We start from the raw sequence: 72,089 nt of genomic DNA, 5'->3' as shown, positions 1-72,089 counted from the left end.
AATGGTTATTTTAATGATTTTGGTATGCAATTTTGAATTTTTTACGGGTGGGGGGGGGGTGTACTTCCTCATAGCTTTCGAAAATTTCAGAGTGTTTTCAAAAATTTTTAATTGAGTCCATTAGCACTCCTGGCCATGTCCCCCCCCCCCTAAAATGAAATCCTATATCCGCCTCTGGTTTTGTAGGAGTTCATTATTAAAACTTAAGCACCGGGCCCGTTATTTAGGGGAGGGGGCTCACACCCCCCTCTCCCCAAAATTTCCTCTCCCCCGGGGGTTTGGGAAATTAATGAATTTACACGTAAGTGGGCATGGCTTTAGCTGTTTTTTTGCATAGTTTGCATTGAGAACATACACTTTGCATCCCACAGGAAAATTTCGAAATGATGGGCAGAGAAACCGGAAGAAGGAGAAGTCACAGCTCCCAAAAGCAGTGATTTCCCTCAAATATCATTAAGACCCCCCAACAACGAGTCCACCACATTGAAAAAATCCCTAAAATATGCCGCCCTAAAAGTTTCAAAGGTACTGTCTCTGACATCACCATTCCTGGTGGTTCGCGAACCCCTGGGGGTTCGCGAAAATAATATTGTAATGGTGGAATTTTATCATGCGAGGTTAAGATGTTTAAGCGTTTTTTACTATCATTAATTCATTTCAAGAAGGTAAAAATTTAGAGGTTTCAATTTTACTCTTAGGAGAAAGATCATTTATTTAATCTGAGACAATTGTAGCAAAAGTATTTTTAAAGATCATTCTGTGATTTACTTCTGTCTTCAGTTTTACAGATAAATAAACTGTTGTGTTAGAAAAAGATATTTTAAATTTTATTACTCTTTTGGACAACGCTTGTATGTGAAAAAGAATTTTCAAGAAATAGAGATAAATGCAGGAGCAAATTAAATCCCGAACCTTGTGAAAGCGTAAAACTTGGATATAGGCCCAGCTCTAGAAGTTTTATCGCCCCAGGCCATGTTTAAAAGTGGCGCCCTCTGGTCTTGATAATATTACTCTTACGTATTGCTGCAATTTGAGCTGCAAAGGATTTTTTTTTTTTTTTTCATTTTGTTTCCTTTTTTTACCACCTTACATTTTGCCTTCATGAAATCTGCCGCCCTAGGCAGTGGCACAGTTCGCCCAGGAGCCGGGCCTGCTTGGATATTTGAGCTAAACTTTGAATTTCTGTATTCCACGCCACAACTGCTCTATTTTGAATCTTTTAAAAGTTGACTGAAGTTTAACAAAGAATATGCAGTGGGGGTTAATTTTTTATTCAATTTGTTTTGCATTCATTTTCTAGCTATCATTTCAATTTTTTGCAATGCTTGTAATTTTATAATTATGTTTTCACTCCAGTTATTAACTACTGAGCAACATCAAATTATGAAAATTCTTCGAAATTTTGTGTGTGTGCGGGCGCTTTTTTTTTTGCTTTATGCTTAATACTTATTGCACAATGCACAAGGGGGGGGGGGGCAATTTCTTTCTGATTTTAGAAGGGGTTCGCAGAAAAAAAAAAGGTTGGGAACTGCTGCCACAGATGAAGAATAAAAGTTGTAAATGAAACGTGAAAGTAAGAATTTCTACCTCTTTCACGGGAAAAATCAGGGTTGCCAGGGGTTGAAAGGTGCCTAAAAACGAGTAATTTACCCTCATCGAGTTTCCGAAAATTGTTATCATAAAATGAAGATTAAAAGATGGAAATAAAGCGCTTAAATAAGATTGCCTACCTCTTTCGGGTCCGTAATCAGAGTTGTCAGGGACTAAAAGGTGCCCAAAAAGGAAGATAGTTTACCCCTCACCGAGTTCTTTAAATTGTTGTAGGTTGCTTACCTTTTTCCGGTCCCTAAGCAGGGTTGCCAGAAGCTAAAAAGTGCCGAAAAATAAGTAATTTACCCTCATCGAGTTTCCAAAAATTCTCGTCATAAATAAAGAGTAAAAGCTGTAAAAAACCAAAACAAAAACAAAACGTCAAGCAAGGGTGCCTACCTTTTTCTTGTTCCTAACCAGGGTTGCCAGGGGCTAAAAGGTGCCCAAAAATTGAGAAATTTACCCTCATCGAGTTTCCACATAAGTTATATAAAACAAATGTAGGTAAAAATATTGCAAAACAATATTATTAGGGTTGCCTAAGCAAAAGTGGTCATAGGGTTGCCGTTGTTGGAAGTTTCAAAATGTAAATTTTGAATAGCGGCGAGGCGAAAGCCTCGGTGGCCTATCAGTCTGATCTCTTATCTCCTAAAAACTCTGGAGAAACTAATAGGTACATCAAGGATAGTGTTTTGAAAGCCAACCCTCTTTCTAAGTGACAGAATGCTTATTAACCTGGAAAGTCCACTGAGACTGAACTCTATGAGTTGACAATAGCTCTGGATAGTGCAGTAAATGGACAGGAAGTGGCACTTGCTGCTTTCCTCAACATTGAAGGAGCTTTTGATAAGGTCCCCGCTGAGACTATAAATAATTCACTCGCACGCATCCCAGGGTATATACCTCGGTTAGTAGTCTGCTAACTACCCGTATGACAAAAACTAGCATGCTGTGTAAAACCACGGTAGATGCCGTGGCTGAAATGCAAGAGGGTGTGTCTTCTCCTCTCCTTTGGAGCCTGGTGGTCGATGAACTTCTGGAAAGAATTCGTCCCAAAGGTCTGCACAGTATTGGTTATGCGGACGGCATAACTCTGGTTATAAGGAGCAAGTTCAATGATACTATTTCAAATCTCATAAGGTCTGCCCTTTAAGAAATTGAACAATGGTGTATGAAGGCAGATCTTATGGTCAATCCGAATAAGACCCATTTGTTTCTCATCACTCGAAAACGTCTCAAACACTTGTAGATAATTGAGTTCTTCGATTCTCTTTTTGCCTATTCTAGTGAATTTAAGTCCCTGAATGTTATCTTTGACAAAACTTTGACTTGGAATCCTCAGCTAAAGCTTATTACCAATAAGGCCAAGAGGATCATTTGTTCTTGCAGGCGTGCCTTTGTAATAATTGGGGTTTTTCACCAAAAATCGCTCACTATGGGTTTATACTAGAGTAATTGTACCTACGGTTACGTATGGGGCAATTGCTTGGTGGGGTAAAACCTGTGCTGTAACTGCTGAGAGTTGCCTCATCAAAGTACAATGGATGGCCACTATTGTGCAATCATTAGTGCCATGGAGAGCAACTCCTTCAGCCTTGAACTCTTTCTAGGCCTACTTCCCCTCTAGGAAATGGAGGTGAGCCTGTGTGCATATCGCCTCAAGCTCATGGGTCTCTGGAAGTCCCCTCATTACCTGTCTCTGTATGATAAAATTTGTACGAAGACTTTTAAGCATCCTTACTTTATGATGCCTTCAGACTGGATGTTAAAACAATTCAGTTTTAATTCCAATTATGACATTATGTTTCCTCCCAGAGAGCAATGGAGGGCTGTGCGGTATGACCAAAATCATTGGTAATTTCCTATTACCAAAATCATTGGTAAAGCACATGAAATCTGGTTTACAGATGGTTCCAAGATAGCATCTGGAACTGGTTCTAGTGCATACTGCAGCAGCAACCACACAAATCTGTGCCTCTCGTTAGGGAAGCTTGCTACTCTCTACCAGGCGGAAACTTTAGCAATGAGGCATAAGCGGTAAGGTTATTAGAATATTCTCTGATAGCCAAGCTGTGTTAATCGAGACTGCTTCTCTACCAAGACTGTTTGGGAGTGCCATAATGCATTGGTAAGACTAGCTTGCAGTAATAAAGTTTCCCTATACTGGGTTTCTGGTCACCGTGACATTGTAGGCAATGAATTGGCAGATCAATTAGCTAAACAAGGTTCCAATATATTGTTTGTGGGACCCGAGCTTGCCCTCTATCTGGCCTACAATGCAGTAGGGATTACTGCAAAGAACCTGTTTATGGGTGAATCGTATGATTGCTGGTTTTAGCCTTACTCTCAAACACAGGACAAAGCTTTCAGTCAGCAGCCTCCCTGGTTTAGATCCAGGGAACTGCTTAATTTGAGTAGGAATGAGATCAAAAAGTCTGTTGGGTTACTAACTGGACACTGCTCTCTTAAGAGGCATCGTAATCTGATGGATCTATCGTGTAGAGGATGACATATAGGGCAGATGAAAGCTCAATTCATGTACTGTTAGAATGTGACTACTACTCTGTGTAGAGATTTGAACCCTTAGGATACCACTACTCGGATCCCTGGGAACTGCCTAAACTATCGGTTAGACAACTGTTGAAATTTGTTTCTGTTATTGGGCTTTACTAGTTGTCAAAGCGGGAACAGTACAATAGACAGTACAATAAACCAGTGGTCTTAGTGCTCGCGCTCGTTTCAAGCCTTTTCACTTCATACTTCATACATATGCACACCGTGCATAAAAAGAAAAAAAAACATGAATTAACTTAGTATTTATGTAAAAAAGCTGGTTATGATAGTTTTTTAGCAGTCATTAATTATTTTTATCTGTAGCTCTTTGTGATGCATTAACGTATCCAAGATCACTTTCGTCACTGCCATGACGGGATCTTCCTTCACTAATAAATTGGAAAGGTCATTTGCCATTGTCAAGGAATGGCTCAAAATTTTCAATGTGGAAACTTTTGGTTGTGTGTCATCGGTGTCGGTATCCTAGTTGGTTTCGTTCCCCGTTGCTACTTCTGAAAGCTCTTCTTCCCGTGAGCTCTGAAGTGTGTGAGTTTAATATCTTTACTTCTGGAAAAAGCTCTGGAATCAATCGCAAAAAATGTCTACAATGGCCCTAACTTGATTATTAGTAAGCCAAAGTGCAGCTTATTGGGTGTTATATGCAATCTTAGGAGTTTGGATTTTGAAAGAGGGGAATTTTATTTGCTTGCAATGGCGGATCCGTGTAAAATCAAAACTCATTCGCGTGAACGAAAATAAAGGTATCAAATCTTAAACCGCGTAAAATAAACCCGTGTAAAATGAGGATCTACTGTACTTCAGGAAACTTAAAAGTAAGGCGTCATTTTAATGATTTTTGCACTGCTATCAGCGGAAAATGAACAAAAAGTCACGTTTTTGCTATTATTCAAAAAAAAAAAAAAAAACACAATTTTTGATTATATATATATATATATATATATATATATATATATATTTTTTTTTTTTTTTCGAACGCGAAAATGCTTCGCACGGGTCAGCTAGTTAAGATTATATATATTAATATATATTTTGGCTCAAAAAGGTAAGTTTAACTCGAAAACAGTTTTTCGTGGAAGCAAGTTGTCGTAAGCCCCAGAAGGCAACGCAATGTCTGCTACATCTTTATGTTCTTCTGCAGTACCAGTCTAGTCTAAACGTATTTAATAGCGTATTACAATACTTTTGGTTCAAGGTAGAATCAAACAGTACCAATCAAACCTTTGTTCCGATTGAATTCTAGCATTCTCAGTAGAATTTTGTATAGTTTTTGGTTGTTAACCGAGTACCCGTTACAGATATTCACGCTCCCCCCAAGGGATACGCGTACAACCGGTGGTGAACCATTGATACAGCCACGGATTAAAGTGAAGGCCGAAAAGTACTCCTCCTCTTCCTCTGGCTAGTTCAAATACGGATCTGGTGGGGGGGGGGGCTGTCATGCCCCCACCTTTCTTAAGCGGACAAATATAGCCTAAAGCTCCATTTTGGGGACTTATAATTTCGGAAACTTCGCCGCAGATCTTCTCTTTGTGCCCGAAAATTGCACTTGTCCAGGGCCGCCCCAAATTTAAATTGTTAGGAGGGCAAAAATTCTCAATTTGTCGAACGGAACTGCAATTTTTGTCGAATGATGATAATCTTGCCGAATGGAACTCAAAATTTCGTTAAATGATGATAGTTTTCTCGAGTAAATCTCCAAATTTTACCGCGTGATGTAATTTTGCCGAATCGTCAGACAAAATTTGCCGAATAAGGAATGTCACAGTGACCTCTTGTGATCTCCCATTGGAGTGTCCCTTAGAGTGATTCAAAAATTAATGTAAAAAAAATATTTCTCTTAGATAACGGACCACCCCTCAATATTTATAGACTTCTGGATTGTAATATACTGGAAGAGTTTTAGCTTCATATTTCAACTGAAAGAGGGTGCTCATGCTCAACTCCCTCCTCCAAACTATGGGGAGAAGGGTTAAAAAATACATTGAACTGAAAAACGTTTATAATATGCACTAATAATATACACATAAGTTTCAATAAAATAATTATTTATAAAAAAAACAGCTACGGAAATTAAATGTTTCTAAACTTGTGGCATACTAGGGCTATTGTTAAACGTTAAGTAAAAAGCTAAAACTTTTACGGCATAATACTATTAGTAAGTCCAAAAAAATAGGGGGTGACCTGGACTGAAGCTCAAAAAAAGTTTTTTTGAACCACCCTAGTACCTCTGCTTTCCCATCCTCTTTCCCATGATCCGCCCCTTAACTATTTGGAGCAGAATTAGCTTTTATAAATCAATTTTCGAGACAGAAAAATTTCTCATTTAATAACGTGATCAAGTTCGAACGAACAAAATTTGTTGAAAATTACTTTAACACTCTGCGAAGAGGGGCAATGGCTTTCTTCGAACTTTGTTCCCTTTCTCAAAAACTTAGGATTGCGAGCTAAGTCATTTCCCCGAGCCTTTTAATGAATTCACGGTAGTGCATTGCACCGAAGGAGTCACTTTTCTAGTCACGAAAAACGAAACTTTTGAAAAGGACTTTTCTATTCAATGCGAAACCGAGAAATTCCGGTAAATCGCTTGAAATATTAAACCGCGCGCAAACGTCAAGTTACTTCCGAAAATGTATTTTCTTGCGAGAAACTAATCATTTTCCGCCCGGAGCTCGGGTATTTCCGTAACCTGGAACAATGACCAGTTGCACGCGATCGGGATTTCGTTTCTCTTCTCGTGCGAAACGTGGAGGGGGGTGGTCTGATTTGGTCATTAGATACATTACTTTCATGATTTATGAAAGAAATTGCATGCATAATAATTACTGCGTATGGCGGATAATATTTTTCGCCTTTTTAAATTTGAACATACTCTTCTGTGGTCAGAATTAATTCTAACTCAGTGTTGCCACCTTTTCAGAGTTGCTGATAAGTAAATTTAAATTTCACAAAAAGTGAAAACTGCATCCCCCATTTAAAAGAGTGAGAGAGAGAGAGAGAAAATAAGCAACGTTATCTGAATATTTGGTTATTAATCGGAAAAAAAGATGAAAAAAAGTTTTTTTTTTCGCATTTTCAGAATAAAATGTGTATGCACTCAGGATTGATTATGTATTCAAAATTAATTATGAGTCAGTTTTGTTACATTTTCGAATTTGTTGATAAGGACATTCAAATTTTTCAAAAAGTGAGAACAAGTATCTCCCATTTAAAAGAGAGAGAGAGAGAAAGAAAGAAAGCAACGTTTCCTGAATATTTGTTTATTAACTAGAAAAAAAAATTTTTTTTTTTTTTTTTTTTTTCATTTTCACAATAAAATACACACTCAGGATTAATTTTGAATCAGTTTTGCTACATTTTAAAATTTGTTGACTAGGACATTTATGTCTCTCAAAAAGTGAAAACTAGCATCTCCCATTCAAAAAGACAAAGAGAGAGAGAGAGAAAGGAAGCAACGTTTCATGAAATTTTATTTATTAACAAGGACAAGGAAAACAACTTTCTTTCTTTTTTTTTTTTTTGCATTTTTCCAATAAAATACACTCAGGATTAATTATGCATTCAGGATTAAATTTGAGTCAGTTTTGCTACATTTTGAAATTTGTTGACTAGGACATTTATGTCTCTCAAAAAGTGAAAACTAGCATCTCCCATTCAAAAAGACACAAAGAGAGAGAGAAAGAGAAAGGAAGTACCGTTTCCGGAACATTAGTTTATTAACAGGAAAACAACATTGTTTGCCTTTAAATACTTAGGTTTAATTATGGATTCGGGATTAATTACGATTTAATGTTGCCACCTTGTCGAGTTTGTTGATTCGGACATTTAAATTTCCCAGCCAATCGAAAATAGCTTCTCCCATGCGTAAGAGAAAGAGAAAAAGAGAGAAGGGATGCAACTTTTCTGAAATTTAGACAGAAAAAAATGTTATTTGAATGAAAAAAAAAAATCTATAATATTCTATAGCGTAGTTTTGTGTTCGGACTTTTGTTCCAGATTTGAATGTGAAATGAAAAAAAAAAAATAGAAAACTTCTTTTTTTTGTTTAACTTGCGGTATTAGTTTGGTTGTGTTAAGTAGCCTAAATAAAATCAAAATTAACCAAAGAAAAGTCAATTTTGGAATTTTCACTGGTAAAATACTTCTTCCCCAGTGTGGCCGCGTAAGAGGCTTTAACCATTTGCCGTCCTGTTGCGATTTTCCAATATGGCGTCCAGGATGTCAATGGCGCAGATAATCTTGACACACAGTTTCCCACCATATGGTAGGCAGATGGCCTCTCACGAAGCAAAATTGCACAAAGAATTTAATTTGACCGAGAGTACCTGAGCCTAATAGGCACTTTTGGTACGTCTAACATGCTTCATGATCATGTGACATGCGCGATGACGATTTTCTGCATCTCGAAAATCCACCGACTGACCACTTCATCCATGGGCTCAGAACCGGTGATCAAAGGCGTAAGAGGCCAAAGCCTAACTCTTTATGCCACCTAGACGACTTTTTATTAAAAGTCACATTTATAAAGCTGAAGAAAAGATTATGACAAAAATCACGCAGCAGAATTTTGTGAGTTTTTGGCTCCTTCAGATTAAAGTTTTTTCTATTAAAATTTCAAAAGATCTGAGTTTATTTATATTTTAAGTTTATGCGGAAGTTAATTAGCTTCACATACACAGAAGACTGTGACACACACAGGAAAGCCATCCATGTTGCCAGTCACTTTTACCGTAAAATCCTATTAAACTGTAAAATATTACGGTAGAATAAACGAGAGTTAAAAACGCAAAATGCAAGCAGGTTCGATCTCGAACCTTCGTATTGACAAGCGACTCTACTGCCCACCATACAAGTTGGGACACACCGAGTGAGTGGAAATACGGTGTTATCTGCTTCGCGCTATATGTCACGAGGTGTATCAATTGGCACTGCAATCGTTTATTTTTTTCAGTACAATTTACTGCATTTTTTTTTCTGTACTGGGGCATTCCAAGGTATTTTTGACATTTATGTAGAGTCCGTAACATGACCTTTTTTGCCATAACTTTTTAATTTACAGTTTGATTTGCAAATTATTTTAATTTGAGCTGGTGTGTTGGTAGGAAAAGATCAAAATAAAATAATATGCTAATCAAACAGTAAATTAAAAAGTTATGGCAAAAAAGATCATGTTACGGACTCTACATAAATGTCAAAAATTCCTTGGAATGCCCCTACTGTAAGCACTTCATTTTACAGTAATATTTACCATAAAAGTTTCCTGAATTTTCATCAGTGTGTGGCTGTAATTTGCTATCTAATTTGCGGTTCTGGCTATATGAATGCTGCTCATCCCCTCTCCTGCTCTAAACTTGACCCAACTGACTAAAAACTAAAATTACTCGGAAAGCTTTGTTGGTCTGCGCGATCTGTCATGGACTCCCTCTGAAATAACTTTCTCTTTGAATCTGCTCCAGTTGTGAAATCCTCTACTTTACATATTTCTTTTTGATTTTAAATTGTTGCTTTTGTTGTATGTTCAATTGCTTATTGTAGTTACTTTTCCTAGTCTTGGCTGCCTTTTATGTGGATTAATATCTTCCTGAATGAAGCCATATGAAAAAAAAATTAGTTTGAATTTTTGGCATCTTGAATTCAAGTTATGTTTTTCGCAATTACCAGCGTGTGTGTGTTTGTGTAGGCGCATGTGTGTGGGTGCGTGTGTGTATGTATGCATGTGTGTGCGTGTTGTGTACGCAGTGCTGTGTGTGTACGATGTGTGTGTGTGTAGGCGTTCGTGTGTGTGTATGTATGCATGTGTGTGCATGTTGTATATGTAGTGCTGTGTGTGTACGCGCCTGTGTGTAGGCGCTCGTGTGTGTGTGTGTGTAGCTGTGTGAGTTTGTATGCGTGTGTGTGTAGGATATGGACGCAACCTGGAGACGGTTTTCGCTATAGGAGCAGCATCGTGACGTGAGGAGCCGGTCGACGGTGGTGCTGGTGGGAAAATAAAATGATAGCACGACAAATCAGTCAAATGAGAACAATAAGCAATCGTGATTGCTCAAAAACCAATCAATGTGACTTTAATGCAGCAAAATAACATTTCTAAGGGTGTAGAAACTGCTCATTTGTACTTTACAACATCACAAGATTTCTATCATCTGTATTATTGCAATGTACGAAGAGTTATTTCAACATCTTTAAAAGCAGCTTCCTTAAGAGTTACTTTAGAATAATTGAACGATGCAATGCACTGTGTACAGTATTAGAGACCAGAATAACCGTGCCAGGTGAGGGCAGCGTAGTACCTTCTATAGTTTTCCTTTGAAGTTAAATTTTTGTTTTAAAAATTGGAAGTGTCTCAAAGTTAATCGGAGAGGCGCAAAGTTACAATGAATGACTGTAACTTCAGAAATATTGAATGATCTAATGAGTTGTGTGCAATATTGACACTTTTTTTTTTGTAAAATGAAGAGCAGATAAAACTTGTATCATAAGCCATTATTTTTAAACCATATTTCATTGTACCTTCTAGTTTACCTTTAAAGTCAAATTTATATTTAAAAATTAGAAGTGGCTGAAAATTAATTAGAGAGGCTGAATGTTACTCTGAATGACTGTAACTTCAGAAATATTGAATGATCCAATGAGTTGTGTACAATATTGACACTATTTTTCTTTTCTTTTCTTTTTTCTTTTCTTTTCTTTTTTTTCCTTAAAATAAAGAGCAGATAAAATTTATTTCATAACCCTGCCAGGTGAGTGCAGCATTGTACATTCTAGTTTTCTTTTGAAGTTAAATTTTTATTTTAAAAATTGAAAGTGTCTCAAAGTTAAAAGTTAATAGGAGAGGCTCAAAGTTACTCCGAATGACTGCAACTTTAGAAATATTGAATGATCTAATGAGTTGTGTGAAATATTGACACTATTTTTTTTCTTTTTTTTAAAGTAAAATGAAGAGCAGATAAAACTTATTTCATAAACCTGCCAAGTGATTGCAGCATTGTATCCTCTAGTTTACCTTTAAAATCAAATTTATATTTAAGAAAATTAGAAGTGGCTGAAAGTTAATCGGATAGGCTGAATGTTACTCTGAATGACTGTAACTTCAGAAATATTGAATGATCTAATGAGTTGTGTACAATATATATTGACACTATTTTTCTTTTCTTTTCTTTTCCTTTTTTTGTAAAATAAAGAGCAGATAAAACTTAATTCATAATCCTGCCAGGTGAGTGCAGCATTATACCTTCTAGTTTTCCTTCAAAGTAAAATTTTATTTAAAAAATTAGAAGTGGCACAAAGTTAATCCGAGACGCTCTAAGTTACTCTGAATGACTGTAACTTCAGAAATATTGATTGATATACTGAGTTGTGTATAATATTGGCTCTTGTTGCGTCTCAACTCTAAGTGAAGTGCCGGTGGCGCCCTCGGATTAGATAAAAGCTAGCACATTTTGTTGTGCGGAGCAGTCTTTATACCTGAAGAGCCGGTGCACGTGTGCTAGCGCACCGAAACTATTTGTACAGAATGATTTAATACCGAATTAAAGTATTTCAATGAATTTTATCTATATACCTTTTTAACCATACAGTCCACTCTTACCTTACCTAAAGAACTGTACCAGAACCATTTTCCTTTCTTTTATTTTTATTTTGCACAATAAAGAGCAGATAAAACTTATTTCATAACCTTGCCGCTAAAGTATAGCACTGGGCCTTTTAGATTTTTGTTTCTGCAAGGCGCTTTGTTCGTAGTCCTCTATATATGTGAACCTGATTAGCTTCTGTATTTAAAAAAAAAAATAGATTTATTTTTTTAGAAAGTCAAATGTACTAAAAAATTAGAAATGGCGCAAAGTTAACCGGCAGGGCGCAAAATCATCCTGGGTGATTATTCTCATTGTTATTCGGGGATTGCGATACGTAAGGAGACTATTCGTCATGTTTTGAAGAGGACAGTATTGTTATCGCCACGCATACTGAAATGTCCCGTTTTCTGAAATGAGAGACCAGAACACAGAATGCTTCAACCAAAAGTCACTGAAAGGAACATTGCAAGCATTTTTATACTGATAAATAAGATCATCTGTAACTATTTAATACATTTCATATTTGCCCGGGCCTTATGCACTTCTAGAAAAAAATATTTTCGCTTATGACGAATTTGTGGGCTAGTGAAAAAGCAGTCTCAAATCGCAGTTCTAAAAGCAATGTTGATTTTAGTAGTAAATTATATGAAATTCTACCGTTTTTTTTTCTTATTTAAAACCAGCACCAAATACCCTCCAGCGAGTTTGTACATTAAAAGTTTACATCAATTCGTCTCCTATTTTTGGCTGTCATAAACTATTGAAAAGAAAAATAGCATCATTTTTTTTAACACGTGCAGATGACTAAAATCGGTAAATGGTCCGTTTTGAGGGGGAGGGGGAGATCATCTTAGGAATACGCTCCAAGAAATAGATGAGAAAACGCGAAAGTTCATCGATTCGTCTTTTTCTATCCTATCGAAACGTCGCTTTTTGACGGCCGTCAAATTTTTCTGCTCCGAGGTCATCCTTAGAGAGAGAAACGCTTTTCAGACAGAAGGTCGTTCCATGATGAATAGCCTGATCATTTGGCACAAGGCCGAACGATCTCATTTAGCTGCGGCACCCACACTTTTATGACTCTATTACGAGTTGGCGCCATGGGGAAAAGTCTTTCAGTTTCATACAGTTTCATTTAGCTTATACGTGCAAAATTTAAGCTAATGTCATTCAAAAAGAATCAAGACGAGCAAATCATTACATTGTTTTCGACTACGTTTAATGTTATTTCTCGTTAATAATAGGGTTAGAGATTTATTGAATTATGGTGCAATGAAGAAGTGGGGTAAGTTGAAGCATGGAGTAAATGTAAACAAACGTGATTGCTGCACTTGTGGTGACTAATAACGAGTTAACATCATGGGGAAACGTCTTTTAGTTTCATTGCGTTCTATTTATCCTTTACGTGCAAAATTTAAACTAATGACATTAATAAGAATAAAAAAAGCAAATCATGACACTGTTTTTGACTACTTTTGGTTTTATGACTCGTTAATAAAAGGGTTAGGGATTTAGTGAATTATGGTGCGATGAGAAGGTGGGGTCAGTTAGTTTAAGTTGAAGCATGGGGTAAATGAAAGAAAACTCTATTACTACACTCTCGGTGATTTTTGAAGTCAAATTATTGGTGAGTGAAAACCAGGGAAAAAAAAACATTCTGGGAGATCCGCAAGTTTTCTAACTGAAACTAACTTCTTTAACTAAATCTAACTTTGACGAAACCTGACGAAGTCGTCAACTAAAACTAACTTTGACGAAACCTGACGAAGTCCTTAACTAAAACTAACTTTGACGAAATCTAACGAAGAACTGCATTTCGCTCCAATACTGTTAATGTAAAGGGGGCCATATTGTTTGAAGGACCGTCCAGGGTTAGGTTATCAGGGTAAACATATTTTTAAAAATATGTGATGTGCTTAGATCCTCAGGTCAGAAAATTACATTTTCGCAGTTAGAAGAGAAAGGACAGCTGGGAATATTTTCAGTTCGTAAATAAATGATAAAATCTGTTTGAGGATGAGGGGGAAATTCAAAATTATTCAGGATATCTTTGAATTGTTCCAGATTGCGCCGACTTTGCGCCAACTCATATTTTTTAGTATATTTGACTTATTTAAAAAAACTCTAGAAGTCAGGGTGATGCATTCTTGCTGACGAGTCATAAAATAAGCTTTCTGCTCTTTATGATTTTAAAATATATTGCAATATAAAAAATATGAGGCGGCTCAAAGTTATCCTGATTGACTCAAAGATACCTTGAACGGCTGTACTTAAAGATTATTTAACTCAAAAATATTTTTCAAGTGTTTATCCGAATAAACGAGGTAGCGCAGTAGAAAATTTGTCTTTAAGCCGGAGAAATTATCATTAATTTTATGGGAGGAGGGGAGGGGGGTTATCGGTTCCACGCATCAATATTTTTTCAAGCGAAGTATTCGCACATTTTTTAACCGATTGAAAGTGAGCAATTGTATTTCCTAAAAGAGAAAATGAGTTAGCAACGTTCTCCCACAAATGCGCCCTTCCTGTAAGTTTTCTTCTTTCAAGCAAGCGTATTCATGAAAAGAAAACACTTTTACGGTAATGGCGCTGCCAAAGCTTGGTTTTCCCCCTAGGATCTTTTGATTTCGATGGAGATCTTGGGAGGGGGGGGGGGTGGATTTCGTGTGAAATTCTCGGATTTTAATGGCAAAAAAGATGCATTTATTGTATTTTACGATAAAACATAGTATTTTTGATAAAATTTAATTTTGTGGTACATCAATCAGAAATGGAATGAACAAAAAAGAAGAAGAAAGAAAATCTTCCCAGAATGTAATTTCTCTCTTAGTAAATACAATATTATTTTCCTTCGTATTTGTCCTGTACTTTCTACACAATTGTAAACACAAGGCTAAGAAAGGTTTTTTTTTTTTTTTGCAGTTTCAGCGGACTTTTTTACACCATTAAAAAGGAAAAAAAATGTCCCAAAGAAATAATTACTGATTAATCAATTTTAGTATTTACTATTGTAATTTTTTACTTAATCATTTTTAAGATTGATGATCCACAAACTCTACCAGTAGCAATTACAATGAAATAAAAAAAAAGAAAAGAAAAAATGTTAAGAAATCGCACACCTAATACAACATCGACACAAGTCAAAAATTGTCGATTGTGAGTTATATAAATTTCCTGGCACATTTTTATTAGTTCTATTAAGGTGCAAGAGAGAAACAAATGAATAAAACAAATTTAACCTTATTTTTGAGATGTGTCAGTGTGTTACTATAAGAATTTAAGCTAAGGCGCATTACATTTAAATTGAATTTTCTCGTAAAGTAGTTTTTGCAGATGTGGCAGTGTTGTACTAGGTGTGCAACACTAGTATGGTGTGCTGTACTAGGTGTGTAATATATGATTCCAGGTTTTGTTGCCCAGAACTTGGAAATTTTATGATCCCAAGCTTGGGTTTAACTAGAAATTCCGGTGGCAGTCTTGCGCTCTATGTGTCCGTATGTTGTCTTAGAATTGCCATACGGCCCTCACCTTATGCCACAAGATAGATGGTCGTCGATCGTACAAATGAAAGCGCCGGGTAAAGCCCATCACCGGGCGTTTGAAATCCTCCCTTTGCAGCTCAGTCTTTTCGATCCAGACCATGAGCGAGAGCAACCCCTGGTACTGTAAAAAGAGCTTCCTGAAGCTGAACTGAAGAATTCCTCAGAAGATTGTAACTTTTTAGATCCGACGAAAAGAACCCGTCTGTATATGAAGTAAAAAAACTCTCCTGTTGTAGCATTGTGATATATTTTTTGAAGATAGTGTATTCAGGAGTTAGTTTTAAGAGTATTAGCTTTCCAGAAAATATTAATATGAGGTTTTGCAAATGAGGCGTTTAGTCTGGAAAGCATCTTGAACTTCCAAACATGTCATAAAAAATCTTGGCGGAGAGGGGATTCGGGGGCGCCCATCCCCCCAAACTCAATGGTGCAAATTCCACCCCTCCCACAATTTTTCTCAACCCTATTTCCCCTTTTTTTAAACTATTTTTTGGCTCTATTTTATGTATTTTTTAATTTTTTTTAAATATTATTAATTTTTTATTTTTTATTGTTATTATTATTATTATCATCATCATTATTTTATTTGAAAAGTTATGTGCTACCGCCAATGACATATACACACACACACACACAAACTAACTAAATAAATGAAATAAAATATAAACAGCATAAAATAAAATAAATAAATAATTTAAATAAAAAATAAACAAATAAATTTAAATAAATAAAATTTAAAAAATCTCCCCCCCCCATTTTGACGGCGCCAACTTGCGCCATAATACCCCCTCCCGTGGACACCCCTGGAGGGGGATGTATAATTCTCTCTTACATTACTGATCCAGCGAGTGGAAGAAGTCTTTAGCAGTTACTCGCATATGAGTTAAATATACAATAATGGATGCAAAGCTTTGTTGTATTTTACCATTTTATTTACACTGCTCGACATTGAAAATGCAACGCCAAGAAGGAGTGTTCAGAAATTTATACAAATTTTAGAGTAGACGTACATTACTGAGTTATGTAAATGAAGTGAAATGCGCAGCTCTCCGATGCTCGTGAAGTAAAATATAAGGGAAGGGACTTTCAGAATGGGCAATATTCGTGTCGTTATTTCTGACTGGAGAATTATCGAAGAAATTTTGTTTTTGTCTTGGAGGATACGTGTAACACGAGAGAATGCCTGGCCGCCGTCAACGAAGGCACTACCAGCAGACAGACGATTTTACGAGGGGTATGGTAATCGGACTGAGAAGGGGAGGTTGGTCCGTACGTCAAATCGCAGCTGATACCCACATGAATGCAAGCACGGTGCATCGACTGTGCCGAAGATGGTTGGAACAACAAAATGTGGCAAGATTGAGGAGTGCAGGGGCAGCAAGAGTGACGTCAGAACGCGTGGATCGACGCATTCACTGACAAGCTGTAGCTGACCCACGAGTCACTTATTCCTCGATTCTGCAGCAGGTGCAAGGTACCCTGAATGTTCCCGTGTTAACTGGAACCATTTCCCGTCGTTTGGTCGCACGTGGTCTGCAATCACAGCGTCCGCTAAGAAGACTGCCATTGACCCCACAACATAGCCAGCAACGTTTAGTATGGTGTCGTACTAGAGCGATGTGGATGATAGAATGGCGAAATGTCAGGCTCTCAGATGAATCCCGCTTCTGTTTATCCAGTGATAATAACCGCATACGTGTGTGGCGTCGACGTGGAGACATCTAATCCGGCAGTAACTGTGGAACGTTCCACTGCACGACAACGTGGCATAATGGTTTGGAACGCAATTGCGTACAATTCCATATCACCTCTAGTTCGTATTCAGGGCACTATGACGGCCCAACGATACTTGGATAATGTGCTGCGCCCGGTGGCAATCCCTTACCTTCAAGGGCTACCTAATGCAATTTTTCAGCAGGATAACGCCCGACCACACAGTGCTCGCATCTGCCAACATGCTCTCCAAGGCACACAGATGCTTCCCTGGCCACCATACTCTCCTGACCTGTCACCAATCGAACATGTGTGGGATGTGATTGGACGCCGTTTGCAGACTCTGTCCCTGCCTCGTTCAGAAGACGAACTGTGGCAAATGGTTGAAAGAGAATGGAGAGCCATCCCTCTGGACACCATCCGCACCCTTATTGACTCTATGCCTAGACGTGTTTCTTCGTGCATCGCTGTCCGCGGTGGTACTACATCCTACTGAGCCGACGCCGTTCCCACACTGTATTCTGCCTATCACTTTGAAATTAAGATCATTTATTATTCCTTGCTGTCTCTGTCTTTTTTCCAAATTTCATCACTTTCTGACCACTCCTTCTTTGGTGATGCATTTTCAATGTCGAGCTGTGTATTTATTTATTCATAAGCTAAAAAACTTCACATACACAGATTGCTTTCAATGCCCACACAGGAAAGGTTTACAATGCAAGATAAGAAAATAACGCTCAGGGTACCGGCGAGAATCGAACCCATGACCTTCGACTTAGAAGACGAAGCTTCTACCACAGAGAGCTACTGTGCCCCCTACTTTAACATCATCAAATGGGCCTGTATGACGAGGGGGGAAAGCGCTAGCATTGTTCAGCTGCCTGCGCGCAGTAAAGGAGGTCGTGGGTTCGATTTCCTATCCTTACCCTGGGAGTTATTTTCTTCTCTTCGTGATGTTAACTCCATTCTGACTTGTGGTAGTTGTGTCATGTAGACACCGTGAAGCACGGTAAAATGCCTATATTAAAAAAAATTTAAGAAATAGAAATAAAAATAAAAATCCCTAAATTAACACCCCTAAAAGTCATAGGCCGTAGCTAGAAAAAAAAATTTCGGAAGGGTTCTTTAGCTTATTATCTCTGAATTTCTACACACTAGCTTTACTATAAAACTTCTTAAAATACTACACTTTCTCATTTTCACGACAGGTAATTTATGGGAAATATCCTATTTGAATTAAATCTAAATGTTGCTTATGGGAGGCAAGCAGAACAGGGGGGGGGGGCATTAACATTAATTAAATTTTTAGCGCAAATGAAATTTTCATGTTGAACTGGGGTGGGGGGGGGATTGGAACCCTTAAATTTTCCTTCTGAATACGGCCTTTAATGTATTCTGCTATGATCGAGGCATCATTCTAATAAAGGGAAAGTTATAATGGTGTTGTGTGTATGATGAGAATGACGGCAAGGGGCTTGGGGAGCTAGGCAAATCTAGTTAATGCAGATGAGAGAATACACGCTAGACAGCCATTAAGAGGCCAGCCGTTGACCTAGTTGAGAAAACCAAGAGAGAGAGGGGACTTCGAGGAACTCTGTGGTCATTATGATTCAGGAGAGATGCGAAGGAAGTGGAAATCGATCGGCAAATACGGGGCTCTTAAAGTAGGTCTCGAAGCGAGGCGAGGATTTCGCGCTCGCTGGACATTTGATTCGGCCTTAAAAAGCGCCCTTTTTTTTAGCTTCAGTATTTGAAGCTTATAATTAAATATCAATCTCTCGGAGATTTCACCTGCCGAGGAGGGAGGCATCACGCGAGAACAATTTCTCAGGACAGACGACTTTTTCTGGAGATATTGCGGTGGAAATCCGAAAGACAAAAAAATGATTGTTTTTCGTGCGAAAGTATGAAGGAGAAGGGGAGGGCTCATTAGAAAGATTACTTTCTACCTGTCGTGGCTACTGTGCTTCGCATTACGAGAATGTATTTTAAAATATGAATGGCAATACGTGAGTACAGCAATTGAGAGCAAATGAGCAGATTTTTTATTCATATTTTGTGTGGTTCCGAAGTGTCCCTGGGGTATGAATTTCGAAATTCTTCTAAATTAAACTCGTAGGAAGAAAAATGACTAATTAGATGGTTAATGAAAACCAGAGCCAAATTAAAACATGGGGCATGTGCCTTATGTGCCCATGTTTGGGGGCCCAAGTTTGGGGGACACCAAATATGTTGCTAAAGTTATTTCATATCACACTATAGCAAAATGAAAATACTAAATCTAGGGTTAAAAATATAGCAGTCGTCGGACTAACCGACAGAAGATATGCTTTTATTGAATAACATAAACTTATGATGTTGAAGTTGAGATTATTGAATTGACAAAGTTGACTGCACTAACTGAAATTTCATCCGATTTGTCGTCTCAATATGCCTTCAACCTTTTTAAGCTTATGTTGCTACATAAAAGCATGGCTTCTGTCTGCCTTTTTTTTTCTGTATAGCTTTGATTACAGTACATATACAAATTTTCAAGTTGATAGGACAGTTAGAAGTATTTAAAAATTCAAGAAATGCAAAAACTAAAAAATATGTGATGCTCCCGGATGGGCCTGAATCACCCAATCTTTCGGCTAACGACCGACTGCGCCACGGAGGCTTCGCTACAGAGGAATTTTGAAACGATTTTATAAAAACAAAGTTCTACGCATCCTCCTTAAAATTGTTATCTTTTTTGCGAATCCAAAAGTCACTCCAGGCTTAACAATGTATACTATGATTACATTTAAAAGTTACGCAAAGGATGCTTTTGATATTTACGCCTCATTGCGACCAGGCAAAATTTGATAACTTAAGCTTATAAACATATACAATACATATCACTCCTCATATAAGTGCTACTTACATTATAATGTATATTTGTATACTATACATATTTTATACTACATCACCAAAAGTATTGGGTTATTTTTGCGGATTTCTCTAGAAATAAGAGACCAACTGTTCTGTAAGATAAATAAATACCTTTGCACTGAAAAGTAAAGTAAGAAATAACTACGTCAAAAAGCACAAATTGCAGATTACTGCAGACACGTGTTTCGGCGTTACAAGGAACGCCTTTTTTAATGCAAATGAAATGAGCTTATGAATGATTTTGTCGGATGTCTTTTCATCCATAAACTCATTTCTTTTGCATTCAAAAAGGCATTCCTTTTTAACGCCGAAACACGTGTCTGCAGTAATCTGCAATTTGTGCTTTTTGAGGTTGTTATTTTTTACTTTACAGTTGTTCTATATTTTTTTTTCACGGAAAAGGTATACTCCAACTCATTTTCCAATAAGCATCAAATCATCCATGCATTTAAGGGACAAGCTACAAATTGAGAAAACAAAAAAAGATTTTTAATCATCCTTCATTGTAAATAGCTGGAAATTGGCTATAAACTTTAGAAATAAGTTTATAAACTATGTAAAATTTATTTTCATGTTTTTGTGAAAGTATCACTTATATTCAAGAAGATATGAGCATTTCTTTTAAAAATACCAATTTCACTCGTAGGTTTTTGGCTCATAACACGCAGCGTTCTCCATCAAGCCTTAACAAACGTTGAGAAAAGTTGACAGCATACAAGAAAAGTATAATACCAAAATTTTAAAATTATAATATTGAAACTTTGATGAAACATGAACGTTTAAAGCAATTAATTTTTATTGCACAATCACGAAAGATAGCAGTTTATAACCTTATAATTCAAAGCCGTAGTATCCAACTCCTAGTAAAATTCCGTTTATTACAAACTTAGAAATATATTAGCGATCTAATGAGCCGAATTTCAGTAATTCTTGGATAGGCGACGAATCGGGGGATCGTTCTCAAATAGTCTGTTTTCCACACTGAACGAAGGCGCTGTACTTCAGTACTTCGGAAGAAGAGTTGTACTGTACACCAACCCACCGGAGGCGGATTGTACGAGCTGCCGTAAGTCACGAGACCGAGACCGGCGCCGCAGGCGGCTAGGATTCTTTAAAAAGTGTCAATAGGAGTACACTGGGTGATCAAATAATGAGTATACGTACATTTGAAAAAATAATAATTCACGGATTAATGTAGTTAAAACTGGACACATATGCTTGAAGTGACATGAGTTTTTATAATAATCATTAAAACAAAATTTTTTTGAGACATTACAGTTGGATGTTATCTTTTAGCATCCCTATTGATGTCGGTCGATCGCGGTAGAGTGTTGACTTCAGGTATCCCCAGAGTCAATAATCACAGAGGGTGAGATCTGGAGACCTGCTGGGAGGCCAAGCATAACGAAAGTGACGGCTCAGCACGCGATCATTACCAAAACACCAATAGACGCGCGTAAATATCTTTCACACGTCTAGCACTATGGAGTGGAGCGCCATCCTGCATAAAAATCCTACGCATATTTTTTTTTTCTTTTTTCACGAATACAATGAAACATCGTGTCATTTTAAGAATATGTATCATGTGTCAAGTTTTACCTATCTACATCATTATTAAGTGAATTATTAATTTTTTCAAATGTATACTCATTTTCTGATCATCCGGTATATGTAAATAAACATTTAACCGGATCCTTACTGACTTTAAAGGGTCTAAAGACTCTTAACTTTCAAAATTTTCAATTTTCTGGAAAAAATATATGTTATGCATAATTTAATTCTGAACATTTTGATTCCTTATTTATTACCATACGCAAAAGACTTTTCAAGTTATCGAAAAAATGCTTATACTTTCCCCATAGAGATTTATGTTTACAGCAGCTGCTTAAGCCTCTTTTTCTCAGGTGCCGGTTTCTCGTTTTGCGTGCATGATATTTTAGAAAGTTTTTCATGTATTTCCGTAAAACTTTTCATGCATGTTTGTCTGATTCATTCTTATGATCTGAACCTAAATTTTAACTAAAAATAAAAGTTAATATTAAAAAAAAATTTTTTTTTTGATATTAACTTAAAAAAATTCAATAAATAAATAAATAAATAAATAATTTCAAAAAAAAAATAAATTTAGGTTCAGATTATAAAAATAACCAGACAAACATGCACAAAAAGTTTTACGGAAATATATAAAAAACTTTCTGAAACATCATGCACGCGAAACGAGAAACCTGAGAAAACGCAACCTGAGAAAAAGAGGCTTCAACAGCTGCTTTTAACATAAATCTCTATGGGGAAAGTATAAGCATTTTTTCGATAACTTGAAAAGTTTTTTGGGTATGGTAATAAGTAAGGTATCAAATTGTTCAGAATTAAATTAGGCATAACATATATTTTTTCCAGAAAATCGAACATTTTGAAGTTTAAGGGTCTTTAGACCCCTAGGATCGGGGTGCACACTTTGTTTGGTGCCCCCCCGTCCCTAATTTATCTCGGCGGGTTCACTGTTTTTTTTTTTTTTTTTTTCAGCTTGTATTATCCAGAGCCGGCCTTAGCACATGCAATTATCCGTCTCCCATCAAGTCTCTACATCACGTTTGATTTTTATTCATTTATTTATTTATTTTTTGAGAAATGAATGAATGAATGCAAAAATAAGTGTGAATTTTAAGAACATAAAATAATTAGCTCTGAGATTCTTTATGCACTATCATCGGTGGCTGGAGCACGAAAAAAATATTGGGTCAAAAGAAGTGTGGGGGTTAAGGGGCGCTGTCCCTGATGTTGATTTTTTTTCCATCTTTTTCTTTTTGGTAAAATTGGACTCTATTATGGGATTTTAACATGATTAAATAATCTCCAAAAAAATGTAGAATATGGCCTCTAAAATAGAGTCGTATGGCCAACGTAGACTTCCCTCTTCAAATTCAAAATTTTACTATCGTGAAATAACATATGGGGAAAAGTCATTTAGTTGGAATTCATTTTCGTGAAATAAATCAATCTACCCAGTAAAAAAACATTGTCTTATCGATCATTAATGATTAACTCTGAAAAGTGAGGGGGCAAGCATCTTCACTCTTGGAAGTGGGGGGGGGAGGCGGTTGCTCCTCCCCTTACCACCCCATACGAGCCGCCTCTGTGCACAATTTATTGCTTTGACAGAAAAGTAAAATGCACCAAAACTTTCCTGTTCTAAAAAAGAAATTTTAGACTTTTTGATGATGTCAGAAATAGAATGTGAAATTAACAGAAGGTGGGGGGGGGGGGGGGTCCTACATACCGAAATATTTTTCAAATTTAAAATAAGTTTAGGACACTTTTAATAATGATAAGAATTGAGGGCTCCTCTCAGAAATGTTTTCCGAAATTTTAGTCCCAATTGGGTGATGTTTTATGAAGATTAAGAAAAGGAATTTGATGATCTCCTGCGGGAAACTTTCAAAATCGAAGGCTTTAAGGCGCAATTTTAGACTATCATTGGTGACATTAGCGGATTTGGTGACTCTTCGAAAAATTTGGTGACTCTTAAAAAACGCAAGGCCCAGTTTGGGAAAGGAAAGAGATCCCCCCGAATTATTTTCGAAACTGAAACCAATTTTAGGCTTATTAATGGGAAGGATGGATTCGAGGGTTGTCTCGAGGTAGTATTTTCTAAAAACGAAAATTTAAGCTATTGTGCTGACGTTAAGGAAAGGGGTCATTTTAGGAAAAGGGGTTCAAAGAGCATCCGCTGAAAATATTTCAAAGTTTAAATCGTAAAAACACTATTTTAGATTACTTTTGGAGATGTTAGGGGAGAAGGAGAGGGGATTATGAAATTTATGAATCTTCCTCTCTTGGAAATGTTTTGAGACTGAACAATGTAATTTTAGTAATTCTTTGGTAGTAAAGTTGAGGTGAGGGTAGGCCTTCGAGTAGCCTTCACCTGAATGTTTTTGAAATTAATATCTTAAAAATGCATTTTAAGTTTTCTTCGGTCACGTTAGGAGAAATGTCAGGGTTTGGTGGCTGTTCCTAGACATTTTTTGACATTGAAGATTTAAAAACCAAATTTAAGGCTATATGTACATATAAACGATGGGACAGGAATGGAAACTATACGCAATTTGTTCTTTTTAGAATTGTTATGTAGATGTTTTACGCGTATCAAGCACGCAGTGTTCTTGATGTTTATTATTTACTCATTTTTCTTTTTCTTTTTCTTTTTTTTTTTTCAGAAATGCACCTACGTTACTGTTAATTGTACATTAGAGAAATTGTCATTGCTGCTGAGTTTTAGCATTAATTATCAACAAAAATAAAGAAATAAAAAAAATAATAATAAATGTTAACGTATAAATTAAAAAGAAAACTATGGGAATTTCTAAAATTTCTGGACTTCGGGTAAATTCCTCTATTGCCCATGTGACCGTTCAGTCCTGGAGTACGACCCCTAGACCCTTATATTATTGCTCGCCATATTTATTGCCGATAATCATTAAACATTTGTACATTGGTTCCACTACCTAGTTCCTTTCCCTTGACCAGAAGTTGGATATAAACAGGAAACTTCCCCTACTCCCTTAATCGGACTGAAAGTAGCGCTATACTTTTAGATTAAATATTAGTTAAGCATATTATTTTTTGTATTGGTTCCGTTGAGCTTTTTATTTGTTTTTTTTCTTCTTACTTATTTTTGGGAGAGGAAAAAAAAAGATTTTTTTTTTTGAGCGGGGCCTCTGCTTTCTCAGGGCCCAATTGGGCCCTTTTGCTCTAATCGACTTAAGGGAGGCTCTGGTATTATCGCAACCAGACCGAACTTCGCGACGTCTTCCGTTATAATCAGGGTTGAATTTTTAACAAAACAAGTGTAAGAGCGCAGCAACACTTGATAATTGACTTGCTTTAAACACATTTTTGCTAATAGAATTTGTACATCAGTGCCGTAGACAAATTTTCTCTTAATTTAGTTCAGCATTGAGTAATTTTTCCCACGATAAATAGCAGTGATTTTATTGTATATCTCATAATGTTTAACTTTTATGCATTTGCTGTAATTCTTCAAAAAAAAAAAAATCGTCAATGCATATTTAAGTGAAGTTTAATTTAAGAGATACTCTAAATATAGCAGTAAAGCTAAATTATTCTTAGCTCCAACAGGAAATTGCAGAAATTTACATGAAATAAAACGAGAGCACCACTTGTGTTATCACGAAAGGAAACGTCGAAAATAGTAATTTTGAACCACTCATGAAATAATAACGAAATAGAGAAATAATTCATCGTAATTTTTGCCTTCGTGTGAGATAAAAGAGTATAAAATACGAATGAAAAATACATCATGCCTTTAGAAATGAAAAATGCATAAATGAGAAGCTGCAAATTTAGGCAACATCTTTTTGTTGTTTTTGACTTAAACTTACTTTTATTTGAAATTTCAAGATTTTTGACCTTCTTTGAGAACTATAACATGTTTACTAAATGACCCTATAGGAAAAAAAGATTTATATGAATTATTTCAACTGAACTCGACTAATGAAGTCAAAGAAAAGATTTCGTAAATGCACCTGAAAAAAATGGGGTGCAAAATAAAATCTCAATAAATTCCAAGAGCTGGAAAGTAGCAAGTGAAATACAAAAACAAAATTTCGATTTTATTAACGGTCCAAATTATACCTACTTTTTACGATTTGATGATTAAGTTCATCTCATCACGTTAATATTATTGACTTCACTCATATACATTTCGTGAAAAATTCGCTCCAAATAGTTCAACGTTTTTACAACTGAATTTCTTGCTAGAAACAATTTGGGCAATTAATTTGTTCAGTAACTAGAATATTTATTAAAACATGCTCACGTTGCGATCGTACCTCCTCTTTGGGAGAGTATAAATATGATTCATTGCGTAATCAGGTAGACAGGGTTCAAAGTCATATGGAATTTATAAATTAAACGCAACTCTTCTTTGTAATTCAATTGAAAGTAAAGGCTTATAAAATGCATTTCTTATTCTAAATAATTCGTTTCTTAACTAGTTTTTTTTTATTAATTGCTCAATCCATAAGTACAAGCACGTGTCATTTTTACGCTTATTGAAATTTGTTCACGGAATTTTAAACTTTTGCTTTTAATTGTGATATATTCGAATGTAAGGAACCGTAATGTATCATAATAAGAAGCCTCATCTTTCTAAAACAACGGACCTAAAGAGATGTTGATTTGCACGTGTTGCGGGTGTGACTGTATGGTCACGCTCGCAGCACGTACAAATCATTATTTTCTAAATACAGAATACAGGTAAAATTTTTAGAAATTGGATTCTTCATAATGTGAAGCATATATGCAAATACACTCAACTCTCCTTTTGTGTGGTGGATAAGGACCGCATAAAAAAGAAATCGCATAAAAACCGATCGTTTGATAAAGAATTTCGTCAATTGAATCCTAATCAAATTGAAATTGTCACATAACGCACAAAAAAAAAAAAAAAAGACTGCACAAAAACAGGTTTGAGTGTAAATAGTACTTAAAAACCAAAGATTAAAATTCTGTTAATAAATTTCAAACAAATGCTTAAAAATGTCAGATTTGTGCAAATGGGTTGAGCATAATATTATTTTTCCTGTGTCATCCAGTTTCCAAAATTATTACCTAATTGCTGTAATTAGGTAATGGCTACAGCAATTTGATAATGTTTTGGAAATAATTAGGAATTAATTAGGTTGCAATGTTGGAATGACTCATTTTTAGTTTTTTTTATTCAGGTGAGAAATAATAGTTTTTACAAAATTATTCCTATGAGTTTGTATACTTGTTTCAATATTTTGTACTTTAATACTCCCTTTGCTTTTTTTTCAGCAAGAATTAATGTAGAAAATATACATATATTTTCCTTACTTTTTATTTAAGCATTAAACATGAATAGGAGCAATATTTTTGCTACAATTAAATTAAAAAAAGAAAATTAGAAATTTAACGTATAAGAATGATGGTCAAAAACATTTACTTTAAAATTATTATACACCTATGCGGGGAAAGAGAAAAGATAACAAAATAACTGATGAAAAGCATAGGAAAGAGGAAAGTTTTAAAGTACCACAGCTCAAAGGGGTAAGGAATAGTAAAGTGAATAAACTACCAAATACGAAATAGGTTATTGATTGTAGAGGTAACTTTAGACAAACAAAATCCGTTAATAATGGGTCTTGATTGAGATTAGCCTAATTAAAGAAGAAAAGCATCAGATGTTCGCACAAAGTGCATAGTTAATGTGATTCTTAGCATGTTATTAGTTTCTTGATATTTTTTTCTCTAAAGAGGACATTTATTCATTTATGTATTATTTTTTTTTCAGATATAATGTGTTCTTCTTTCTTATTAATTTTCATGGGCTAAAATACTATATTGAGTCAAAAGGAAAAAAAAAACTTACAAAAAGTGGATACTGGAAAGAGAAATAATTTTTATTATCCTTTTTGAGTTTAGTTGTGGCCTCAAAAAAAAAACAAAAAAAAACTTAGCACTAAGACAAGAAATATCAAATATAAAACAGGCATACTATTGATTGGGAGATTTACACCAACGACCAACCTTCAATCAATACCAGAAAATAATCTGAGAATTGCTGAGTCGATCATCATTAACTTAATCTGGAAGGAAAGGCATCTATCTGATGTTGGTATGTAGTGAGTAATTTATCCACTTCATCACATACTAGAGGCTTTAAATTAAACTGTGGTTTTGAAAAATAAATAAATAAATAAAATATACATTAAGTATTTTTTTCTTTCTTTTTTGGTATTAATTTTCATAACTCAAAAATTGCAAAAAAAAAAAAAAAACCTTTGTAGAATGAAAGTTGATACTGAAAAACAAGCTAATAATTAATAAATATTATTTCGCCTTTTCTGATTAGTTGATCTTAAAACACAAAAAAAAAAAAAAAAAAAAAAAAGAAAAGAAAAAACTATTATACACTAAAGAGACAAGTCATGGGATAGCTGCATGCAAATGTATATGCACTGCCATGGTCAGGTAAAAGGTAGTAATAATAAAATGTTTCATTTTCTTTGTATTTTTGTCATCTACTCTATGTTCGCTTTTCTTTACAAGCTGGCTTATTTGGTTTTGCTGGGGAAAAAGAAAAAAAAATAGCGAGAAAAAACGTCTTCCAATTCCAACAATTCCCTATTATTAGTATTGAATCCAAAACACGTTTCTTCAAATACCTTGAAAATGCATTTCTTCAAATGCTGCCATTTACCTGCCCACGGCATACAGATGGCAGTAATCTTGCGTATAAAATGCAAAAATGCGCAGTGCATAAGCAGAGCTTTCATTTCTACTCTAATAAGTCTAGTGATTCATGAGAAAAAACGTTATAGATAAAGACGTGATACGGTCACAAGACAGTAATTAACAGACTTTGGACGCGGAAGCGGAATAGTAGTTGGAGTTAGACGCGCGAGGTTTTCCATTACGGAAAACGTTAGGGAATTCAACATCCTGCAATCCACAATGTCAAGAGTGTGTCGGGAATATGTAATTTCTGGTACAACCTCCCACCCACGGATATCGCAGTGGCTGAGCTGACCGTCTGCAATTAATGATTGAGACAAGCCACGAGTCGAATCATTGTTAGTGTTAGCATTTAGCATACAATTCAGCACTGTGTCGTTAAATAACCGCAGGATTCAAAGTGGGGGTATGAGAGACATGACTGTTAGGCAGGGGCGGATCCAGACTATGGATTTGGGAGGGGAACTTTTCTAGCAAGTATGTTTATGGGGGGGGGGAGGGTGAATGAAATTACTCATTAAAAATAACCATAACTGTTGAGTTTTACAACGTATCTACTGCTTCTTAATGCTTCTCATTAAAAAAATTTATTCATTACAAGTTCTAAAAGTACAATTCTTAAATAATTATTTTAAAAAGTTTGTTCATTTTTCTATTTTTATGCGCTTAAAGGAAATAATATTTGCAGCAGTGGCTTTTTAATGAAATTACTCATTAAAAAATAACCATAACTATTGAGTTTTACAACGTATCACGTATCTACTGCTTCTTAATGCTTCTCATTAAAAAAATTTATTCATAACAAATTCTAAAAGTTCAATTCATAAATAATTATTTTAAAAAGTTTGCTCATTCTTCTATTTTTATGTGCTTAAAAGAAATAATATTTGCAGCAGTGGCTCAACCACAAAAAGTTTTAGAGGAGGCACTTTTAAAAGTTTCACCATCTGATAGGGGGGTCCGTTGGCCCTCCCCCGAAAAAAATGTTGTAGTCTTAAGAACGTAGTTTTAGACGGTCTCCGGTGATGTTACGAGAAAGAAAGGTTCGGAGGCCGTCTGCGGAAATTAAAGTTTTAAAAACGCGATTATAGGCGATATTTCTTGACGGTAGGGTAAAAGATGGGATTTTTGGGGGACTGCATCCGATCGATTTTTTGTAAAATAGATTTAAATCGAAAATCCCCCCGCTAAATTTTTTGAAATTGAATTTCCAAAAACGCAGTTACAGACTAACTTTGACAATGCTTCGAGCAGTACGGTTCTGGGGTTTTTCCTGAAAAATATTTCAAAATTGTAGTCCTAGAAATTGAAGTTGTTAAGTGATATTCAGTGATAAAGGATTTCAACGCTCTCCCCATTAAATTTTTTAAAACTGTAATTTTGTAATGTTCAGATTTTCTACAGGAGCATTCGGACCCTTGTCCGGAAATTTTTCGTTATTTACATCTTAAAAAAAAGACTGTAGGTAAAAAAATGACTGCATTTGGCAACGTCAGGGGTTTGGCAATTTTTCAAAATTGAAGCTCCAAAAAAGCAATCTTAAACGATTTTCGATGTTATTAGAATGCAAAGTGTGAGGTAGTTCTCCCCTCTAAAATTTTCAAAATTGAAGTCCTGAAAACAAGATTTAAGACGCGCTTTAAAGGTATTGGCGGAGGAAGCGGGCTTCCGAAGCATAGCATTATGAATACGTTCTTATTTTTAGACCGACTAAAAAAAGGGGACTGTTCCCAAGGTACGTTCTATTTTTCTCTTTAATTATAAGAAATGTTTTACAAAAACATTCTACTCGGCCTTCTGGGAGATCACGGGTCCTGTCGCCCTGTGCACCCCCCCCCCTTCGCCTCCACCTCTGATAGCGCCACTGAATTGCAGAAGCTTTAAATATAATTATCAACCCTTGAACAAATAAATGCAAAAGACAGTTTAAACAGGTTTGTGTACAAAGAGGCTTATTTTGAAAGATTACTGGAAAACAGATACAAAAAGCAAGTACAGAAATTTGGGAGACTCAAAATGGCCCTAAAGTGGATAAAGTGAACTACGACTGGAAAGCTGTATTGTACCATATCGATGAGTCTTAAAAAATAAGTACGATGAAAAATATTTACTCAGTCATCGAACTCGAATTTTTATGTAGTTAACTTCCCGTAGTCTTATAACTTAGCATAACTTATAAACTGTGACGAAAGCATTTAATACTTTTGTATTTTTCTAGAATATAACTATCTGTACATTCCTGCAGTGCCGGGTTTTCGATTTTTTAGAACTGGTGCAAATGGCATTATAATAAGGGACTAGGTGGTGCAGTTATAACTTATTAAAAGTTTCCCCTATTATGAGTTCCCTCCAAGCTATGTTAACTAACATCAAAAATTAATCCTTTAAGTGTCGATTACAGGTAGTTTTTTCGTACTCTGTGTTCTGCACAGTTTTAGGTTTACTTAGGATTTTTTTGTTTTCGAGAAAGACATTCCCCAGTTCCCCTCTTTGAGTCCGCTTTTGCAATTCTCGCCTCGCTTTTCCTTGCACCTTTCTTCAAGTTCAATTTTAAAAAACAGAAGAATTTTTTTGCACTCTGCTCTAAATTTTTTTAGGTACACTTGTGATTTTGGGAGGGGGGGGGGGACATTTTCCCAGTTCCCCACCGTGGATCCACTTCCGCTATTGTCACATCGCTTTTCCTGGTGCCTTTTGCCAAGTTCTAAAAAACGGAAGAATGTTCCTGCACTCTGTTTTCTGAACAGTTTTAGGATCACTTGGGATTTTGTGTTTTGGAGAAGGACGTTCCCAAGTTCCTCTCTTTGAACATGCTTTTGCAATTCTGCCCTCGCTTTTCCCTGCTCCTTTCTTCAAGTTCAATTTTTATAAAACAGAAGAATTTTCCTGCACTCTGTTCTAAAAAATTTAAGGAACATGTGAGATTTTTGGTGAGAGGAGAACATTGCCCCAGTTCCCCTCCTTGGATCCGCTTTTGCTCTTGTCTAATAGCTTTTCCTGGAGCCTTTTGTCAAGTTCTAAAAAACGGAACATTTTTCCTGTACTCTGTTTTCTGAACACTTTTAGGATCACTTGTTTTTTATTTTTTATTTATTTATTTATTTATTTTTGGAGAACATTCCCCCAGTTCCCCTCCATGGATCCGCTCCGCTTCTGTTGTTGCCTAATTGCTTTTCCTAGTGTCTTATTTCACGTTCTAAAAAACTTAATCATTTTCCTAAACTCTATTTTTTGAACAGCTTTAGGCGCACTTGTTTTTTTCGAGGTGTGTGTGTTGTGGGGGGGGGGGACATTCCAGCAGATCCTCTTCTTAGATCCGCTTTTGAAATTCTCTCCTCACCTTTCTTAAAGTTCATGTTTTGAAAAACGGAATTATTTTCCCGTATACTCTGTTTTGAAAAGTTTTATGTACATTTGGGCTTTTGGAGGGGGAACGTTCCCCCAGTTCCCCTCCCGTGGATCCGCGCCTGCTGTTAGGACAATAAAACTCCTCCCAAATTGCTTTATAGAGATGCAAAAATCTCTCAGTTTTAATACATCCCGGGAATTTTGGGAATAAACCCAGAACTTTAGGGAATAGACCCGGATTTGGGGAACATTGGGAATTTTGGAAATAAGCAAACTCTATGTTTTTCCACGTTGATTCTGGGCTTAATACTTAAGAATGTTTCGGACATTCATTTCTAAAAAATCTTTTATGTTCTCAGAATAAAATAAGCAATTTAAAACTGGAGTCGAATTAAAACTAAAAATATGCTTGTTGAACTTTTTTTTTTTTTGAAAGAAATTCATATTGTTGGTTGATGTCCAAAAATAACAACATAAGCAACCCTTGCTTAGGTGGAATGTGGAATGATATGTCTTATCTCAGTGAAAATATTTAAGAGTGCTAATTATACAAATAAATCATTTTATGGTTAAGTACAAATTGGTAGTGTTGAAAAAAAATTCAGCATTCAAATCCATCTGTTAACATATTTCATTGCGAACCAATTTAAAAAAAGTCAATTCAAGGTAGCTAAACAGTTTATTTGGTATAATTTTCTAGAAAAAATGGTCGGTAACTTGCATTTACAACAGTAAAAATAATTAAAACTTTGAAACTTGAAAACTTGAAAAGAATTAAAACTGTCCTTCCTAAAAATCCCGGTTTATTCCCGTGAATAGATCTGGTTTTTTCCTCTCCTTGCAACTAGCTTTAGCCAATGGCGAAAATAGTACGGTTTCGGTTTGTCTACATCGGAACCCCCCCCCCCCCCAAAAAAAACTGTTTGGCATAGGGCCTCCCAATATCTTAATCGGGCCCTGTCCATGCGCTCTGATTGCCATTAATAAATAAAAGAGTATAGAGAGTAGGACCGGATCTGCGAACCTGCAGACTCCGCAGTAAGGAGGGGGGGGGGGGACACACGTCCTCCAAGGGCCCAAGAAATTGAAGAAAAAAATTAGCACTAAAGGCATAACGTTGCAAATATACACTGCTGGCCTCTGGGGCTCTACAGATTTTATTGCAGGGGGGCCCAAAATTTATAGATCCGGGCCGAGGGAAAAAAACTATCTAAACCCTAACTTAGTAGTCAAACTTACTGTCATAAAAAGCAGAAATAGAAAGAGCAGGAAAACAATGATTTTCTTTTTTTTTTTTTTGTTTAAATAGATTTAAGTTTATTCATCGTCTAACTAACTTTGATTTAATTATTTATGTTTTGAAGATGGATTTAAAGATAATATAAGTTAAAAAAAAAATTCAAATGCAGCAATAAGTTTTAAGTTTCCCAATGGATTATTTTGAGGGTAAAAACAAGTCATCATAGTCCATATACACTCTTGCGGATTTGTCTCAAACGTCCCAATTTTGCGAGGGACCCAACCATGGCATAGGCGGGGCAGGAGATCCAAAAGGGAAAGTGAAAAATATTTCACGTACGGATCTCCTTGAAGCTTATAACTCGAATGTTCCTTTATCTCGAAGTTTACATTGGGCCCCAAACTATTGAGACTGTTGTGCAAACTTCCCATAACTCGAATGTTTTAGCCGGTCCCTTGGGACTTCGAGTTATCGAGAGTCTGCTGTAATAGATCTGTTCATTTCTATGGAGCACCCCCCCCCCTACAAGTGCATTGCGACGGGCCCCCAAACCTATTGGACACCGCGACTCCATATTTTAAAACAATTGTTTTAACATTAAAACTATATTCTCTCGCCTACTGTCTTTCTGAACAGTATTTTCTTCTTTTAATACTTTAGGATTAAATTACATATCATTACGCAGCTTTAACATATTCGAGAGAAGTGTAATTACAGCGGTAAAGTAAAAGAAAGTGTAGCATGACAAGAAACACGAAAGAATCCGTTTCCTGATGTTTTGCGAAAGTGGGTTGTGCCTGTGCACGATAGAAGGCGCGCTGAAGTCACTCGTCAAAAAAGCTGGAAGTAACTGAACTCCATTTATATTGCCGCTTCAAACAATGCGGCACACATCAGCGTTCAGGCTAGCTAATCAGCATCTGCAACTGTTTTGCAAAAAGACGGTTGATCTGTGGTTGCTGAGAGTCTTCAAAATTTGAAGACTATTATTTGTGTATTTCAGATAAATAAGTGATCGGATTTTTATCATTTGATTGACTGCGAGTGGCAACTAGAAGTGGCTCTGTTTCTATGGCAACTGAAACAACGAGTGGATTACAAACATCGAAACAAGGAATCTGACCTGTTTCTTAGGATTGAATCTCGCTTTGAAGATTTGCACGTCTCCAATCGTGAGTGTTGAACACTTCTTTAACTTCTTAATTTGTTCTGTTTATTATCTGAAGTAAGTTTCAATCTAGGATTCGGACGTGTAACCGAATAGTAACTGTGCTTCGATATACGGTATGTTTTCTTCCACTACTATGGCTTTCTTCAAACGCATGTTTTTAAAAAATAAAATGTATTTTACATCGCTTAGTTTGTCGGAAATGTATTGTATTTCAAGCTATAAGGTATATAAGCTCAAATTTTTATGCTTTAAATTTAATTGTTATACGCTTATTAGTATTTTGTTTTTGAAGTAGAACATCGTTTCATTCAACGAAATTTTTTTCTTTTCTTCAAATACGAAATCGTCTTTACTGCTGAAGTTTAGAAGATTTGTAGTTTTATTATGTTATCATCATTGATGTTTTGATTTTTAGGACAATTTTGTATTTTATCTGAGGATGATATTTATTTTAATTGTTTGGGTTGAAACACAATGTTATTGCAAGTCATTTTGACTGCATTTTTGCCTTTATTGTTTTAATGCCTATTTTAAACAAATAAATTTATTATGCTAATGAAAGGTCTATGTGATAAATATTTTAAAATTATGCTTAGTAATACTATTTGTTTGAAATTATTTACTACATTTTTTTGTGAATGAGAAATAAGTTAGCAATTTAAAACCATTTTGAAGTGCTATTTTAATTAGTTTACTGCAAAGTTTTTTTGCTGCCACGCTGCCAGGGTAGTTTAAGTCAGGGGTGTAAGGTGGCATTCATGAACTGTGTAACATTTAAAGGTTTAGAAGGCTTGTTCTAAGGGATGTTCTTTTTTTAAGGGGTCTTGTCCTTGAGGGGGGGGGATGATCTGTGGCATTTGAGGGCACTTACCAGGGCCTGACTATGGTTTTGAGGATACTGAGCAGGAACTTCATTAGTGCCCCCCCCCCCCCCCCCCCCTGCTTGTACAATGCTGGGCAGGTAAACTGCGGTATCTTTAAAAAAGAGTTTTTGTGATATTAGAAGAAACATGTTTGACTCTCTAAAAACACTACTAAAATTTTGAAATTTTACATTTTTTATGTGCTTTATTTTCAGGGGAAACCAAATCAGAGAACTTGTACAAAAAGCAAAAAAAGGAGAACCAAAAATTTGCAGATACTGCTGTTTACCTTCTCAGTGCAGAATACATTAAAGTATGGATTTGGATTTAATATTCCATCTTGCTGTAGTGTGATACAACATTGCTTAATTTTAAAAAACCTTGCGTTCAGATTTTATGCTCTCCAAACTTTGGTGGCCCTGGACTTGTGCCCCATGTGCCCATGCTTTAATATTGCCCTTGGGGTTCACCATTAGTAAGGGGACAGCATGGATTACTAAACTACCTGCTAAGTTTGTTGACAGATTTTAATATTTTTAAAAATTTCAAGTCAGGATTTATCTGAAAAAACTTTGTAAACAGGCTTTTTGCTTTGACAGCTAATACTTGTATTTCCAGTCCCTCATTTAGACATGTGATATTCTCTGCTTTTGATAAACCTTGATTTATTTATTTTTATTTTATAAATTTAGCATGAAAGATTCATAAAAAAAAAAAAAAAAAAAAAAAAAAAAAAACTTGAAAACAAGCTTTTCATTGTGCTATGATCTTTTAGTAGAGAGAATGTAGTCAGTTAAGATTATGTTGTACAATTGCATAATGATGGTTAATGAACTACTGATCAATGTTTTCGGTCAACCCAGGTAGTCATGTGCTGACTCCACATGTGTGTAAAGGGGACCCATTACTTTGAGCACAGATATTCAGAACTGCTAAAATCATTTTATGTTTGCCTGTTATTCTGTTCTTTTTGCAAGTATGATGTTTTTAATGAGCAGCTACTTATTTTCATTATCTTCAGCTCAGGACTGAGTTAAAACTTTTTTGAAAAATTTTTTTTTTGGGTCGAAAAAGTGTTTCAGTTGTCTTGTCACTAAAATTAATGCTAATGAGCAAGCCCATCATTTGAGTGATCAGGGGAGGGGGAATGTCCAATCCCTTCCTAGGGTGGTTCCAAAATACATGTAAAAAAAAAGTTTACTCTAGATACTAGGACACCCCTCAATATTTTTAGACTTGTGGATGGATAGCAATATGCTGGAAGAGTTTTAGCTTCCTATTTCAACTGAAAGAAGGTGCTCAACCCCTTCCCCAAACTTCAATAGTATGGGGAGGAGGGTTAAAAAAATACATCAAACTGAAAAAACAATGCTACATATTATAATATACACTAGAAATATGCATATAGGTTGTAATAAAACAATTATTTACAAAAAAAAAAAAAAAAAACCTTGCTGGGGAAATGAAATATTTCTTAATTTGTGGCATTTACTATGATACAGATAATGTTAAATTGAGAGGTCATTGAGCACCGTCTTGAAATTTGAGTAAGAAGCTAAAACTTTTACAGCATAATACTATTAGTAAGTGTAAAAAGAAAAAGGGTGTGTCCAGGACTCTAGCTGAAAAAAAGTTTTTTGAGCCCCCCTACCCCCTATGCATTTTAAAAACATAACATAATTATGCATTTTGTATGTATTTTTATATTTTCTTTCAATAAAATGCATTGAATATTTACCCTTGGCCCCCCCCCCTCCCGAAAAATGTATAAAGAATGGGCCTGCTGATGAGCAGTTTCGAATTCATTGGAGTTTTGTTTAGTGCCTTTGTAACTAAGTTGATCAGAAGTCTGGTTCTCTCTAAGAAGTGAGCTTGAAAGTTATGATGATCATTTCTTGTCTGAAGATTCAATGTCTCATCAGTAGTAAAGAGGTGTACATGGGGACACTTACACTTGATGTGTGTGTGCATGCACCCATACCTGCATATGCCTATATAGTGCCCTAATATTATTGTTTCATGGATGAGGGGAGGGGGCTATGATCTCTATGCTCTCCTTCACTCTGTCGCTGTATCACATTATGCAATTTTATCATGGTTTATCATTATCATGATATGGTTTTGCATTATAAATTAACCACTTAAATTGATATCTTCACCTGTGTTTGACACAATTGAAAGTTACCCAAAAATATGCACGCGCCCGTGTTTTACACGAGCCATTTTGTGTCAGTCACTATTTTATTTCTATTGCTCATCTACAATCTGTTCTAGTAAAAATCGATACGCTTGGTTATAGCTAAAATTATTTACCATTGATAGTACCCAGTGTTGTAGTTGGAAAGGGGGGGGGAGGGGTGCCATCCCCTGAAATATTTCATTTTGTAATGCAAATAAAATGTAACTTGATTTCAAACCACCTTTTCTTTTTCTGAGCCAACGGATACACCCAGATAAGGTCCTCCAAATATATTTTTCGACTACGGTAATTCCACTAAGCTGTATTTTATTTGTGTGAACCACATAGTGGGTTTTGATGATTAGCTAAAGGTTTGAAAGGAATTCGTTGTAAGCAGTTTTTTTTCTTGTGGGAAAGGTAATATATCAGTTTTTTATTAGGTTAAACATCATGAACATAAATAGTTAATCATAAATTAGTTCATACTAAGTGCTTTTGCTACTTATTTAGAAAAAATTATCTGATAATGAGCGACTCTCATGATTTTGAATGTGCTAAGTTATAGGAAAGTTTCATTGAGGAAAGTGATGATGTATTGAGTCATTGAAGTGATTTAATCAAATCGTTTACTTTGTTTTGGGTATGTTTGTAAATGAGGAACAGTCGCACCGGGAGCACCACAATCGTTCAAAAACAATTGCAGTGGCACAGTGTTCAAAAAAGCTGTGTTCGCACGCTGGTCGTCAACCCATTTGCAACAGCTTACACCGCCATCTCAACATGGTTCACGAGATCACATGGTATTTTTTGGTCAATCCTGTAGTGTTTCAAGTTTTACATTATCTTTGGTCATAACTACCTCGCTGTAACCCCTAGTGTTTGGAAACATAGCTGCTCTACCTGGCTCACCAGAAAAATGTCAGTGATGTCATAACTGTACCTGACTTTTCACTTTGCAGTCCAAGGTCCCCCGTACCTACCACTATTTGTGGTTTTACCAGTTGGATGGGACCCTAAAAACAGCTCTGATTTTTTTTATCCAGACCAGAAACCGAGCAATCTCTGGCCCAGCACCGCCAAAGGTATCATTTTACTTGGAGGACTTTGTGGCCACAAACATATTTAACGCCCCCTGTCACCATTAATGAAGACGGTGTATCTTCAACCAGCTAGGATCAAATCCGGGACCCTCCAGTCACAATTAGCTCTCACATTCAATTTCTGGGCAAAGATAAATGTTTAATATTTAGAATTAGCTTTGATATTCTGAAAGTATACATATTATTTCTTACAACTAATATATTTGTTTTCAATTTTCTTCCCTCCACTTCTCCATCTTTTTTCTTTTGTCATTGAGAAGTATATAGTCAAACCTCATTATTGTGACACCCAGGTGTCATGTAACTTTTCCAAAGTCCAGAACATGTTACATAATCTTAAGATTAAGTGGCTTTGCATGTCACAACTATGCCTTACTGTGACAGGACTTTTAGCAGTAAGGCATAGTTGTGACAGGACACTTTTAGCTGTTTGAGAGTTTAGCTAAGTATGTATGTGTGTTTTTCTAACATCTGGAAAGCAGTAGTAATTTGAGGTTTAAACCAGGTATTGAAAGGTTTGTAGTTTTTTGGGTTACCTCATAAACTGTGTCTCACCTTTGAGCTACTTGATTTAGCAGAGACATTAATTAGGACATAAATTTTCTCCTACACTTGATCCATTCGAAGCAACGTCGGAGCTGGCAGCCTGCCAATAATGCCTGTTTCAAGGCTAGTTTTTTGATGCAGAGATTTTCTCACCGTTTCCTTTATAATAATTTAAGTCCAAAAAACATCAATTCAAATTCTGCCAAACTTACACTGCCTGAGGTGGTGAGTAGGGGCAAAGCCCCAAAGTATACCACTGAAACGGAAAAGTAAGTTAAACTACTGATTCCCAACTTTGAGGGAATGAAGTCATACACCAACCGCTTATTGGGTTGGACATAACTGAAGCTGGTGCTGCAGGAGGCTTATTTAGTGACAGGATATCTCTGCTAGCCGCCAAGGTTGCTAACAGAAATAATATTTCCTGATGTGTGCTCTTACTGGTATAAGAAGACTAAAATGGTATTATAATAAAATGCAAAAAGGGATCTTGGTTCTAACTCTTATGTACAATGAACTAGCTTTTATGTACATTCATATACTGAGATTGATGCATCTGAAGAGGAGAGCTTAAATATTCTCACAAAAAACAGAAAAAATTAATACAGAATAAAAATAAAAGTAATTACAAATATATTGTGGCCCTTTCTCTTTAGGCCAATATAAATTATTCATTATTTTTTAGCAAGTGATATAAAAGCTACTAAGTGATAGATATTGTTTGGTTAAATATTTTGAATAATAATTTTCACATTAGAAATGAATGGAAAAGAAAGCAAGAATTTTCAATTTTCAAAATATTTCTGGTTGTGCTACTGGTGATTGTCAATAATTTTTTGATTGCTTGAATTTTATTTGTGTTGATTATTAATTCTCCTCACATGATTATGCAATTTATAATTTTGAAAAAGAAATCATTTATAACATTTTAGTATCCTAAAAATTATTTTTTGGAAAATTTTCAGTGTTGATAAAATGAATGCTACTGGAGCTCGACCAAAAAATAGGCATGCCAGGAATGATGAGAATCAGAGTGATGGAAATGAAGGATCGGATGGCAAAGAAGATGAAAGAAATAGGTGAAAAACTTTGTATTCTGGTTTTTTCTCTTACTTTAGAATGATTATCATTTCAGTTCAATTTTAATAATGTGTCGTAGAAAATTTCATTGTGATCTTTCATAGAGTGTCTATTTGCCAGAACCACTGATTTCCTAAAGGGCAACATTGTTAGTATGAAACCATGAGACACGCCCATCATTTAGGGGGATTACTGGGGTGTTAGGTCAATTCCCTCTGAGTTTTATAAACATTACATGAGCGTACATTTGTGAATGTATTTTATTGTTTTTTCCCTCTGATATGTATTGAGTATGTATACTTCGTTCCTGGAAAATTTGAAATGACAGGCCAGCTTTATGGGGTAGTTGAAAATGAAACAGGTTTATTAAGGTTAGAAGCACTTAGTCTTGATAAATTACATGAACTAAGAACATTAATAAGCTACGTTAAACTTAATGTTATTATCAACAACAGTAATACAATAAAGACATCTCCTGTAGGGATGTTCACTTTCCTAAGAGCAATGGTTCAGCCCCCTAAATATTGAGGATACTCCCAAAAGCAAGAGCCCCCCCCCCAAAGAAAGGAAAAAATATCTCTCAAAACACGCCCTTCCCTAAAAAGTTCAATGGCTCAGTCTGTGTCACTACCATACGCCCCCAGGTGGGCATCCCTGTCTCCTGCATCTTTAGCAATAGTATAATTTCTAGCTTATGAATTTGGCTTTAAAAAACTTGCAATAAAAGCATAACTTCATATCAATTGTTTTGAACAACATCATAAAAATCAAAGATAATATTTTTTATTGATTTAAAGTTTTAAATTTATGTGTCATCAGAATTAGACGGATAATCATCTTGCCTCTGAGTTTTATAATTGTTGATAGTTTTAAGTTGTGAACATCAAAATTTTTTTCGATTGGTTTATAGCTATATTTTTTTATGTGTTTCTGTTGATTGCTGAACGTTGGAGTTGCAAGCTTGTATTTATCCAATAAATATGTTTAATAAAAATTTACAATGTTTAAATTTTGAAGTTTAATGCTTCAGTAATTTCATTATTTTTAGCAAAAGAATCAGTGCGTAAATTGTTCTAGGTAAAATATGATTTGATGACTTGTACTGTTGAATGAAATTGTGGACACAATTATATTTCTGTGTAACAACAAAATGTGTTTAGTGTAAATTTGTATACTATGTAATTTTTTTGAAATTAATTATTCAATTTGTTGAAGAAGCAATGAGGAGAATGACAATTCTGAGCAAAGTCAAGATAATGATGGGGTAAATATCAATATTTTTTAAATTCATTCCATCGTATGTTTTCAATTACGATGCTTTTGTAAAATTTTGGTACAATTTTCTAAATGGAATGAATATATGTGTTTCCTAATGAAACTAATTTTACATTAGGATCCAAATGATGGCCCGTCTCTTAATGAGCAAGCTGATGCTCAAAATAAAAAAAGTGCCAGCAGTGATGGATCAAAACGGTGATTTTTTTTAAATGTTTTTTTTTTTATTTACTACTAAGATATGAATCAAAGTTTCATCATTATAAAAAATGTAACTACGGTAGACCCTCGATTATCTGAGCTAATTATGACCACTAGTGCCTCGGATGTCGGAAATCTCGGTTGATAGAAACTTTGTATAAAAATTTGTCATGGTTGCCAAACATATTAATTAAAATTCAATAGAATATTTTCAAAAGATAGACAGGTAAAAAGTTATGTTTTACAGTTAAAAATCTAAAATGGAAAATAACTTGTAGTAAATTTTAAAAAGTCAACTGAATTATTTTTAGCAATACTATGTTAGATATTGAAAGATGCATTTAAAAAATAACAAATTTCCAGAAAATATTTTTATTTTCAAATTGAAAATTCATCATTTTATTAACTTGACATTATTTAAAAAGCAAGAAAAGGACTTCATTATCAGCTTGGTTAGCAGAAACCTCAGTTGATCCAAGCTCAGTCAATCAAGGTTCTACTGTATCTGTTTATTGTCATAAATTGTGTCATTTATGTTCTGATATCATTCATATCATCAGACCATAAATGACATATGTGGCAGTGAGAAGCAAAGGGGTGAATTGAGATATTCAGTACAAGCAGTAAGAGAACATGTCCTCTGCATTGGTACAAGGGATGATAGTAACATCCATAGTAGGTGCTGTTATACAGCATGATTTAGAAAAAATTTCACCTAGGATCTAAATTTTAAATGCGTTCTTTTCAAAACTTTAAAAAAAACCACTAACATCTCTTCACTTCTCACTGCCTCATATGTAAAAATTGATGAATGTAGAATCACTTGACATAAATGTATAAGTACTTGATAAATTATTCATTAATAATATATATTAGTTGCACTGCCTGACTTTGAATGGTCTACCTCAAAAATGAAAGGTGTGTGTCAAGTGAAACATATTCAACAATCAGGTTTAAATAAAAGAAAAATAGTGCCAAATTTTAAATTTAGAGCTATTTGAATTTGTTTTTAAATTCAAAAACTCCTCTATGGGAGTTTTTGAGCATTAAAGGACCTCTGTGTCAAATTTGGCAAAGGTCCGACACAAATTTTTAAAAAAAATTTCACAATATAATCCTTCAAAATTGGTCAATAGATGGCAGCATGTGCAGTATGACTCAAAACTTGAGTTAAGACCTTCTGAGTTTTTTAAAATTCCATACCCCCCCCCCCCCCCTGTGTAAATTTCTGAGCATAGAAGAATGACTGCCAAATTCAGCAAAAATTCAATAGAAACTAGCTTTTTATTAATAATACATGCAAACTCACATACAGCCTTTTTTATATATACTAACTGCCTGTGGCAGACCTAGATAAAATTTAAAACTGTCTGTGAACTCATGTGAGTGCTTATCAATTTTCTGCCAAAAATGCAGTACTCTTCTTACATCATAGCCAACAGAAAAAATGTAACGTTGATGAGCAGAGTACTACTATGCAAGTAGAATATTTTTTCAACTATATTTACTCCCCTTTTATAATGTTATTAATTTGGGTACCTCAAAGTTGGAGATCAACATTTGTTGCTAATCAATAAGAAAAACAAAGTAATATTACATAAGTTTGTTTAAAAAATATAAAAATTTTCTGCAAAGTCGGAAATTTTCTGTGAACATCATTCGTGTATTTATCTAGATTATCTTGGTCTGACCTGCAACACCGGCCTCGTCCTCACCACCTTCGGCGACTCTCACAACCTGCCTCTTTTTTAAATGCTTCGAAGTATCTCATATATATTTGAAAACAAAATTCGAAATTTGGTCATGACATTTTAAAGAAATAAATATGCCGTAGCTTTTCTTTTTTTCAAATTTGAAATAAAAAGTTTAGACTTGTGCTTACCATTAAGAGGCTGGAAGTTTTATTTTCAAAACAGTAGAAATCCCTCCCCCCAACAATTCATTTTTTGGGGGAACATAATGCATATTAACACTAAGTATTTTTGAACTTAATAGTAATTTAAACATAAAAACATGATTTATAATAATATTAAGTTGAATGTCCCATGCTTGCTTGCTTCCTCTCTTGGATCAATTTTTAAAATTATTGTTTCTGCAAAAAAGTGAAATTGCCTTGACTAAGTTTTGTGTCAAGGCATTTAGATTTCCATATTTTGCGAAAAATGCAACAAATGCTAACATGCTTACAAATTTATGCTTATTTTTTTCTTTTTTTTTTTTTTATTAGAGTCAGTCCTGTGCAGTTTGAAGAACGAGAACCAAAGAAGGTACATATTTTATCATAATGAGAAATATTAACTTAATGTTGTTTTTCTTGTGCATTATGTTAACATTAGATCAATACTATATAGTTTTTTATTAATGAGAAGATAAGAACAGTAACTTTTTATAAATGTTATTACACTCATGTTTATGCCACTTCAATGCTGCTTCTAAATTATGCTGATGCATTTTCGTAATGTTTTGTTAGCATACCTTCTATACATTAGGGAAACCAGAAAGCTATGTCATTTTTTCAAGCAAATAAATTTTTTACATGGTGGATGAAGTAACCCTCTCTAAATTCATACATTTTTTCCATGGTTTGTTTTAAGCTGTGGATTTGCATAATCGTACTTTTTGTGTTGACAATCACTGAAATAAACTCCTTCATCCTATCAACATTTGACTTCTCTTTATTCCAGTTGTTTTGTGATAAAAAATTTGGAAATTTAACTAGTATCCCAAATTTCATCTTCCGTAATTTTGATGATAAAAAACCGATTGATTTTCATGGCATCAAGAATATAATTTGCCCACTAGATGGTAAAAAGCTGTTGATAATGAGGGTAATTATAGCATTGACTAAAAATAAAAACTTGTCAAAAATTGAAGGTTTGAAAAAGTGTTTTCTTAAATTTTATGTTACAGTTAGAACTTTAGAGTTGCAGTTGTAAAGCTTCTTGTTCTACAAAATATTAGCTATGGTCTGTTATGTTGCATTCGTCTTTAACTGATTCAAATAGGAAAGTGCTTGTATTTGATTCTAATTTTTTGACTCCTTTCCACTGAAAGCTCAATAGGGCTGTGGATGATCCACTAACATGTGTATCTACCAGCCACATTGGGTCACTTTTTATAAGGGCAGCACCGGGAAATCTAAAACATACAGTGAAAAGAAGGGATATGAGATAGGGAAAAATGTTTGTAAGTGACCATGCCCTCTTAATGCGTTTTGAGCACATAACTCTATTCAGAAAACATTTTTTCATTTGATAGATTTAGGCTAGAAGACCTCAGTCCACACAGTTCATTTTATTGATTGAACTATTAAAAGACTTTTAACATTAACGCCTCTGAAAGAAATTCAAATCTTTTTAACTAAAAAAACTAATGTCATTTAAATTATTTTTCAGTAATAAAAAATCAAGAAAATTGCAAAAGATTTTGTATGTATGTTTGATGTTTTGTTTCAAGAAGTAGAAAAAAAAGTTTTTATTAAAACAAAATTCATTTTTACACAGACTTGATATTAAAAAATTTAGGCATTGATTGATTGAATAAACTTATAGTGAATTCAGGATTAGTTAAATCTGCAATTGCTTATGAAAATAAAAATAAAATGCTTTTATAGGGTGTACCTGCACAAAAGTAAGTTATACTTTCAACTGGTCTGTTTTTCTACATACATATCCTTTCCTCACACATACTCTGTTTCATTCATATAGATTATTTGGTTTAAATTTCTTTCATACATATTGTATAAAAAATGTCCTTATTTATATGAAGATGTTTTCTTTGCTGAGATTCAAAATATTACACTGGTATATTTTTATGTTGCAAATCATTTCTATAACTTGCTTTACATGTATTTGTGCGTTGATAGATTGCAAACAAAAGTGCTTGGCTTGAAAAAGAAAAAGAAAAAGGAAGAAGAAATGTTTGTATTTGCAGAACACATTGCCTTGCAGGAAAATATAATGATGCAATATCCTTGCAACAAGCTGCAAACATGGTTTTTTCAGGATTACAAGAAACCCTTTTTTTTTTCATAACCAAAAAGTGAGCTAATAGATGAAAAGACATTTCAATGAAAGTGAACTTATATTGTGTTGAAAAAAAAAAAAGGTTCCTTGAAATTCTGAAAAATGGGTCTGTAGTTTGGAACAAATTTGTGCATTTTAACGTTAGATTATTATCTTTTGCTTTACAGCACTAATATATTCCTTTCTTTCTTATGTTGCCTTACAGTGAAGGAAGGAATGTGATAAGATTTTTATATCAACTTTACATATATTGACAAAAGAAATATTTTGTTTTCAAGCAATGTTAAGCTGTTAGAAAGATATATTTGATATAATTTTGAGTTTAAGATAATCGAGTGCGCGAAATATGGCTGTTAGAAATTGATGCTGACCTGTGGAAAAGCAGGCCATTTAAGTTTGTAAAAACTTTTTGTTTCTGATTTATTTTGGGGCTGCGATTATGTCCCAGTTGATGTATTGCAAGCCATTTTACTGGGGTCACATACATCTATAAGAGGTTGAACAGTGGACAAGGAAAGATAGAACAGTGATAAAGAGAATCTTGCCTTTCTCTAAATTACTTTTGTATTTCATGAAATATTTTTCACCTTAAAAAAATCTTGCCATTTTATGCTGTATTTGTTACAATTGCTTTTATTTATTACTATAAAATTATTGGTGCTGTTTCAGTCCACTGGGCCTTCAGGTTATAAACCAGCTAGAAGATACCCAAACCGAGATTCTTTGCTAAATAGACATAGAGATCTTAGTCAAGAAAATAAAAGATTGCTTGGTGTACCTTCAACTGTTGCTCGAAATTCATCTTTAGCTCCTCTTCTCAGGGATGGTGGAGGATTAGGAAGCATTCTTGGGGACATTCCGGATTACTATACTGACGGTGGGGAATCAATTTTTACAGGCAAGAGTTTATAGCTAGTGTTTGTTAGAGAGGTCATCACAACACAAACTTCAGCTGTTAGTGCACACAAAATGATTGGTATTATGCATGTCCAACTTCACATTTCTGATGTTTTCAAACACATTTTTTGCATGCATATTTTGTTGTTTAGCACTTAGTATTTATTCATCATCCTTTGCTCACAACATAATAAGCATATCACTGCATGTTTGCATGATGCCCGAAGTAGTTTTAATATTGTAACACAATTAGCTTCATGACTGATGATTTATACTTGGGCAGCTGGAACAAAAAAGTTCTTAAGATTCGGAGATATAGAGAAAATAATAAATTAGAACTAAAGTCGATTGTTCTTTATTTGAAGGGGTGAGGCATGAAGCATTTTATTGTATGAATTTTCTAATGTGCTGTTCTGTGAAATCTATTCTCTAAAACTGAGTGATATGATTTTATTTCTAGCATCTTGTTTTCTAGCATTTAATGCGGAAAAAGTAATTCTTAGTTTTCACCCATCATCTCTGTTGCAAACAGGGACGGCTCATCGCTATGGACTGAGTGGGTCTGGTCCCCCCCCCCCCCAGAAACATTGTGCACAATTAAATAGCACATATATTGAAAATAACGTTTTGTATTTTAGTTTAAAAAAAAAAAACCAACGAAATAGGGATGTGAAACATATTTTAAATTTCTGGCACTCTGCATATCGCTAATAAAATATTAAAAGTTTTCCATCTGTTAGCGTTCGCGCTTGCAAACTTTGAGAATGATTCTTTGGGGCATTCTGACTGTGGCCCCTGCCACACCTTCTCTCCTAACCAATCACCACGAGTCACCCAGACAAACCAAAACGGCAAGTTGCGTCACCACGATTCTTCCTATAAGGGTACCAGTCCCTAGTTCTTGGAAAAATATCTTCACCCAATAGCAGTTGAAGGGCAAAAGTAGGTGGGAGGATTTTACGCGCATCACCTATACGAAACAACAGCTCTGAGAGCTCAAAACTGGGAGCTCAAGTGAATGAAAAAAGGTTTCTTTTCCTCCATGCCTCTTTTGTCTTTAATCATTTGTGGCTGTTAATACCTGGAGTAGGGGTTTACAATTTTATGGTTTTATTACATCTCATGCATATTTTTATTTATTTATTTTTCTGCTTGGAGCTAATTTGACTGGAATTCTCGGAATTTGTGAATGGAGAGTTTATTTTTTAGAAGCATACAGCACAGATCGTGGTGCTAGTAAAAATTCTGAATTTGTCCGAAAGTTTTACAAAACAGTTTCAATTGTGTGGGATATATTCAATTTTTTTCTTTGTTCTGATAGTTGGCTAAAGTAATAAGTATTCATCGTATAATAGGCTTTATTTATGCCTTTTCTATGCTAAAGTATTCTATCGCAGAACAAACTTGAATTATTTCAGTTTGACCCAGAACATTAAGTCCTTAAAGGTATAGCGGCTACAGTATCTCAAAAATGACCAAACTATTGATTTTTGTTTATTTACAATCTTCAGATTGTTTAAAACATTATAAAAAGAGTTTCAGCGCTCTAGCTTAATTATTTAAAAAATAACTTTAGCTTTAGGTCACTCACGCTAGGTGAGCATTTTCTCGATGAACTTTTTTTTGAGCAATCACGAATTTGCTTATTGTTTTCACTTGACTGTTGAAAGGCATTCGTCCTTTGATTTTACTTTTCTATGCTTATAATACAGGTGTCCATGTGCCTCGAAATCAAATTAGTTATAAACAACCCTTCTCAACTTTACCCAATCCTTTTTACATGAAAACAGTATCCAGCGTGCAACATCTAGCACATAACATCCAACATCCAGTCCCTGACATTCATTTGAATTTTAAAGTCTTGAATTTAAATTATGGTTGCGATAAAAGCCACTAGTAGAAGCAAGAAACCCAACAAGTAGGGCCCTGTCACAATTCCCGATTGCAAAAAGCATAATTTGAGATTTCAAGTTCGCAAAATTCAAACTTTTTTTTCTTTGTTGTGTGTGTGTGCTTCCATGTTAATGCAATAGCTAAGGATTTTTTTTATATTGAAGATGAAGCTTCAAATCAATACGTTTTGCAGTCAGTACAATATATTTAACAAAATTGTGCATTGGATAAGCACTTTATAAATTACTAAAACGCTGAGAGTTCGTTATATCCTTACAAACAAAATTTACTATGGAAGTTTTATGATTTTTAACATAATTAATGACAGAATATTTTTAATTAAGAGGTTAAGCAAACAAATGCACAGCTTTTTAGAAATGATTATTATGATCATTTAGCAAAAAAAGATTTCAGAAATATGTGCAAAAACAACCTTATAATTTTTTTGTTGAATTGAAATATCTTTAAGCGTTTTGATTTTTTTTAATAGCATTAAAAAATATTGGTTAATCAGTAAGCACGTACAAAGATTTCAAAGAATTACATATTTTATTTAAATGAATAAAAAAAAGGAATTAAATAATGAATGTGATGTGACTCCTAGGTATTGTGATGTGTTTTCACACAATAAAAATTAAAGGTAATTCTAATTTTGAAAAAGAAGAATATATTGAGAATTAAGGAAACTATTTGTTTCTAGAAAGAAATATTGTTACCAGTTTCATAATTTGATACAAGGAAGCATGACTAAATTAAAATTAATGCTGCTGCGTGATCAACTGATCGTGTTTATATCAAGAGTGTACTAGTAGTTTGATTAATGTTGTGTGTTGTTTATTACTAGTTGTATGGGTTGGGTGTCTTTAAATTTAGATTGTTTACTTTGAAATTAAAAAAAATAATAATCAAGTAGATTATTTTCTAAAATCACCAACATTAACTTTGATGCTAGAAGAGAAGTTTGAAATAAAAAAACTGCAAAAGGACTATATTTTGTTGTTTAGCATTACTAACTTTAGTTCTCTTCATTTTATCTGTATAAATATTATTTTGAGAACTTTACACAGCGGACCCACCCCCTAAATTAAGGCATGAGCCGCCACTGATTGCAAATGATAGACTCTGAAAATGATGCACTTTAAATTTTTACTGACATGAAGATGATTGTTGTCTGCCTTGCTATTAAAGATAATTTTAGTGTTTTTAGTCTTAAACTGTATTTATTTGGGTTTCTAAATGTTAAGCATTTTTTAAAGCATTTGATACACCTAATTTAGCTTGACTTTATCTATTGTATTTTTAGTTTCTCCCCTAAATGCATTATGTGCCTAAAATTTCCTGACTTTTATATTTATAGAAGTTACTGTACAGTTCCTTAATGCTCAAGTCAGAAGTCTAAAAGAGGAATTAGAAACCTTAATACGGGAATGTGTGGATAAGGTATTAATTTTTTAGTAACATATTAAACTCTATAAACTTCATTCTCTCTGTGGAAATCTTTTTCTCAAAAATGCATTTTATATTCATTACAAGTTGTAAATTATTTTGGTTTTGTTGGCTTTGGTGCTTTGTGTCAAGACAAGATTTCAAAGAAAATTTATTAAGCCCAGTCATCTACAAAGTACTTATGATTAATTTTTAAACGTTATGCTAAATTTTTCTCTATTTACAGATGTTGCAGCACTCCTATATTTCTTGAATTTGTATGTACATGAAAAACTTCCTATTTCCCTATACTTTCTATTTTTTGCCCCTCATTTCCTATGATATTTCAACTTTGAATGTCTATTTCTTTATCTATTCTCAATTAATGACACCAAAAGTAAAATCATATAAATTATGCTCCATTTTGATTCAAGGGTTGCTTGAATCATTTTTCCCAAGAAGTGCTGTTTTTTTTTTAGTTTGACTCTTTCTGTTGTTTTTTTTCCTGCAATTTCTGATAAGCCTGAATTTTGATGAGCAGGATTCTTTTCTCCAAAGCTTGGAGACATCTGGGATGTCCAATTAGTCAGGAGCATTTTTAGATGAGTGCAAAGATGCAATAATTGTGTCAAAAAGCATTTCTTGTGCTTTGACTGCACCAGTTTTTGAATTTGTCGATTTTATCCACTGTTTTCTGGATTGTGACTATACAATTAGAGAATAATCTTTCTTAAGAGCAGAAAACCAAATACAGAAAGTGATTTCGAAAGGAGGTTTTACCAAATATTTGTAGAATTGTAAAACTCTAAGAATTTTTTGAAATTGATTGTTTGTTTTACATGTAATAATGTCAAGTATTTTGTTAGCTTTGAAACTTACTATGCTGCACTGCTATTTAAATGTAAACTTAATATACCAAGTTCAACCAAAATTGCTGTCATTCTACATAACTTTTCTTATTTTTATTTATTTATTTTATTTATTTTATTTTTTTTCCAAATCAGTGAGAAGCATTTAATTTTTCATTGGGGAAGCAATCTTGAAATTAAGATTTAATGTATTAGTTCTTGGAATGAATACAATAAATATAATTTACTTGAATGTTTTTTTTTTAAAGAATATATATTTTCCTTACAAAGTAATGCAAAATGTAATCCATGTGCTATTATAGACAGTTAATGACATTTATTTATTTTAGGATGAAATGATTATACTACTAGAACAACGTCTGAAAGATACTGAAATAGATCGTACTAAACTTCAGAGGGATAATTCAAACAAAGAACAGCAAATCGAAAAATTGCAGAAAGCTCTTGATGAAACTAAAGATAAATGTGATAGAATGAAAAAAGAACTAAGTTTTGTCAATAAGGTGAGATGCTTATAAATGCAAATACATTGTGGAAAAACCACTGAATTTGGAAAGAATAAATGAAAGGATCTTTAAAGAAATCCATTGAGACATACATCTGTATCTGGGAGATAAAAGAACCATGTCAAAAAACAAAAACTTCCAGCAGACATGTTCAAAGTCTTTTTACCTCAAAACCATTTGGTGAAATGTGTCAGCAAGTGCTGTTTTTCATTGTCTATCTTGTTTACTATAAGGAATTATTCTTAGTGCTTTATACCTCTAAGTGGAGTATAAAACATTGAGTAATCCAGTGCTTAGATCTTCATTTCAAAAAATTAGACACAGTCCCTTTAACTCTCACGTACAGATATGATGTTTGAATCATTTCATAATATTATTTCTAAAATAGTTAAACACTGCCTATTTGATTTAAATCTAAAACATTGTATAAAATAGTACTTTTATGATAATGGAAACAAATGATCTGAAATGGCTTTGTAGTTATGTTATCTTTTAATCTAAATTTACTGTATATCAGGGGTCTCCAAACTTTTTTGCTCAAGAGCCACATTGTAAATTTTTGGAGGCTAGGTGAGCCAACAATCCAACAATATTTCAATTCAGATGATTTAGTTAACACTATCTCCCCTCCCCTCATCTCCATCACCCACCGTTTTTTGTTTCTTTTTTAAATACACTCAGTGGCATGAGTGTAGCCAGAATTCACATTGGAGACGGGCTAGCCAAGGTACAACAAGATGGTGGTTTTTAGCTGCCCTTTGTCCAGTGTCAGTTTTTGAGCTCGTTGAATAACTTGATGCTGCCGCCCTTACCCATCTTGCTTCAATTTCCAAAACGAAAATTTATTTTGAGAAAAAAAAAAAAAAAAAAAAGAAATGAGTGAATTTATAAAAGGTATTTGCTTTGAAGAAATGATAGATATGAAAAGTTTTCAGGCCTAAAACATTTTAGGCTGTCTTTGAATCAGAGGAAGGACAGAAATGAAGGAATTGAGCCATATACCCTGGAAAATGTTCCAAATTAAAGTCTTAAAAAGGCAGTTTTAGTCGATTTTTGGTGGTTTTAGAGATGGTCTGAGGAAAAGTTTCAGTGTCCACCTCAGGAGAAATTTTCAAAACTTGCATTTTTTGGCAATTGTAGTCAAATTCAAGGAAAGAAAGGTTGCAATTATCACCCCTAAATTATTTTCCAAAAATGAAGTCAATATTAGGTTATCTTTGGTAAAGTCAAAGATTTTTCTTTGTTACAAATTAGTTTTGAAAACGCAATTTTAGATTATCTTGAAGATTTGTGATGTTAAGGAAATGAGGAAGGTTGAGATGCTCTCTTCCAAAACGTTTTGGGAGTCCTAGAAACACATGATATTAAAAGATGATGTTAAAAGAATGGTCATAATTCAGGATCTGTACCAGAAAATTTTTGATATTGAAGTTTAAAAAATGCAATTTTAAGCTATATATGTTGAGAGGTTTGAAAAAGTCCCCTCAAAATCTCTCCCCAGAAATCGTTTGAAATTAAACACATCCAAAACACTATTTAAGGATACTTTTGATCAAATGAAGAACTATTCTCCAAAAATTTTTTGAAATGGAAGTCTCAAAAATCCAATTTTAAATTATCTTTGTTGACTTTAGGGAGAAAAGTGAAAGTTGAGACTCTCTTCTAGGGAGAGACAGTTGATCTTTCTTTCCCTCCTCTGGCTAGGATCATGCTTTGCGGTGATTTTTGAGATTTGCTTGGCTTAGTTTTCTTTTAAAATGCATAAAAAAAAAGATATTATCAAATTAAAAAAAAAAAAAAATTCAGTTTGTAAGCTTCGGGCCAGCCGACAAAAATAAGTTCGCAGGTCAGATTTGGCCTGAAGACTGTAGATTGGAGAGCCCTGGTCTATTTAATTAACTTTACGTCTATTGCAGTACATTTTTAGTACATTGATACTAAAGTATGAATCATGCAGACAAAATGTAATTAAATTCGTTCAGTAAGAGCAAACTCATCACTCATTTAAAGTGATTGGTGCCACATATTTTTCTTCAGTTTTCATTATTATTAGTCAACCTATTTAGTTAGGGCATTTGGTTGGAAAACTAGTAAATTTGTTGTTTATTTTTTCAGTGTTAGTTTACAATTAATTGTATTATTTTTCTTTTCATTTTTGATAATAATATTTTACAATGAACGTAAACTTATTGGATTCTGACCAAAGAAAAACATTTAAAAAAAATATATATATAGTTCTCATTTCATAAGGTTTTTATCAAAATATTTGAATTTTGAACGTCTTTGTTGGGTTTATCTTTTAATAATTCCTTTATAAATGCTTGAAAATGTCACTTTCAACTTTTATTTGCTTTACATTTATTTCAGTGGTGGCTAGTGCCTTGAAAAAGTGAGGGGGCCAGATCATGGGTGCACTTGCAGCCCCCCAACCCCTATTTTTTGAAAAAAAAAGAAGAAATATTTAAACTTTCTTAAAATAATTATTTGTGTTAAATAGATAAAATTAAATTCATTTTAAACACAGGACAAGCTACAAAATACTTAATCTAATAAGTAAATCACGAAAGATATGAATAGCATTCAAGATATGTAAAATAAACAACATACAGGCAGTATAATGGATTCTTTGGTAACGGTCTCGGCGAATCCTACTGTAAACATTGAGGTTCAATGTGTTGGTGTTGAGGGAAAACACACACACACACACACACACACACAGATAATCTGCGGCAGCGTATAAACTGCACCTCATTGATTTTACTTTTTAAACAGATAATCCTCGCATTATACGCAGAAAAATACGGTTCAATCCAATGTTTTAAATTTAAAACACGTACACACACACACAAAAAAAAAAAAAAAAAAAAGATGAATAAAATAGTTATAAATTATTGTCTAAAAAAAGTGAGGGGGCCTGGGTCCCCTCTGGCCCCTCCCATGAGCCGCCACTGATTTATTTTGTACGCATAAATATAATACATAGCTAACAAATAAGCATTGGGCCGAACTGATTGATATACTTCTGTTATATCAATATTTAAAAAGGAAAGATATTTTGACTAATGATTAAAGAATTGCATTTGTGATTTGGGTTTAGAAAAATGAAAAAGGTTTTTTAACAAGTCTGCTTGCTCTTTTGCAAATCTTGTATGATCAAAGCACAGATGTATGCACACATATACTCAAGTCTCATTTCAAAATTTTTCTAATGTATGGCCATTCAAAGCTTAATCTTTGTCGAGCAAAACATTTCCTAATGTTGTACATTCAACATTCAATTTTATGCAATGAGTAAGTATTATGTTAACAATTACTCTGAAATTTTAAAGCACATATGACTACTTTCTTGAAAAGGAAACATGAAAAAACCTTTACTATAACCTTAAAACTGCAAAAGATAATATTTATTATACTTTATTTAAAGCTTGCTTTAATGACAAATGTATTATTTTTTATAGGAAACAGATATTTTGAAGCAAGGCCAAAGACAAGCTGCATCAATCAAATCCAATCTAGAAACTAAACTTGCTAGATCATTGGAAGAAAATGAAAGAATTAAAGGAGATTTACGACAAGCAAAACAGAATAGTAAAGTAAACGCAGTTTCAAAATTTTTTAGTTGCATTTTGTATATTTCTATGTCTGTAGTGATTTTTTGAATATTTTTTTAGTACTATAATATGTGAATATATACTCACACAAATGTTTAGACCCTAGGGAAAATCAGATGAAAGCAAATTTTAGCATTGAAATAAGCTGATAATATTCTGGCCACATAATCTTAGAACCAATAAAAAAAATATATATTTTGAATCATTACCAAAAGTTCTGAAAAGAAATCCTTACACTATAATACCAGACCAAATAACGACCCGAGAGGTCTCCAGTGACCACTGTTCAAAATACTGAACACATATGATGGCTGGTTTCAAATGTAAATTGTTCTATGAATCATATAATAAAAGAATGCTTTTCAAGATAAACTAGTGTAGAAGGATTGTAGAATGCGACACTTGAGACGTATAAAAACTTGGCTGCAAACATTTTTGTAATTTCATCATAAACAAGAAAAACTGCACTGGATAAGGCAGGACATGTTATGAAATAACAAATGGCTTGGTTCCCAAGCATTTTTGTGTCAAAGGGCTTTTTTTGAACTAAGACTTCCACTCGGAACTCCTCCTTAAGCAAAAGTATGACTAACCGTAACTAGCAGATAGAAATAAATAGAAATTGTATACCTACATTTTATAGCTCTTATTTATGCCACAGGGAGGACAGGGAATCTTAAAAAGTTTCATAATTGATGTCTCTCTAATGATTGGTGATGTTATTGCAACATTCTGCCGTGCCCTTATGAAGATTTCCCAACTCCTCCTAGAGCCACAGAACACATGGGAATCTCTGGCTCCAAGTGTTAAGACAGCAAAAAATGAAACTTAGTTTGTTCTGATCAGTGGTGGATCTAGTCAATCATTTTAAGAGGTGCCTTTCAAAGTTTTTTAACAAACTTTCTTTGGATGTTTGTCCTAATGATGACGTCTCTAACAGTACCTGATAATTTTTTTTTTCAAAAAACTACCGCATCTACCCGTCTTCAGGTTTTTATACCGAGTTTGAATGTAAAAATAGCAACAATAATAGGGTGAATATGTAAAATTTAAGATAAGATTAATACCAAAAAATTCTTAACTTGTAATTTATTGCTGTGGGGAAATAGCTATCAGTTTTTAATTATGCTTCACAGCATTTGTAGAGGAGCATGCAGCATGGGAATAAGGGCCTCTCCTGCAGAAAAGTTTTAAAATTAAAGTCATAAATTGCAAATTTAGGCTCTCTTTGGTCTAGTGAGCAATAGGTGTACTCAGAGGACAGCAGCATTTATGGATCGCCGAAGTGTCTAAAGTTGGCATTAAGAAATGATGTGAACTATGGAGCAAAATTTTAGAAATAAAATTGTTTTGTTTCTAGGAGAGGAATGTGATCTTTCTCCTGAAAAACCTAAATTTCTTTTAACATATAAGTTATGCATTTAATTTTGGTTTTTTCTCATAATATATTTTCTTTCTTCTTTTTCTTAAAAAAATCCCTACACGAGGAGGTTCAGTGGCTTGTGGAGGCTTAAGCTTTCACAGGACAGAGTTTGATGTTTTTGATGAGAAAAACTATTCAAAGCACATGTGGCACATCTTGTAAATTTTTTTTTATTACTTTTTGCGATTTTTTAGGTAGATCAAATTGGGTTTTCCAGCAAGTTCTCAGTTTGCCTACTCTGAGTTGTAACCGTTTTACCGCCAAAATTTATGCAGCATGCTAAGGTAGATTATGTGCTCCAAAGAGAAGCAATTATAATTCACAGCTTAAAGGACTGTGGTTTAGATTTGAATCAGAAGCTTTTCAAAATATTGTGCTTTTTGAGAATACCTATTAGTACATACTAAATCTAATATGAAGCAATGGTGGGTACATTGCTGTTTGAAATTGTTCTTTTCTATCTTTAGTTAGAATATAAAATTAAATTAAAATATATTTTTATTCTTACATTTTTTGTATCACATATTTTAAAAGTTTTAAGATATATACTGTTCTAAGTTCACTATTGATGGATTTTCTGTTCTCAAGTTTTTATTTTGCATGATACATGAGTTCATATATCTTAATATAAAAGTTCCTATTTCATTTTAATTCGTTATATGTTGCATTAAAATTTGTGTAACGTCTTAACTTTTTGTGCAGTCTTGTATATATAGATTTTCTGCATATCTTTTGGTCTAGCTGGTGTTATTTGTAAAGCCCAACTAATATTGTGTCATAAAATTTGTAGCTTAACAAATAGTTTGTTCCTTTAAATCATGTGAATTGAAAAAAATAAAAAATAAATAAACCTCTAATTTTCCTAAAGAAAAACCTTTTCCAAGCTATATAAAATTCCCTCAATTGCCTCAATTTCTTTTCCAAAGAGCTAGTAAAGTCTCCTAGTAGATGCTCTGTTTGGATGAACACAGCATAACTTTTATATTCAGGGTTTTCTTGAAGTTGTCCCCTCCAAATTATCTTGTTTTTGTGGTGTTTTTTCTATATGCTGATGGATTCCATTTGCTGACACATCTTCTACGTAGTGTTGCTATGACAATGTTGGGTGCTCAGTTTGGATGAACATTACAAAACTTTCATATTCAGTGTTGTCTTTTATTTGCTTCTTCCAAATATAACTTCTAGTTTTTGTAATGCTTTTTCTGTAGAGTGATTGATTCACTTTTCTAACATGTTTTATAGGTAGTGTAGCTATGGCAATGTTGGGTGCTCAGTTTCGTTGAACGTAATTTTTATATTTATGGTTGTCTTGTATTTGTTTCTTGCAAATGTAACATTGTCTTTTTATGGTGCTTTTTCTGTATTGTGATTGATTCATTTTGCTGACATGTACAGTTATAGAGGGTTAAGAATGAAAAATTGCCTTTTTTTATTTGTTTATAAAATTTTCTTGATGTTTGGCTATTTATTAAATCATATTACTATTGTTTTCTCAAAAGAAGTTGGTTTATCCATACAAAAACAAAAGAAATCTATGTGTGTGGACCAGCAACTTAATTACTCAATCAAGCATTCAAAGTGATATATTGTTAAAATGCTTGAATGTTGAAGAAGTATGTTTTTGAGCTATAAGTGTTATCATCAAAATGTAAAATTTCACAATAGAATTTTTTGAAGATAGCATAAAGAACTTTTTAAGTGATTAGGAATTGCTTATTGTTTTCACTTGACCATTGAGTGACCTCCCCATCCTTTAGTTCCCCCCCCCCCAGTCCTTTGAGAGCACCACTGCGGACCAGACCCTGCATGTGCTGCTCCTTCACCAAGCACCGTCTCCATCAGCAGCACTGTTCATCAGAATTTGCTCCTCCTGGGTGGTTGCCTCCATATCCTATATATACACTAACCTACACCACATACCTATAGAAACACATGCCCTTACACATATGCCTACGTGCACACACACCTACACACACACCCATTCGTGATTGCGAAAAGCATAATTTGAATTCAAGGTGTCAAAAGTTCAAAATTTCTTTTTTTTTAAAGAATTTATTTATATTTAGCTATGAGAGATAAATTATCACATAACCCTTTTTAAATTTTGAATAGGAATGCATGAAGGACAAATTATAATTCTTTCAAAATTGAAAAACAAACTCCTTTCCTTTTATTTAGTAAGTTTAACAGCTCTGAGAAAACTAATAAATTGATTAATTTTTATACCAATGAAATAGTTTTACCCACATCAAATAGAATTGGCATCTAGTGTGCTTTATTCAGAGAAAATCAATGGTTTGGGATGTACTTTAACGCTACACCCTTTGGCTACTTGAGTTTAGAAACCATCTTACAAAACTAAAAAAAAAAAAAAGAATCAAACAGAGGATGCATCCGATAAATTGATAGTGCATAATGAGTACTGCATCATTTTGTAAATTTTTTATCTGAAATAATCACAAATTTCTTCTAAAACTGAAGCATTTTATTTTATAATGAAGAATTCATAGATCTAGTTTGTTTCTTATAATCAGAGCTGCCAACTGCTCTGAAAAAATCGTAGTTTCTATAAATTACAGCTTTAAACTACGATGCTACGAAAGTGACTGCAAAAATTACGATTTTCTGTTGTTTTTTTTCCAATTTATAATCCCAAGAACATTAAGGAAAAAAAAAAACACAAACTGCATGAAAACTAAGCAGGTAAGTTCAGCAAATCAAACTTCTACACATGTGCTGACGGTCCTGCGCAACAAGAATCCCTCTTCAAAAGTTGCATGGTGTAAAGATGGATCGGTTTTTAGATCACAATGCTGATCCAGTCATTGAATGTTTGGCAAGAAGCGGAAAAACTGCCAAAAATTCCGTGAAGGATATAAATTTTTTATTCCTTATTAATATTTTCTGTATGATGTTTGAAATTTGTTAAGTATCATTGTTTTTGTTCTTTATACTGTTGACAATTCAACACTGTGTTTAAATCTGTGGCAGCGGCCATGCTCCCCCTCCCCCACTGTGAAATACTGCTATGATTTTGGATTTTCAAAAGTTGACAGCTCTGCTTATAATACTAAAAGGAGAAATCATCACATATTTATGCTAAACTTACTTTGACTAGAGGATAATAAACACTTACGTTTAATGGATTGTTTTTACTAAATTTTTAATTACAATTTTAAGTGAGTTTAATTTATAAATAAGTAGTGCAGAATAGATTGAACTAATGAAGCTTTTCTTTGAAATTGTTATCATAAAGAAGAATTATTAAAAGGAAATGTGCAATTAAATTATAAAATAAAATTGAAAATTCTTGAAACTTTTACCTGTTTTTCATTACCCTCAAAAGTTTATCATTTCCATTTTGTACATTTCCAAGCTTCATATTCATTTGTGGAATTTTCTGGTTACATTGTTTTTCTTAGTTAAACGCTTAAATATATATTGACTGCTTTAAGTTTAAACTTTTACTAATTATCTGCTTTTAACTGTTTAGTTTTAAATTAAATAATGTTTGAATTAAATAAGCTGTTCATTTTTGTGTTTGAATTTTTTTATTAACAAAAATTAAGAGTTTTTCTTGAATTTGTACATCAGTTTGATTTTGCTTCATAGTCTATGAAGTTTTATTTAAGATTACTGCTTAGTTATTTAATCATGTATTATTGTGATTTTAAGGAGGCTCAAGAAAACTACCAAAGAAAAATGGAAGAACTAACTACTGAAAATCGTAGAATTGACAAACAAAACTCTGAGCTTCACAATGCTATCAAAAAGCAAATGCAGCTGATCAATAATTTAAAAAGACAAAAGGTAAAGTAATTTGAAAAAGTTAAGATAAATATGTTCTAAAGAAACTATACTGCATTTTAATTCAAACTAGATATTAATAGAACTGTTTAGCAAAGTTTTTTTTAAATAAAAAATGAAATTTAATTTCTGTTATCATCTAGAGGGATTTATTGTTTTCTGATGCATCTTTTTTTCTGATCACATCTAAAACTTGGTATTTATCAAAATTGTTTCAAAAGATGTTTTTTAATTTTGGTGATTGAAGAGATTCAGTCGAGCAATTTCTTGTACTTAATGTAACATTTAAAACTTATTGCATGATGTCTAGGATAAGAACTATATAAAAAAATTGCAAGCAAAGTAACAAATCACATTAAAATTTAAAAAAAAATCAGATGAATAAAGCATCAAAAGTTACATGTGAGTGTTAAAAATTATCTTTTAAGACTTCGTTTATGGATAAAATAAAGATAATTTAATGTATGGGACATCCTTTAAATTACACCTCTGCTAAAGGGACATTTTTCTGGTCCCAGTGCTTTTGGCTAGGTTCTGGGGGGGGGGGGGCGTTAGCTTGATCTAAGAGACAGTCACACAAGAAAGCTACAAAAATCTATAAATGGATAAGAGATATTGAATTTAATGACAAGCACAATTCTCTTTTTGTCTATAAGTTAGCTGGTGAACGTTTGTCATTAACTTGTACAAAGATAGAAATATGTATACTAAAACTCTTTCTGAAATTTAACAGCAAGCTTTTCCTCTCAGAAATTTATTCATGTAGGTTCTGCAGTAACATATGGGATGCCTCACTTGCCAAATCTATTAACTCCATAAAACAAAAATTTGAGAAAAGTTATGAAGAAGATGGTGTTATAGGGGAAAGTGGGGTAAAACCGGGACCCTAAGGTTTGCAGGTTTCTAGAAATCAGCTTTTAGCTTAAGCAACAAGATTTTGCAAAAGTATGCACTACTTATCTATTGATGCAACCAAAGTTTCAAAACTGTAAATGTTTTTGTTTCTTAATTTTTATTAATTTTTTTGTAAAAAAAAAGTCATTTTACCCGGTTTCCCTCTGCTAGTGGGGGGTAAAACTGGGTAGAAATGTTATTGCTATGGAAAAATAAAAAAATTTAAAAGTTTCCACAAAATTCTAGTTTTTTTTAGTGACATAGGTTAACTATTGTCATAACATATTAGAATTAGTATAAAAGGACACATATTGATGAGTTGGCAGTAAATTTAATTGTCTTTACCTTTAATTTTTTGCTGTAATATAAGGCCTATTTACACCAGTTGCAAGTAAAATAGTTATCTTCCTCTTCCGCCCCAGAGCAGCTTTCATAGGCCCAACGACGACATTGGAAGCATTGGATCCATCCCTCACTACCATTGGAGTTCGAATAAAACTCATTGCAGGAAATGCAGGCAGTATTGTCATCCTCTTCACTGGACTCATCCCTCATTTGCTCCTTTGGTTTTTCTTTTCTTTTTTTTTGGATGCTTTTATTTTCTATCTGTTCCTTTTTGGCATCTTTATAACGTTGCCTTTTCTTTGATTCGTTTATCTTTTTTTCAGGTTTTTTCTTCTTCCATCCATCTTTGGGCTTCTTTCCATCATTTTACTTTTTCTTTTCTTCTAATGCTGCCTTAAGATGAAGCTTGTATGGGGAGCATATCAAAATGACAGTTTTTCCTTTTTTCTTGTCCTCCTTTGGCTATGTCTTTCTCTCAGTGTATGGGGGTAGTACCCGGTTTTGCCTCTTGGTTAGTACATGGTTTTGTCTTGCTCGTACAGCTTTCTTAAAAAATGCAGTCATATAACTATACAGAACGATACAGACAATTACTTAGAATGATAACGAAGGTAATTAAATGTTGTACAAAGAGAGCTACATACCTTTACTGTTGCGGAAACGAACGTAGTATAATTGGTCTAGTTTTGTTCCAAAATTTTAAGCAAAACCACTCAAACAGTATTTTCTTGATAGGAACAAAAGAAACGTGTCTGTTGCATTCTAATTTAATGACCGCTGCTTTTTCATCAAGGTGGAAGGTAGTTCCTCTCTTGTCCACGCGATAGCAGCACATCTGCATGATGAATACGAGTGACAGCAATGAGAGGGAGAGAGGCTAAAAATGTTTTATTATTTGTAATAATTCTGACCAGTATGCTCTAGTCATTCATTGATTCATTCGACAGTCGTTAAGAACTAGTTTTGAAGTTTGCAAATAACATATTTTTTATCTCTCCAATCGACAATTAATATATTTTCTTCATTAACTAGCTTAAGCTTATGAAGAATTTTTCACACATTTCACTTTTACTCCCATCTTCTCTACCATTTTTAAACTGATTGTTTCAATTTATCATTAGATGATTTTTATTAAAACTTTCAGTGATGTTGGTTTTCGCTGATGGAAGAACAGACTAGTCTGTTCTTAAGGTGTTTAAATTATTTTTCGTAAATTTTATTTACTTTCTTCTATCTCTGATATGTATAGAAGGATATTTGATTCGTTAAAATTCTCGAGTTCTGATTTTCGATGTGTGCTCAATAGCTGAATCCATTTTTGAGGATTTCCGAAAAATATCTGTCATGGTGTGTGTGATTTTTTTGGCTATGGGACTTCAATTTTGGAAAACTTCCAGGAGAGCACCCCCACTGTAACGCCAGAATAACGCCCTCTTTATCATCAAGAGTCATCCAAAACTGCGTTTCTAGTACTGCAATTTTGAAAAATTTATAGGCGAGAACCCCTGATTCCCCCCTCTTTCCTTAACACAATCAAAGACAAGCCTAGAATTGCGTTTTTGGAGTATCAATTTCAAAAAATTGCCGGGAGAATGGCACCGAAATTCACCTTCCACTAACATTATCAAGATCTATCAAAACTGGGTTTTTAAAGCTACAAGTTCGAAAGTTTAGGGGAAGCGCCCCTCTCCCTCCTCCCCCCTCCCCCACTCTTGTCAACATTATTGAAAAATCGTCTTAAAATTGGTTTTCAGTCCTTCAATTTCGAGAAAATTTCGGGAGAGCTTCCGAAAACTCTTTTTCTTAATGTCGCAAAGGTCGGCTACAATTGCGATTTTAGAGCTTCAATTTCAGAAAACTGCTTTTCCCCCAACCATAGATCGCGTTTTTAAGACTTTAATTTTGAAAATTTCCCTGGGGCAAGCCCTAGGATATCTTATTTCCCTAACATTACCACAGATAGTCTAAAACTGCGTTTTTAGAACTACAATTGTGAAAACAAAGGAGAGCCATCCTTAACACAACGTTAGACTATCTACATATTCGCTTTTAAAGTTTCAATATTGAAAAATTACCAGGAAGGGGGTCACCAAACTATTTATCCCCATAACATCACCAGATATCGTTTAAAACTGTAGTTTTAAAACTACAATTTTGAACATTTTCCGGGCGGGAAACCCTGAACTTCCTATCTAAGTGACAATAAATTTCCGTTTCAAGATTTGTATTGTATACATCTAGTAATGACTCCATCCCAAGCCAGAAAGTTGAATCCACTCTCCCTGTAACTATTCATACGTTCGAAAAAAGTAAAGGTGTAGCAAAATTCAGGGATACCCAAAACTTGTTTACTCAAGGTCCACGTTGTAAAATTTTGGAAGGCGAGGTGGGTCAACACTCCAACAATACTTCAGTTCAAAAGGTTTTTGTTAGCTCCTCCCGCCTCCTCCGTGAATTTGACTGAAAGTTAGACACTCAAAAAACTGTTATGTTTACCCGATTGGAAAACGAGAATTTTTTTTTTTGGGGGGGGGGGGGATATTGCCCTATTGAGCTTGGGGGGGGGGGGAGATGGGCACCCCTGTTCCCCTACATAGGAGTAAATAGGACCTTGTGTTACATTTTCTGCCATCACATGGTCAGAAATGTACTGAACCAAAACTTTAATATAAATTCACATGCTAAGCATTGATTAAGCACTATTAAAGCAGAAATGATGATTTTTTTAAAAAGTGGAGTTAATCGATTTGGCAACTGAGGCATCCATATAGTGCTTGACCCATGACATAATTTCATTAGAAGACTTGAAACGTAGATATTAGTTGGGGGGGGGGAAGGGGGATTTGAATTACGATTTCTGGTTTATTGGTGCATTGTATGTAAAAGCCTATTCCTCTTCAATCTACGTGAATGCAATTCTTAAAAAAGAAAAATCTTTTTCAATTTTTTAAAGGGGTTAAAAGCGTACGTCTCATCCCTTTGTGCCAGAAAAAAGATTTTCCTCTCTCCTGTAAAATCACCATATTGTGACTTGTGTCCTTCTGGCTCTGAAGTACGGAAGTAATATGACAATAATTTCTGTTGGTTACAATCCTTCTCCAATAGCAAATTTTTAATGAACTTTTTATTTTTAAAAGATTATATTTTTCAAATTCAGTAACTGAATTTTGGTCAGTATATATAAACTTTTTTCAGTGTTTATTCTTAAATGTTTATAATTTGCATTTATTATAAAACTACTGAGTTGATATATTCAGTAAATTACCGCCCATTATCCAGGGCTTAAGCAGAAATACATGAAATACACCGCCAACTCAGTCATTTCCAGCCGAGGACTGCAATTTTGTGCTTATTAGCACTTATCAGCCCGGCATAGGAAAGTGACCGAACCATTGCTTCGGTCACTCGGCTGGTCTGTGCTAATTCTACATTAGCTAACAGTTTGTTTGGCCCTCTTGGCTTCCATAAGAGGTTTTCCATCTCCAGCACAGTCACTTTCCTATGCCGGGCTGATGAGTGCTAATAAGCACGAAACTGCAGTCCTCGGCTGGAAATGACTGAGTTGGCGGTGTATTTCATGTACTGAGTTGATACTCTGCACACATCATCTCAAATATCTCTGAAGATTAGACACTTATTTGAGTCATGAAATTTCCACTCCTTTTAGTGACTCCTATGTTTTTAACCATGTCCAAAGTCCATCGCATTGTTTCTGTGTTTGCTCTATGAATGTTAGCAACTACGACAGTACTTTTGAAATGTGGCATAAATTTATTTATATAGGTATAAAATGTGAAACACAATGAGACACCAAGGTCCATATTGTTTTCATGTACATTTAATAGTATTAATCACTTTCAAATCAATGATTGTTCTATATGTTACAGTAGAACCTCGGTATAATGACCCCTTGATACAATGACCCCTTTGTTAGAACGACCATCTTAAAAAGTCCCAATTATTTTACCATAGGAATAATGTTAATTTTGAATCATTTAAACGATCGCAAGCGTATTATTTTTCGTTAGAGTGACCGCCAATTTTAGTCCGCAGAACTCATGAGCAAGTCGGCTATTGTACATTGTCCTGTGGTGCAACTCCAAGAAACCTGTACTTCTCTCTTTGTGTTTGCTTAAAGGAGGGGAGGGGGCATGACGAAAAGGGGAGAACTAAAGGTCAGAGGGAAGGGAGGAGAAGCAGTCGAGTTGTAAGAACGGACAATTTTCAAGTTCCCAATTGGCGGGAGACTGCATGCCCGGTAGGGTGGGCCGAAATAAGGAAATTTTGGAGAAGCAACTTCTAATAGCAAAAGTTGTATATTGACATCCTAAACATGGGAAAAATAATTCAAAAAATTAATATTTATGTCCTCAGATCGCGCATTGGCAGCAAAGTTTGAAAAAAAATTAAAAAATGGTCAATTTTCAAATATTTTTATAAAAATCCGAATTTTCGAAATTTTTTTCTAATACATGCTTCCTTTTAATACTTTCTTCATATATCTTTGAAAATATTTACATTCCTTTGCAGTTTTTAGTTCGCGCATAAGCCGCAAAGTTTTGTGAAATTAATCAAAAATCGACGTTTTTAGCTTATTTCACATATTGCGGTATTTCTTCTATTAGATTCCAGTTATAATTTTTTTTTTACAATAAATGTGCAATGTACAACTCTTTGTTGGAAATGCAATTATATTTTACTGCAATTTACCCAGAACCCACCACAAGTAGGTGGTTGCACTTTGTGTTCCACCCTGTTACATTCACAATAACTATATTTTTTTTAACAAATTTATAAGTTTCATTCAAGGCTTGAAGTTGGACTTCTGACTCAATTTTTGTTGGTGATCGCGAGTATAAAGTTTTTCCCATTAATTCATATCATGTATCATCTCAAAATACCCAACCTACTGCCTCACTAACCAGTTAAATAACTCTTTCAATAACCCTCAACAGCTGGAGTGTAAAAGAGGAACAAAAACTGAACTATGGGTACAGCTTCAATTGTTTTTGTATAATTATATACAATTAAATTAGATAGAACTCGGTCGGAAGAAGTCGAAATTTTTAAACTGATATAAAAAGTGAGCTAAGGTATATTGTCAATGTAATACAGAAATGAAAATGTGATATTGATCTCGATCTCCCACAACCAAAACCTTCCAGTCATTAGCATTCGTTAACAAGTGCTAACAGAGTACTGGGTCCGTATATTTTTCAAACTAAACTACTAATGGATTGAGGGCCCTTGTAAATTATATCTTTAAAAATTATGCATCTACGGTTCAATAAAATTAAAATTTAAAAAAAGAACAAATGTCCGTGAAACATGGATTTGTACACTTATTTAATGTTACAAAATTTACAAGTCAGGTGTTTGATAATCCTTTAAACATCATGGATCTGATCATTCAAAGAAACGCTTACTTTGCTATTTTTGAGAAATTGTTATTGGTCATGGCAGTGGACAAGAGGCGAAGCTCAAAGTAATTGGATTACAGTATGGTACACTGTGCAAAAGATTACCCTCACAAAGCACTTCTATAGCTATAAGAGAATTTCATCCACCAAAATTAAGATTTAAAGCTTCAAAACATAACAGTTGATTAATTGATCAACTTATTTATTTTCCTCCACTTCAGTGATGGTGTGTAAAACATGGATATTTTATCACTTCTAGAAACTATACATTTGCTTAAGTCTGCATTTTTTTAATTCCATATCACACTCGGGCAGGTAAAAGGATTGTAGAACTGACCAGTGAATCTGTAGAAATTCATTTGAGGTATTAGTCGCAAGAGATGGATTTATCTGATAAACTTTTTATTCCGAAAGATCAACGCCAAAACTGAGTCATAAGTTCAAGTTCAAATCTTGCTCAAAACGCATAAAATTGTTTAAAATCATATAATTATTGTGAATGTAAGTTACTTTACAATGTACTTCATAGTCCTGCTCAAAATTACTCTTGGGAAGAGCAGGGTGGAACACAAAGTGCAATCATCTACTTGTGGTATGTTCTGGTTTGATAATGCAATAAAATGCAAGTGAATTTCCAGCCAAGAGCTGTTTAATGCACATTTATTGTAAAAAAAACATAACTGGGACCTAAAAGAAGAAATACTGCAATGTGCAAAATAAGCTAAACAGGTCAATTTTTGGTTAACTTCACGTAAATTTGCGGCTTATGTGCGAGCTAAAAAGTGCAAAGGAATGTAAATATTTTTAAAGATATATGAAGAAAGTATTAAAAGGAAGTATGCAAATGGTATTAGAACAAAAATTTTGAACATTTGGGTTTTTATAAAAATATTTGAAAATTGACCATTTTTTACCTTTTTTTTCAAACTTGGCTGCCAATGCACAATCTGAAGACATAAATATTAATTTTTTTAATTATTTTTCCCATGTTTAGGATGGCAATACACAACTTTTTTTTGCTATTAGAAGTTCCTTCTCGAAAATTTCCTTTTTTCGGCCCGGAAACATGAAGTGTGGCGGGGTTGTAGAGGAGACGTACGTCACTCTTCTTTCTTTTCCAAGTTTGAGAAATTAATATTGCACTATTCACTCATTAAAATGGCTAAGCGAAACCAAATTTCTATTAATTAAGAGCAAGGTTTTGGCCGCGGTCAATGAGAATAAATGTTTAAAAGCTGAAATTGCGAGACAGTTTGGTGTTCAAAACAGCACGTTATTCATGATCCTCAAAAACAGAGATTAAATTTTAGCAGCGAATGATGCAGGTGTCTCAAAATCCAGAATGCATGCACGAGAGGGAAAATTCCTGCTTTTAAAGAAAGCCTTAGTGGAATGACTCAAAATGGTGCGGTCACCCAATACTCCAATAGATGGAAATGTTTTAAAAGAAAAAGCTAAGATTTTTTCCGAAAAAATAGTTGTTGAAATAGATTTCAAAGCTTCAAATAAATGGTTTGAGAAGTTCAAGGAAAGGCACGGACTCTCTTTTAAAAAGCTATGCGATGAGAGTGAGGAAGTCGATGCTGCAACAGTCAATGGATGGAGGAAAGAACAATTGAAAACTCTACTAGAAAAATATGAGCCAGACGACGTATTTAATGTAGATGAAACGGCTCTCTACTACAAGCTGTTGCCTGATAAAAGTCTGGTACTTAAAGGTAAAGAAAATGCACACGGAGGAACACGTTCAAAGCAGCGGTTGACAGTTCTTCTTGCGGCAAACATGACGGGAACCGAGAAGTTGCCTCTTTTATTAATCAGAAAGTTGGCAAGCCCAAGGTGCTTTAAGAGTTAAAACTTTACCGATTTTGTACAGAAACAACAAAAAAGCATGAATGACTTGTGCCTTATTCGAAGAATGGATTCAAAAACTTGACCGGAAGTTGGCTGCAAGTAAAAGAAAGATTTTGCTGATTGTTGACAACTGCTGTGCTCATCTGCAATCGGCAATTTAAAAGCCGTAAAATTTGAATTTCTCCCTCCTAATGTCACCGCAGTAATTCAACTCTTAGATCAAGAAGTTATACATTGCTTCAAATCCAACTATCGAAAAATGTTAGTCAGAAGAATGATTGCCGCTATGGAAAATATGAAGATGTACGACATTGATATCCTAGGTGCTATGCATCTAGCCAAATCAGCATGGAATGATGTTCCGTAAAACACAATACTGTTTTTGTCATGCCGGCTTTAAGACAAAAGAAGAATTTCAGAAAGAGTTGGGAAATCAGTCAGCTGAATTCGGATTGTTGCCGGAACCCTTATCGCCTGGTGCTCCCTGTAGATGATACTCCCAACACTAATCCAGACACTAATGAAATGACCTAACTCCTCAGTGTCAAATTTCTGGATCATCAATTATCTTTTGAGGAGTATGTTGTGGTGGACGAAAATTTACAGTGTTGCGAAGAAAATTTGAGTGAGGATGATTTTACTGCCCATATTACTGGAAATGAAGAAATCTGTGATCCCGACGACGGAGAAGAAATCGTCCAAGCTTTTGAAGAAGTGAATGAAAAAGAAGCCTTAAATGCAATCAATGCCTTGGGTCAATATTTTGAAGGAAATTTAATTCTGAAGATTTCCTTCAAAATCTAACGGATATGGAATCAGTGATATTAAAAAATTCCCAAATGAACTTGAAACAGGCGTCAATCAAAGTCTTTCTTTCAAAAATACAGAATGGAACAAATGAATACAAGAAGTGTTCTCTAGGTATGTACTGTTGGATCTTTTCTTTGCTCGTTTTTAAAATTATTTTTTCAATTCATTACAACGACCATATGATGTTGATCCCGTAGGGGGTCGTTATATCAAGGTTCTACTGTATATATTTTGCTGTATTTTTATGCTTTTTTTTTACTGTTTCTCTATCAGACAGAATTTGGTTTTCATTTCAATAATATTTTTGAATTAAAAATTTTAAGTTTCAATCAAGTTTTCATTTTGTCAAATAAGTTGTATAAGCTTTTTATTTACAAACAACCGTAAAATTACTAACCTGTATTATGATTGACCCATAATTTGAAATAGTGAGATAAAGCCTATCCTTTACTAGAGATTATTGTCACTAAAAGAATACTTATTGCTTCAAATTATTTGTTCTTATGCGCTAATTGTCATGCTGTTTCTGTGTTAGTTTAATTATTTTTCCATATCAGAATGAGATATAAAAATTTTTTACCTTTCTCTTTCACACTCTGCCTCTTACCTTATAGTCTAAAGTTTTTTATATGTTGACACATGGCATGGGTGAAAAAATATATTGATATTTTTTGAAATTTTCATAAATTTTGTGCTCATTAAATAAAGTAATGTTTTAATTTTTTTAAAAATTTATTCATTTACCTCAGATGCATGTGGAAGCTGCTACAGCTGTACAGTTCTCTGAAGAGGAATTTATGAAAGCTCTAGATCGAGGTACTTGAGAGATAGTTGATATTCTAACTGCAGTGTGGTAAATCTGTGGATTTTTACATGAGTGCCTTCCAGTGTGTTGCATCATTTTAAACAAGCCTCTTTTTAAAAAGTGAAATAGAACTTTAGACAAAGAATGGCTGAAGTTTTATTTCAAAGTGTTACTTTTAAAAATACTTTATTTGAATATGCATTTAAGGTATTTATTGTTAAAAAACGTAAGGAAAATGCAATGTATGTGAAGAAGCTTTAAATTTCTTCACACTTATTTTTAAAACTAATGTAGAAGGCAATTTTTTAATATACGAGAAAAACTTCAAATGTTTCTGCATATTGTTAAAAACAGTTTCAGATCATGTATTTATGTGCTTCTTTTACATATTACTCATTCATATTTATTATTATTATTATTATTATTTTTTTTTTTTGAAATATTACATTGTTTTGAATACATGTATATTTCTGCCATTATTTTGATTTACCAACACGTTACAAGATGCAAAGTTGTATTTATTGACATTTAATTTAATGAGCTGATTCAACTTAGTAAAGAAAGCCCATGAGTCACTAATTCTTGCACTTTTTCTTATTCCTGTAGTATGACTTGATAATATAACTTCAGATGCTGCCATCAAGTCAGATCAAAAGAAAAGTTTTTTGACCAGCAGGTCATTTCATCAGTATAAACCACAGGGCTTATGCGTGTGTGTTTTGTTTTTACAAAGAATGACTTTAGTCAAACTGTATCATATAAATTGAACATGAAACTATTTTATGGCCTGAAAGTATCTTACTGAATGAGACAATTTCCAAGCACAATTAATGCAAGTTTGCTCAAGCATTAAGCATATGTAAAGTCAGAAAAAAAAAAAAAACATTGCTTTCCAAACAAACAATCAAATTTCTTCCTGAGTTTTCCTTTTTCCATTGCTGGAATGTTCTGTGGATATTATCTAGCTTTAAATCAATAAATAAATAAATAAATCAGGCACTTTAAGATATCAGATGCAAATTTCCCTACACCTCAGTTTGGAAGCTTATCTTTTTAAAAGCTGCTTGATGACTTATGGGACACTTAATTAAAATGATCTACAGCTGTGGCAAACTTCATGAAAAATATTTTTAAAAATCAATATATTTTCTTTTGTCTGTTGTGCTATAATTAAAGTTGCTGCATTTAAAAGTATAAAAAGAGTTTTACATATTTCTGCCAGCTTATTGTTTTCCATTCAACTTGTTAAGTTTCTTGGGAGAAGATCTCATTTTAGCGGTTACCTTTGTATTATTTCTTTTCCTCTTCCAAATTTTGAGAGAAATAATATTCTTTTATAATCTCGTTTTTAAAGACTTTTACATCTGAATTCATTTTCATCAAAATTTCGCTTTAGATTTCAAATCCGTAAGTTCGAACTTGCTCAGCCTTACTTGTTCAATCACACATGCAATATGGCTTATGATTTTATATAATAGTAATAATAATCATTATTATTATTTTAGTACTTATTGTTAACCTGTAAAAGTTTCATTTGATGTACATTATCTTTTGAAATATATGTTTTATTAAAGGTATATTTCTACTTTTTTACTTAAAAGAGTCTTACAATTTATTGAAATTTATTTCATAAATCAGCGCCTAAATAAAAGTTTTCACTTACCATAAAAAATTCAGATTTATTTCAAAGTTTTATATCTTTATTAAGACCCAGATTTTTTTTTCCACAGATTTTCAAATCATAATATTACTTTTGACAAACCTCAATAGAGGCTTAATTATAAAATCGCTGAAATATGAAAATGAAAGTAGCAGAGCTCTTCTTTCCATAGGTCTAAGTACTGCATATATGCCTGATGAAACTGAAGCAAGAATAGCATTACGTTACTCGCATATCAGATGAACCAGGTTACTGCAGTTTTTTAGTGTATGCATGTGCTTTTGCTCATCTTACTTTCATTCATAATCATTTACTTCGTCTCATACATTCATTAGACATTGGATGGCAACTATTTGTCTTTCATGTCAAAAAATGTTACATTCTGCTTCAAAGTATAAATGCAGTTAAAAACATTTTATTAAAACACGGTCATCAGATTAAAATAATGTTTCTTACATTTACATTTCATATGTGTAACAATGTGTCATTGCGTGATTTTTATTCTTGATTTAAAAGAAAAAAAAAAGCATATTGTGAAAAAGGTAGCAATATATTGCATATGATTACGTGATCGATTTTTTAAAAAAATCCCTTCCTATCTTTGCAAGACATGATATCCAAAAACACAACTGAATAATGTATTACAGCAGTCGGCAACCTAA

At 34.0% G+C, this 72,089-nt stretch overlaps 1 protein-coding gene across 1 annotated transcript; it reads left to right on the top strand.

Annotated features, from left to right (window-relative positions):
• The first annotated feature begins 39,602 nt into the window (after window positions 1–39,602).
• On the top strand, window positions 39,603–69,786 carry LOC129231323 (testis-expressed protein 9-like). Its single transcript, XM_054865612.1, has 10 exons — window positions 39,603–39,706; window positions 40,923–40,971; window positions 41,101–41,180; window positions 43,411–43,450; window positions 45,878–46,085; window positions 49,356–49,438; window positions 50,622–50,795; window positions 54,257–54,391; window positions 59,508–59,642; window positions 69,712–69,786. The coding sequence occupies exons 1-10, from the start codon at window positions 39,603–39,605 to the stop codon at window positions 69,784–69,786; spliced, it is 1,083 nt and encodes a 360-aa protein (XP_054721587.1).
• The last annotated feature ends 2,303 nt before the right edge of the window (window positions 69,787–72,089 follow it).

Source organism: Uloborus diversus, chromosome 10, assembly GCF_026930045.1.
Source record: "Uloborus diversus isolate 005 chromosome 10, Udiv.v.3.1, whole genome shotgun sequence".
Taxonomy (NCBI): Eukaryota; Metazoa; Arthropoda; class Arachnida; order Araneae; family Uloboridae; genus Uloborus; species Uloborus diversus.
The sequence above is the reverse complement of the archived record's forward strand: the minus strand, read 5'-3'. Positions and strand labels throughout refer to the sequence as shown.

What these genes read in the sequence shown, in the direction of transcription:
- LOC129231323 (XM_054865612.1), top strand. Translation starts at nt 39,603, where the DNA reads ATGAATGCTACTGGAGCTCGACCAAAAAATAGGCATGCCAGGAATGAT. An exon ending in TACGGGAATGTGTGGATAAG is followed by an intron (nt 49,439 to 50,621) that starts GTATTAATTTTT and finishes TATTTATTTTAG; the next exon opens with GATGAAATGATTATACTACT. An exon ending in AACTAAGTTTTGTCAATAAG is followed by an intron (nt 50,796 to 54,256) that starts GTGAGATGCTTA and finishes TATTTTTTATAG; the next exon opens with GAAACAGATATTTTGAAGCA.